The sequence below is a fragment of the Euphorbia lathyris genome, chromosome 3, assembly GCF_963576675.1.
Source record: "Euphorbia lathyris chromosome 3, ddEupLath1.1, whole genome shotgun sequence".
NCBI classification, from domain to species: domain Eukaryota; kingdom Viridiplantae; phylum Streptophyta; class Magnoliopsida; order Malpighiales; family Euphorbiaceae; genus Euphorbia; species Euphorbia lathyris.
The window spans coordinates 93,521,596-93,593,684 of record NC_088912.1 but is presented as its reverse complement, the minus strand read 5'-3'; the positions used below and the strand labels follow the sequence as shown (position 1 = coordinate 93,593,684).

General features: G+C 34.7%; 4 protein-coding genes across 6 annotated transcripts; 3 read left to right on the top strand and 1 right to left on the bottom strand.

Moving 5' to 3' along the window:
- Positions 1 to 29,436: 29,436 nt before the first annotated feature.
- LOC136224555 (uncharacterized) lies at positions 29,437 to 33,505 on the top strand. 2 transcript variants are annotated; one of them, XM_066012915.1, is made up of 7 exons: positions 29,437 to 29,569; positions 29,844 to 30,052; positions 30,879 to 30,954; positions 31,051 to 31,082; positions 32,341 to 32,582; positions 32,936 to 33,172; positions 33,261 to 33,505. In XM_066012915.1, the coding sequence occupies exons 3-7, from the start codon at positions 30,902 to 30,904 to the stop codon at positions 33,267 to 33,269; spliced, it is 573 nt and encodes a 190-aa protein (XP_065868987.1). In that variant the 5' UTR covers positions 29,437 to 29,569; positions 29,844 to 30,052; positions 30,879 to 30,901; the 3' UTR covers positions 33,270 to 33,505. The 2 variants fall into 2 exon arrangements, with proteins under 2 accessions (XP_065868987.1, XP_065868986.1); XM_066012914.1 differs by lacking the exon at positions 29,437 to 29,569 and having other exon boundaries at positions 29,626 to 30,052.
- Positions 33,506 to 36,685: 3,180 nt separating this feature from the next.
- LOC136223740 (uncharacterized) lies at positions 36,686 to 39,759 on the top strand. Its single transcript, XM_066011891.1, has 5 exons — positions 36,686 to 36,957; positions 37,391 to 38,858; positions 38,960 to 39,164; positions 39,242 to 39,411; positions 39,497 to 39,759. The coding sequence occupies exons 2-5, from the start codon at positions 37,406 to 37,408 to the stop codon at positions 39,589 to 39,591; spliced, it is 1,923 nt and encodes a 640-aa protein (XP_065867963.1). The 5' UTR covers positions 36,686 to 36,957; positions 37,391 to 37,405; the 3' UTR covers positions 39,592 to 39,759.
- Positions 39,760 to 40,161: 402 nt separating this feature from the next.
- On the bottom strand, positions 40,162 to 50,214 carry LOC136223393 (THO complex subunit 1). The gene is made up of 21 exons (XM_066011351.1): positions 50,032 to 50,214; positions 49,739 to 49,822; positions 49,187 to 49,261; positions 48,563 to 48,656; positions 47,499 to 47,644; positions 47,317 to 47,388; positions 46,674 to 46,746; positions 46,512 to 46,577; positions 46,364 to 46,410; positions 45,449 to 45,520; positions 45,248 to 45,373; positions 45,095 to 45,160; positions 44,953 to 44,994; positions 44,153 to 44,269; positions 43,989 to 44,071; positions 43,435 to 43,501; positions 42,869 to 42,940; positions 42,688 to 42,738; positions 41,468 to 41,527; positions 41,232 to 41,381; positions 40,162 to 40,556 (listed from the first exon to the last, which is right to left on the bottom strand). Exons 1-21 carry the CDS (start codon positions 50,032 to 50,034, stop codon positions 40,293 to 40,295), a joined length of 1,830 nt encoding a protein of 609 aa, XP_065867423.1. The 5' UTR covers positions 50,035 to 50,214; the 3' UTR covers positions 40,162 to 40,292.
- A 10,940-nt stretch (positions 50,215 to 61,154) lies between these two features.
- Positions 61,155 to 67,981, top strand: LOC136223389 (cytochrome P450 72A397-like). Of its 2 annotated transcripts, XM_066011346.1 has the most exons (8): positions 61,155 to 61,514; positions 61,870 to 62,069; positions 63,881 to 64,519; positions 65,623 to 65,770; positions 66,317 to 66,493; positions 66,915 to 67,075; positions 67,475 to 67,583; positions 67,657 to 67,981. In XM_066011346.1, the coding sequence occupies exons 1-7, from the start codon at positions 61,229 to 61,231 to the stop codon at positions 67,550 to 67,552; spliced, it is 1,689 nt and encodes a 562-aa protein (XP_065867418.1). In that variant the 5' UTR covers positions 61,155 to 61,228; the 3' UTR covers positions 67,553 to 67,583; positions 67,657 to 67,981. The 2 variants fall into 2 exon arrangements, with proteins under 2 accessions (XP_065867418.1, XP_065867417.1); XM_066011345.1 differs by having other exon boundaries at positions 67,475 to 67,981.
- The last annotated feature ends 4,108 nt before the right edge of the window (positions 67,982 to 72,089 follow it).

The following is a 72,089-nucleotide window of genomic DNA, read 5'->3' as shown; positions in this document are numbered from 1 at the left end:
AATCTTTATACACATTATTGCTATATGGATGATCAATATGAGCTGCCTAGAGAAGAAATTTCAAGCACGTTTTCCCCATATTGGGAGAATGGTTATATGTGTCATCAAGATTCTCAAACCTTATCACCAAATTTTGAGCATGAGGAGGATCCACAATGGAATGAAATAATCGAAATTGTTGAGCAGATAAATAATAAATTCTCTTCATTGGAGACTTTTACCAAAAATATCGATGCTTCTCAGAGAAATATAATGAAAACTTTAGAAGGTATGATTGCAATTACGTCAACTGATGAACCATATTCAGATTTTTCCAGTGAAGCATACAACTTGATTGAACCTCAACATGAAGAAGTCCTTGAGGGATTTTCGGAAAGATGTCTGGTGATAAGCTGTGAAGATAAATCAATAGGAGAAAAAGAGCTGGAAATTTCAAATCAAGTGGAAAGTTCCATCACCCGAATAGATGAGATCACCACACCTGAACTTGTGGTGCAGAAATCATCTAGTTGGTGACCTTGTAGCAGTTGGTGACCTTGTAGCAGTTGGTGACCTTGTACCAGTAAAGCAAAACAAGTTGGGTTGAACTGTTTAATTAAATCCTTCACATGGATCTGGGTAGCCTTGCTTGCCGCTCCTCTAACATTCCATACAAACATATCCATCAATGAGAGGACAACAAACACATGCCCATCCAACTAAACCAGATATTTATTAGGGACTCCTAAGAGCCTAGTCGAGGTACCTGCAGACCCCCTTTTCTCCATGAACCCAAAAGAATTTTGGTTATTCTTATGACTTCCTTTGAGTTTCTTCATACTCATCTTATTGACCCCCATGGCTTTCCCATTTCTAGCCTCAATACAGACTTTAGAAGAACTAGCCTCTTTATTTATCTCAGAAACTTGAGGAGCTTTAATCTGGAAACAATCCCGGGAGATTTCTTTGGGCTCAAACAGAGGGTTAACTGCCTCCACATTATTTCCTCCAGGATCTATAGGTTTTAAGTCTGGCATACTCAACTCAACTAGATCATTAGAAGGATCGGGGTTTTGATCTTCCTCAACGGGAAGAACCCCAAACCTAGATCCAGAACATAACTCCAAAGGGCCGCCGGAATCAGCACAATCCTTTGACCCAGATATCTCTTTCCTCCCCACATCATTTCGGAGCAGGATTGGATCTTTATTAAAGTCAGGAGGAGGATTGTGGCCGACAGGAGCGCGCATCCTTTGTCTCCCTGAACGTTTAGCTACCATCCAAAGGCCGAAGTTCCTCACCTCCCATTGGATATCCTCTTCCCTAGCCTTAGCAGGCTCAACTACCTTCTCGGAAGCCTTCTTCTTTTTAGTGCATCCCTCATAAGTATGACCAAACATTCCATATTCATAACAGATATTGTGGATCCCTTCATACTCAATAAAGTAAATTGTATGTTGAACACAAAATTTAGAAAAAAGGGCTTTTGCTAGGTCAATATCGATACAAACTCTAGCAAATTTGCCTCTTTTAGCACCAATAGTGGTTTTATCCACATGGCGGACTTTTCCCACAATCCCAACAATTTTCTTTAAAAATATTTCATTATAGTACTCAATCGGGAGACCTGGGAATCTTACCCAAGTCAAAATCTTGTTCACCGAGCAATCCCTTGGATTAAAGTTAGGGAACCAAGGTCTTATTGCAAGAACATGATTAGAGATGATGTAGGGGCCCCCATTAATGACCGCTTTATAATCTTCAGCCTGTGTGAACTTGATCACATAATAGTCATTCTCCAAGTCAGTGATGGTGATTTTCCCTTTCTTAGCCCACTGAGCACGTATTCTCTGGGCAAAATAACTAAATCCAATTCTTTTCCCTAAGATTGTCACTATTAAGGACAGTTTCCATTTAGAACGAAGGGACCGTTTGTCAGATGAGGACAAACGAATCACAGGACACAAAGGATCGTCTTGTTCCTCATCCTCCATATCTAAATCAGACAAAATTCCGTCCAAATCATCATCCTCCAACCCTCCATTCAGGGATGTATCCTCCTCCACCACACCCATGACTGTGTCTTTCCAAGACATTTTCAAATTACCCGGTAATACACCCCTTGCGCCACATCAACCATATCTCCCCTACCCCCTATCTTGGATACAACCTGGGCATCCAAAGGGGAGTTAATTGCCGCCGCAAGGACCCCCCATGGAAGCCAACTGGTCATTACCAAACATTTTACCATGCTGGCCGGACAATCCGACGCCATCCCCTACACCGGATCCGCCAGATCCACCAGAACTGCCGCTCAAAAACGCGGCAGATTCGTCCCTACGCAGACTAACCCGACCTGCTGCCTTGCCCTTTCTTTCTCCCATCCGATCCGGCCTATCCGGCTCCTCCACCCGTAGATCGTCGTCGGATCCAGACATCTCGCTCATCTTCTCCTCCAAGGCGCCGCGTGCCTCTGTACTTGGTTTACAGATCGACAACGGCAACGACCCAGCCGACGCACCGCGCGCCTCGCCTTCCGCAAGGCCAGATCGCACCGCTGCCGCCCACCCTGGACCTCCGCCCGACCGTGCGCATTCCCTCAGGTCACCGTCCCGCCTCCGCTCGTCTCCCTCCTTGTCTCTTGCTTTCATCGCTTGCGCTCTCTAGGGTTCTCTGGCCAATGTTTGCTGCCTTATTATTATTATTATTGTTAGGATATATCAATAATTTCTACAATATTATTAAATGCAAATTTAAATCTTATCATAAATTCTTATATATTGAACTTCTTATCCATTAAAAAATGAATGGTGACTCAAAATTCTTATAATTTACAATTTTTTATCCATTAAAATAATGAATGATGATTGAAGTCTTATTCAACATTTATGGTTGATTAATTAAGTATATATAGACATTCATATTTTACAATTATTTAATATATTAAAAGTTTAAACTTGTAATGAAAAAAAAAAAAAAATACTTAATTGAAAAAAAAAAACCTAAAAGATCTGTTAGCTTTTTTTTATAGAGTATAATATATACGTGGCCTATAATTTTTTTAAGGAAAAGTATAAAAATAAACCTTATAGTTACATCTAATTTCGATCGGCACTTTTATGGTTTAAAAATTTACAAAATGATACATTGAGGTTCATTCCGTTAGCAAACACATATCAAATTGACTAACAGTGTTAAAAGTCAAAGGAAAAAGATTTAATTTGGTCCTTATATTTTTTTATTTTAATAAATTAATATCCATTATTATCTAATTATCATAAACAAATTCCAAAATAAAAAATAACAATCAATTATACCATTTTCTCCATCTTTTTAATCTCTTATTTTTTTTTCTTCTTTCTCTTTTCTCTTTTCTCTTTTAATTTTTTTCTCTCTAAAATCAAATGAAAATCGCCTTGGTTTGAATAAAAATGCTATAAGAGAAGCTAGTTCTAGCCCAAGTATCGTAAGATAGGATTCACCCGCATCAACCTCTTTTTACTTTTAGATTGGAAGTTGCTTTGAGTTTTTGTGGCTCAATTAGGGATGGCAACGGGTAGGGTACTTGCGGGTAATGTCAATCTCAAATCCTTATCCTTTTATTTTTTAATTACCCGTACCCGTCCCATTACCCTAACGGGTATACTTTTTGCATCCCATACCCTTCCCATTTAATTCACGGGTACCCGCGAGTACCCTTACCTGTTAAGAATCAATAAATAAAACAAAAATACTAAAAATTAACAAAGTATAAATTTAATAAGTCATCTATTTAAAAATTGAACAAGTTGAACCTTAATTAATAAGAATAAAGTAGCTTAGTGGTATCACTAAATAGTTGAAAAACAAGAGGTTAATGGCTCAAATGTAACGTCTTACATTAAAAAAAATATTTATTAATATATAAAAAAGTTATGACGGGTAATAGGTACCGGGTACCCTAGGGGTATTCCCATACCAGTCCCATTACCCTAACTGGTAATGTTTTTAATCCTGTACTCGTCCCATACCCTTTTATACAGGGTACGGGTAGTCCCATTAAGGTCGGATAGTGCCGGGTACCCGCAGGTACAATACCCGTTGCCATCCCTAGACTCAATAACTACTCTTTCCAATTTCTGTGAATATTTATTCTCCCATAACAGAATGTTTTTCTCAAATCAAACAAAAAAGGGAGGAAAAGGAGAGCTTGAAGCAGAATAATAACACAACTTTTGCCTGAATGCCCATGATATGATATGATCATGGAAGTCCAACATCGTTTATGAAGCAAAAATGAAGCCTGGGCAATCCAGGCAGAATCCCATTTGCAGCGGACCATTCCGCTTTTCATCTCCATCCATCCACTCCTCCGCGGCCACTAGAAACGAGCGTCAAGTCGGGAATGTTGAGAATTAATTCAAATCTGATTAAATATTTTTATCAGATGACTTAGTCTCTTAACAACTTTATTTGTTTGAATATCTGTTCCTTGATTTTCTGAATTGTTGTTCCTCAAATATCTCTCCATTAGTTGAGAGTTTTTAGCATTTTAGTTTTATTATGTAAGCCTATTTATAGGCACTTCTTTTCCTTTGATAATTAAGCAATAAAGGCACAAAGTATGTTCCAAGTTCTTGCATTTCTTCTTGCAATTCCTAACAAAAGTGGTATCAGAGCTTCGTTCAGTTGCAACTGGACGTGCTTATGGCAAACAACAATACCCTAAATATTTATCAACCAACAATTCCTGTTTTCAAAGGAGATTGCTATGAATTCTGGAGCATCAAGATGAAAACCTTGTTAAGATCTCAAGACTTGTGGGATTTAGTGGAAAATGGGTGTCTTGATGAAGAAGATGAGACAAAGTTAAAGGAAAACAAGAAGAAGGATGCTAAAGCCCTGTTCTTTATTCAGCAGGCTGTTCATGATTCAATCTTCACTAAAATTTCAGCAGCAAATACTGCCAAAGAAGCTTGGACAACCTTGCAGACAGCCTTCCAAGGCTCCTTGAAGGTAATCACGGTAAAACTCCAATCCTTTCGTCGTGATTTTGAAACCTTACAAATGAAGAATGGAGAATCAGTAGAGGACTACCTTACAAGGGTAGATGCTATTGTCAATCAAATGAGATTCTATGGAGAGGAAATTAAAGATCAAATTATTGTTGCAAAGGTTTTGAGGAGCCTGAATTCAAAATTCGATCATATAGTGGCAGCACGAGAGGAGTCTAAAGACTTGGCAACTTACACATTTGATGAACTAATGGGATCTCTACAATCCCATGAGGTGAGACTGAAGAAATATGAACCAAATGAAGAAAAGGCCTTTCATGTGAAAGGGGAGATGTCCATCAGAGGACGTGGAAGAGGTGGCCGAGGCAGAGGATGTGAAAACAACAAAAGCAATATCTAATGTTATTATTGAAACAATATCGGCATGTTCAAGCTGAATGTTGGAAAAGAGATCGAGAAAGGCATACAAGTTATGTTGTTCAAGAAGAGCAGGAAGAAGAAGAGAAGGAGGAGGCCAAGTTGTTCATGGCCTATCATGATGATACAAAGATCATGAGTGATATTTGGTGCCTTGATAGTGGGTGTTCCAATCACATGACTAACGAAAAGTCTTTATTCAAGGAGTTTGATGATTCCTACAAGTTGAAGGTGAGAATTGGTGATAATAAGCAGATGCAAGTTGAAGGAAAAGGAATTGTGGCAATAAACAATGGGCATGGTAATGTCAAGTTTCTATATGATGTTTATTTCATTCCTTCTTTGTCACATAATTTGTTGAGTGTTGGCAGCTAATGGGGAGCGGTTTTTCTCTTTTGTTTGATGATAATTCATGTGTAATTAAAGAGAAAAAATCTGGTCATGTTATAGCTAATGTTTCTATGATTAGAAACAAATTATTTCCTCTTGCTATTTCTAGTGTAGAGTGTCATGCTCTTGTTGTCAAAGAAAACAATGAATCAACACTTTGGCACTTGAGGTATGGGCATTTAAATGTCAATGGACTGAAATTGTTGAGAGAAAAATAAATGGTGAATGGGTTGCCTCAAATTGCTTCACTTGAGTTATGTGAGGGTTGTGTCTATAGAAAGCAAAGCAAACATCCTTTTCCTGTAGACAAGTCTTGGAGGGCGTCTAAAACTCTTGATTAGTGCATGCAGACTTATGTGGTCCGATGAAAACTGCATCATTTAGTGGGAGTCAATATTTTTTGCTTTTTACTGATGATTACAGCCGCATGAGTTGGGTGTACTTTCAAGAACTCAAGTCAGAAACATTCTCCAATTTCAAGAAGTTTAAGGCCTATGTCGAGAAGCTAAGTGGCACACTCATTAAGGCGCTTCAGACTGATAGAGGTGGTGAGTTTTTATCTAAAGAATTCTCTGCATTTTGTGAAGGAAATGGCATTCACAAGGAATTGACAGCACCTTATACACCACAACAAAGCGGTGTGGCCGAACGCAAGAACCTCACAACGGTAGAGATGGCAAGAAGCATGTTGACAGCAAAAAATCTTCCGAATGTTTTTTGGGCAGAAGCAGTAGCCACAACAATCTATCTTCTAAATTTATCTCCAACAAAAGTTGTCCTAAATCAGATCCCATATCAAGCTTGGAGAGGAAGAAGGCCTTCGGTAAGCCACTTACTCATAATCATAGTAAACTTGATGATAAATCAGCAAAATGCATTTTTGTTGGTTATTGTGATCAATCTAAAGCATATAGGCTATATAACCCGATTAGTGGCAAAGTGATTATTAGCAGGAATGTTATTTTTGATGAAGATGAAAGATGGGTATGGAATGAAGAATCAAATGGTGTTAAGGCTGTTGTGATTGAAAATGAAGCTCCACAAAACACATCTGGACTTGTTAATTCAACTTCAACAACCTCCATATCCTCTAACAACAGCAACTCATCAAGTAATTCCATCAATTCAGCCTCAACAAGCTCCACTCATTCAGCCTCAACAAATTCCACATCCTCCCAATCAAGCAGAAATAACTCATCAGATGAAGAAACTCCACTAAGAAAATTCAGATCATTGAAAGATATTTATGAGGCTCCACAAGCCTTATCGGTAGTTGATTCGACAAACTTTGGAGAAGCTATAGATAAAGAAGAATGGTGTAAAGCAATGAAGGAATAATTGGAGGCAATTAAGAAAAATGCAAGCTGGGAATTGGTGAAGCTGCCGGAAGGGAAAAAGGCCATTGGAGTCAAGTGGGTGTTCAGAACTAAGTACAACTCTGATGGAGAAATTCAAAAACATAAGGCGAGACTCGTAGTCAAGGGATACTCACATCAGCAAGGTATCAACTATGAAGACACTTTTTCTCCCGTAGCATGCTTTGAAACGGTAAGAACTCTTCTAGCCTTGGCTGCTCAACTCAGGTTAACTGTTTATCAGTTTGATGTTAAGTCTGCCTTTTTAAATGGTGAGTTGGAAGAAGAAGTTTATGTAACCCAACTAGAAGGCTTTGTTGTTCAAGGGGAAGAAGAAAAGGTGTATAGGCTGAAAAAGGCTCTTTATGGCTTAAAGCAAGCCCCACGTGCATGGTACATCAAGATTGATTCTTATTTCCAAGAGAATGGGTTTGAAAGAAGCAAGAATGAGCCAACACTTTATTTGAAGAAAGCGGGCAAAAACTTTCTCATTGTTTGTCTTTATGTAGATGATATTATCTATATGGGTTCCTCTTCCTTAATTGAAGAATTTAAAGTTTGCATGAAGAACAAATTTGAGATGTCAGATTTGGGTGAATTACATTATTTTCTTAGTTTGGAAGTGATACAAGCTGCTGATGGGATTTTTGTTCATCAAAAGAAATATGCTACTGATATTCTTAATAGATTTAACATGCTTAGTTGTAAAGTTGCTGCTACACCAATGAATTTGAATGAGAAATTGCATCTTGAAGATGGGACTGAACCAGCTGATGCAAGATATTTCAAAAGCTTGGTAGGAGGTTTTATATATCTAACTCACACTCGACCAGATATTGCTTATTCGGTGGGGGTAATTTCCAGGTTCATGCATTCTCCATCAAAACATCATCTTGGAGCAGTGAAAAGAGTCATGCGCTATATTGCTGGATCTCTTGATTTTGGCTTATGGTACAGTCATGTTGTTAATTTTAAATTGATTGGCTTTACTGACAGCGATTGGGTCAGGTGTTTGGATGATCGAAAGAGTACAACTGGCTATACATTCAGTCTTGGTTCAGGTGCCATCTCTTGGAGCTCAAAAAAACAACCAACAGTAGCTTTGTCATCTTCAGAAAATGAATATGTAGCTGCAACTTCAGCAGCATGTCAAGTTGTATGGATGAGAAGAATTCTTGAAGAACTTAATCATGAGCAAAGAGAAGCAACTCATATTTTTTGTGACAATAAATTAACAATTTTCATGACTAAAAATCCAGCTTTCCACAGTAGAACCAAGCATATAAGCATTCATGTTCACTTCATCAGAGACCTTGTAGCTGAAGGGAAAATTGGTTTATTTTACTGCAACACAGAGCAGTAAGTTGCAGACATCCTCACCAAGTCTCTTCCTCGTGACAAGCATGTTTATTTTAGGTCTCGACTTGGAGTTTGTAAGTTTGAATTAAGGGAAGGTGTTGAGAATTAATTCAAATCTGATTAAATATTTTCATCAGATGACTTAGTCTCTTAACAACTTTATTTGTTTGAATATCTGTTCCTTGATTTTCTGAACTCTTGTTCCTCAAATATCTCTCCATTAGTTGAGAGTTTTTAGCATTTTAGTTTTACTCTGTAAGCCTATTTATAGGCACTTCTTTTCCTTTGATAATTACGCAATAAAGGCACAAAGCTTCATAATATATTCCAAGTTCCTGCATTTCTTCTTGCAATTCCTAACAGGGAAGGGAGGCAGAGCCGCAACGATAATATGCGGTCCTCTTCTTTTTCCCGTGGGCACGGTGCTTCTTGAAATGCTGAGGCGAGTCTACATCCGAGTTATCGTCTCTTTCTCTCTCTACCGTCTTGGCAAACTCCAACAACTAAGTTAGGGTTTTTCGGTGCATATAATACGCCGATACTGCTACCAAGGAAGCTCCGACCAGCGCCGCCATGGCTAGATGCAACGTGTAAGCATCCATAGGTCTCTTACTCTGCAATAATATCCATATATAGGATACAGTAACCTTGTTAGAGAGCAGAAGCTTGTTTGTTTTATACAGGTGAAGTGAGTTAACTGAGAAGTCAAAACAATGGAGCTAATGAGGGAAAACTCCAGTCGCTAGCCTAAACACACAAGAGGACATATTGGTTTTCTCTCTCTTGTTTCTCTCATTAGCTTTTCTATAATATAATTGATTTTACAGAGAGAAAAATTAAGAGAGAATGGAGAAAGAAAAAAAAAATAAGAAATTAAAGAGATGGAGAAAATGATATAATTGATTGTTATTTTTTATTTTGGGGTTTTTTATGATAATTAGATAATAAGGGGTGTTAATTTATAAAATAAAAAAAATATAAGGACCAAATTAACTTTTTTCCCTTTGACTTTTAACACCGTTAGTCAATCTGGTATGTGTTTGGTAACAGAACGAACTTCAAGGTACCATTTTGTAAACTTTTAAACCATAAGGGTGCCTGATAGGGGCGTTTCGTCCCTATCTTTTAGCGTGGTTTATGGCTTAATTTAGGACTAAATAAATAAGTTTAATTACAAAAATAAGGAGTTTTTAATAAAATAACGAAATAAAAATAAAATCCGTACTTTTGGTTAATTGTCTTTATTTTTTAGTAAATTTAGAAAATAAAACGTCAAGCTAACTCGGCTCTCAAGAATTGTATTTCAGGTACGAGAAAGGAGCAAAATCCCACCGACATACGTGGGGCGTATCAACCTCCACGCGGGGCGTATATCAGTCTATGCGGGGCGTGTTTGAGACAACAAAATCTGAATTTGGCCCACATGCAAGAAATTATTGACGAAATGGGTCAATACGCAGGGCGTCCTCTACCCTACGCGTGGCGTATCATGGTGCAACTACAGAAATAATGTATCTCCATGCTTGTATCTTGTAGATTTACAATTCTATCCCTAGCTTGATGTGTATAAATAAGAGTGATTAGCACGCATTTAGATATTCAGATTTTACATAGCAAAACTCTATCACCTTGAGAGCTTGTTCGTGTATTCCGTCACTACGTAAAGGTTCCGTTCCATCCTCGTTCACCAAGCTCGAGAGTTCCACCTCCAAGTCCTAAGAGACGGCCTTGAGTCCGGTTAGCTAGTTCCGAGGGCTGATTCTTCCCTTTTCACTTGCTAATTAGCTTGTACTCTTCCTATGTACTAGGCTTGGTTGTATTCCGTATTTACGCTTTTCATATTTATAATATATGGTTTACAATTTCTGTTTCTCTATACATGTTGATGTTTGCTACTTGTTTTGATATTTGTAATTGATTATTGTGTAGGGGAGCTTGATTTCCGACGCCATTTAGGCTATCTTTAGGGATTCACATAGGTGTTGCCTTACCGGAAGTGACGCACCGGAAACCGTAGGAATTGACAAGCCACAGAACTTACGGGCCCTAGTTTCTGATCCCCAGCATTAGACACGCCTTGACTAGGAACCACGTAGTCTAAGCACTTCACGGGTCGGTCGAACTACACGTAGTCGTCATTGCAAGAGTAAACCATCAACCGTATATATTCGGAGTCATTTTTTATCATACTTATAACTTATCGCCATCCATATCACTTCATAGAGTTTTCGTTATATAAATCTGTCTCACCCGTAGTTAGGAGTAGCTTGTAGTTGTTTTCCAAATCAACCCAAAGTATTTACCGCTTAGATAACGTATAAAACCGAGTCGTCTAATACTTGTAGTTATAAATCCCGTGGATTCGATACCCGGTCTTAACCGGATTATTACTTGATACGACGGGGTACACTTGCCCCTAAGTAGTAGCGTCTAGTAGAGATAGAGCATTTAGGAAGATCATATCCATAGTCATAACGTCCTTATCATAACATATATTTACAGCTCTACTCGGCGGCTCATCAAGTTTTTGGCGCCGTTGCCGGGGATTTATAATTTCTTGCAATATTAGATAAAAACGTTTTATTGTTAGTTTAAGCATTCTTTTGTATAAATTGTTTATATATACCTTTACTAACAAATATTCTTTCTTGTTCATATTTTCTTTATTTACTTATTGAGTTTATGCACACCCGATCTCGGAGTGATACTCTCGTTCCTATTGATCTTGAAATTGAACGTACTCTTTGTAGGATTCGGAGAGAGAAAATGGCCAACACCAACAATGAAACCAACCCACCGGTAAACAACGTCCCGAATGGAGGAGGAAACGACACCCGGACAATGATGGAGATCCTAGCTCCGCATCGACCATAAAATCGCAACGGAATCGTTGCCCCCGCCATTCCGGCCAACACATATGAGATAAAGACTAGCATGATCCAATTGATCCAACAACTCGGTCAATTCGGAGGAGAACTTCATGAGAACCCTAACAAACACCTTGATAAATTTCTTATGTGTGCCGATACATCTCGGTAAAATGGTGTCCCGGTTGAGGCCGTACGTCTAAAACTTTTTCCTTTCTCTTTAACAGGCCAAGCGTTGGAATGGTTGCACTCTTTGGAAGCCGGAACTATCACGTCATGGGTCGAGCTCGAAAAGGAGTTCCTCTCCTATTACTTTCCACCTTCCAAGACGGTGAAGTTGCACAATGATATCACTTCCTTTCGGCAACTCAAATACGAAGCCCTTCATGCAGCTTGGGCGAGGTTCCGAAAACTGCTTCGAAGTTGCCCACACCACGACATCCCCAAGCACGATTTGGTAAGTACTTTTTTATCACGGTTTAACGCCTACTAATCGTGCCACTGTGGATTCCGCAGCAGGTGGGGACCTGTTCAGGAAGTCAGCAAGCGAAGCATACGAGCTCATCCACGAGCTCGCGAGAAAAAGTGTTCAGTGGCAAGAAGATCGGCTTGCCGGACCTCCGAGACATCAAACGTTCGCCGTGGAAAAAGAGGCTCCAAAGGGTTCCATGGTTGAGATGAATAAGAAACTGGACGCTCTAATAGCACAATTGAGCCTTAACAAAGATGCACAGGTCCTGATGTGCAAGTATTGTGGTGGTGATCACGACGGAAGAAATTGCAGCATCGGCACCCCTCTTGTCGGTGATACCGAAAATGTAAGTTACGTAGGAGGTCACCAAAGGTACAACTCTAACTCAAACTCCTACCCTAACCACCACAATAATAATGATAGCGGGTGGAGACCTCGATACCAACACCCTAACTTATCGTACGGCAATAACAATAATGTATTGAGGCCCCCACCCGACTTTCATCAAGAATATAGGGAAAATGGGCTAGGGCAATCACAAACCATGACCGGAGGTCGAAACACCCAACCTCCCAACAACGTGCATGGCCAATCGGTAACTTCCTTGTTAAAGGACATCCTAACCCGTCTTGCCGATAGTGAGGTGTTTTGCAGGGACCTAAGCCACCAGGTAGCCCATTTGAATCGTCAGCAATAGGAAAGGCAGTTAGGAACTCTCCCGACAAACACCGAGCAAAACCCGCGGGCCAAAAATAGAGAGTCCGGCCAATCAATAACTCTCCTTAACAGTAGAAGTTCAGACCCATCGAGTTCTAACTCGGACAACCTGCAATAAGCCGCTGCAAGAGAAAGTCGAGCTACTCCGACTCTAAATGTAGCATCAGTTTGCATTTCTCAAACCCTTTGTTTATATGTATCATATCCGTTTTTCATCATATTTTTATTTTCTCTCGTTTTCTTCATATGCATTGTCTTTTTCTTTCCATTTCTATTTTCATTTGTCTTCCCTTCCATCTCGTTTCGTTTCTTTTAAATAAAAATCCACGGAAAAACAAATCCCATTAATATCCAAAGTCTTACGCGGAGCGTGCGCACCAGTGCGCCCCGCGTAGCCAAGTTTTTTATCCTATATTTTGTACTCAAATGCACGGCTACGCGGGGCGCCGTACCATTCACGACCTGCGTCCTTAGTTCAGCCAATTCGCAGCCAAAAATAAAGGCCACGTGGGGCGTGCCCCCTTCTACGCCCCTCGTGCCATCGGGGAGTTGCGAATTGTAACTCCCCATAACAGCTTTCTCTCTTCCCCAAACATTTTTTCCCACTTCCACACTCCACCTCCTCTCACATCCAATCACCCCTATTCTTTTCAAATTCAAACTTCTTTAACTTCCCTCTTCATTACTTTTTAACCACCCTCTTAATTACCCCTTAAAACCATAAAAACATTTAACACCAATTAAAATCCATAAAAATTCAAAATATCCTTGAAAACACCAAAAATGTTTCCACTTCCATTTTCCACGCGGGGCGTACCCCCATGTACGCCCCGTGCCCTCGCAATTTTACCACTCATTTTGGCCAGGAGGCGCGACACGCGAGGCGTGCTCCCAGGCACGCCCCGCGTGCCGCGGTATTTTTTCCACTGAATAAACTCAGGAGGTGGGATACGCGTGGCGTGGCCCCTTCATGCCCCGCGTACCCCCCTGGGAATCCGAGAATCCTTTGGATTTCCTCCTTCCCCCTATATATACTCCTCCCTTTTCCTAACTCCCTCCCTTACACTCACTCCAACTCCCCATACTCCTCCTATAATCTTCCTAAATCCTCCCAAATCATGACTCGAAGCAAGCGTGCAGTCGATATCCACCCCCGTGGTCCACTCGTGCCCGCTCCTCTCATTCCCAACAACACCAATCACCGTCACCACCCGAACGAGAGGGAACACCACCACTCACCCGCCAATACCGTGCCCCCTTTCACATTCTTACGGAGGCGGAGGCAGTCACCTACCATACCATCTCCACCGCTACCGTCATGGTCCTTCCTTACATCAATCTGAGTGCGCTTGATCACTACAATGTGGGTCAGGCATTCGAGTAAAACTCTGCGCCCTTGGTTGGCACAATCACTTTCGTTCCCATCATCACGTGTACCCGACATTGGTGCACGAATTTTACACCTCCCTAGCCTCGAACAATGTTCCCGGTGCTGCCCTCTTCACCTTCCGCCTGCACAACCACCCCCACTCCATTGGCACGGCCTGGATCCGCACGCATTTCACTAAGCAAACGGAACCCAGCATCGCCCATTGGCCCTCAGATGATGCGGCTCGTGAATTTTGGGCCTCCATCACCAGGACCGACACCTACGACGTCTCCAGCCTCCATCCGGGTAGCATCTGTGACCCTGTCCTTTACCTCCTCCACCGCTTCATCAGCTTTTACTTCTCAGGGAAGGCCGAGGCCAACAAGGTAAATAAGCTCGAGCTTCTCGCCCTCTATTGTTGCGAGAACGGCCTCACTTTTGATCTCTCCTACCTTGTTGCCTCTATGCTCCATCAAATGCCGACGCGGAAGCGTGCCAAGCTTGGGCTCGGCCATTTGGTCACCATTTATTGCCACCTCCGCTCTCGGCTACGCCACTCTCGATCGGCTTCCCCATTACGAAGCCCGCCCCTTGGACAAGAACGCCTTTCAAACCCTCAAACGCCGTCCCTCCGGCCCGGGTGAGACTTCTGGGGCAGGCGAGCAACAAGCGGAGGATGAGTGGGACTCCGACCACGGACTCAACTTTAGCCCACCCCCAACCATGACTTCAACTCCATCTATGCCCGGTTGGATATTATGGAGGGTAACCAACGACGCGATCGGGCCCATTTTGATTCCCGCTTCGACGCCCTCGACGCTCGCTTCGACGCCCTCACCAACGCTTTCTCCACCCACTTCAACATTCACGGCAATCCTCCTCCACCTCCACCCTAGTTTTTCTTTTATTTTCTTATCTTTATGCTTTTATCATTTCATGTTTTTATGTTTTTATCATTCCGTGTTTTTCCATTTCCGTTTTTCTTTTTGTTGTGTTTTGTGTTTTTATTGTACTTTCTTTTATCTTAATATATATTTCCCTTTCTTATGCTCTCTCTTTGTTTTGTTTCGTTTATTTTCCATTCTCATGTTCGTTCTTTCTGTTTTTACATGAGTTAATAATGTTCACGTGGGGTGTGCCCATTCTATGCCCCGCGTGCCCCACCTTCTCCTTTATAAACTGGCCCAGAGCTCGGAACACGCGGAGCGCCCCTCTAAGTGCGCCCTGCGTATCTGAGTCTCTGGCCACAATATACTTCAAATGCATCTCTTACGCGGGCGTACCTCTGGGTACGCCACGCGTAGGACCTGACCTCCAGGGTCCTTTTTCACTTTAAATTCTATCTTTCTTTTTGTTTTTGTTTTCCTTTCTTTTGTGACGTCCTTGGAATAGACGTCATTTTAATAACACGGAGGGCCGTGCAACCCCGCACTTTCTGTTTGTTTTGCACTAACAAAAACAAAAATAAAAATCAAATAACCAACAAAATAATTAAACTAGTTTATTGATTCTTAAAATTTTTCCGACACACCACCTCCCTCGGACATCAATTAAAAGTTCCGTTATTTGTCGTTAAAAGTAAAAACCTCGAAACATAAAGGATCGGTTTAATTGAGAAATTTTAGTCTTGGTTTTGAAGTTAGGGAATTTATGCAAGCCTAGGTCCGTACTAAACAAAAGCATTGAGTCCTAACCCGCAGTTCACCTCTATAATAAAACTTAAAAAGGCAATAAAAATGGGATGATTGAAAGTTTGGCGAAGACTCGATAGTACACATTTTAACCCGAAATTTTTGTGAGGTATCTTTGAGCCTAAAAGAGTTCGTACGAGAACTCTATTTATTTCACAATTTTTCGAGAGCTTTGACTTCACTCGACTCATAGAATTTGCATCTAATACCGGGTTAAGTATACTTATTTTGGTAAAAAGGGCAATAGATGATAAAACAAACCCACTTAGGCTAATTCTTTTCTTAAATTATTTTCGTCTTCATTAAACTTTAGGAAACCCCCTCGAGCCTATTAACCGACTTCTTTGCTAATACCCTTTTAACATTTGACCCTTTTTCCTCTTGTTCAAACACCCACAAAATCAAATTGCACCAGAATTACCTAAAACAAGCCAAGGCCTTGACAAGTAAGCACCATAAGCTTTCGAAATCGTTTTTGTGCCGCTCTCAAAACAAAAAGAAAAAGAAAAACATAATAAAGAGCAAAAAGGCATTCCCAAGCTCCACCCGAGCAATTTCGAGTTATATTTTACGAACTCGCTAAGGCCAAAATAAAAACACGGTGCGATCATCAAAATGGTGTTTGAACTCGAGTTTCTAAAAAATTAACCACTAAAAAGCCACCCACATTACAACCCCCCTCCAGGTTCATTTTTAATATTGCCTAAACCATAACATAGGAGGAAAAACCCGGATGAAAATGCAAACTCAAAGTGACCTCGAGTAAGTGCAAAGAAGAGCGCAAAAACACCAACCCACAAAAATTTGAGCGTAAGAGTGAAATCCCTTGGCGAGGTATAATCGGGTTCTCAAAAGACAATCGACCCCCGTTGATATTGCCTATTAAGTTTGATCATGGAGGTTTCAAACAAGTTTTGGTTACTCATTTGTTTGCGTAGGTACTTGCCGAAAACTTTGCATAAAACTTTAGCTTTGGAATCACGCACTTGGTAAAACCAACCGAATGTTTGTTTCTTAATCATCTCAATCCCTTGTCTTTCGATTTCTTTTACTTGAGGACAAGTAAAACTTTAAAGTCTGAGGAGGTTTGATAGGGGCGTTTCATCCCTATCTTTTAGCGTGGTTTACAGCTTAATTTAGGACTAGATAAATAAGTTTAATTACAAAAATAAGGAGTTCTTAATAAAATAACGAAATAAAAATAAAATCCGTACTTTCGGTTAATTGTCTTTATTTTTTAGTAAATTTAGGAAATAAAACGTCAAGCTAACTCGGCTCTCAAGAATTGTATTTCAGGTACGAGAAAGGAGCAAAATCCCACCGACATACGCGGGGCGTATCAACCTCCACGCGGGGCGTGTGACATCTAGTCAGAATGATTACTCAGTCCACAGGCACCACGTGGGACTTACCCACTGATACGCGGGGCGTATGAACCACCACGCGGGGGCGTAGAAGTAATAATGATCTCAATCATGAAGGTCAGACTGCATGGTCTTCCAAGTCAACTGCTCCTACGCGGGGCGTCCCACCTTACACGCGAAGCGTATTTGGGAATTCTTCAATCCAAAGAACCAGGAACTCGAATACGCGAGGCGTCCTCTAGGCTACGCGTGGCGTAAAAGGCACGATTCAAGCTATTAAATCTCAGAAGCTCAAATACGCGGAGCGTATATCAGTCTACGTGGGGCGTGTTTGAGACAACAAAATCTGAATTTGGCCCACATGCAAGAAATTATTGACGAAATGGGTTAATACGCAGGGCGTCCTGTCACGTCCGTGTCTAAATTTCTAAAATTTGTATTTTGATATTAGTATATATTATAATTATTGGGTGTGTGAAGTTAATTTGGTGTTATAGGAAAAATTTGGGGTTAATTTGATAATTTTATGTGTAAATTAAAAGTTTAGAATGATGTCGATTGAGGTCGTCTAGGGTCGGGTGTGACACGTCCTCTACCCTACGCGTGGCGTATCATGGTGCAACTGCAGAAATAATGTATCTCCATGCTTGTATCTTGTAGATTTACAATTCTATCCCTAGCTTGATGTGTATAAATAAGAGTGATTAGCACTCATTTAGATATTCAGATTTTACATAGCAAAACTCTATCACCTTGAGAGCTTGTTCGTGTATTCCGTCACTACGTAAAGGTTCCGTTCCATCCTCGTTCACCAAGCTCGAGAGTTCCACCTCCAAGTCTTAAAAGACGGCCTTGAGTCCGGTTAGCTAGTTCCAAGGGCTGATTCTTCCCTTTTCACTTGCTAATTAGCTTGTACTCTTCCTATGTACTAGGCTTGGTTGTATTCTGTATTTACGCTTTTCATATTTATAATATATGGTTTACAATTTCTGTTTCTCTATACATGTTGATGTTTGCTACTTGTTTTGATATTTGTAATTGATTATTATGTAGGGGAGCTCGATTTCCGACGCCATTCGGGCTATCTTTAGGGATTCACATAGGTGTTGCCTTACTGGAAGTGACGCACCGGAAACCGTAGGAATTGACAAGCCACAGAACTTACGGGCCCTAGTTTCTGATCCCCAGCATTAGACACGCCTTGACTAGGAACCACGTAGTCTAAGCACTTCACGGGTCGGTCGAACTACACGTAGTCGTCATTGCAAGAGTAAACCATCAACCGTATATATTCGGAGTCATTGTTTATCATACTTATAACTTATCGCCATCCATATCACTTCATAGAGTTTTCGTTATATAAATCTGTCTCACCCGTAGTTAGGAGTAGCTTGTAGTTGTTTTCCAAATCAACCCAAAGTATTTACCGCTTAGATAACGTATAAAACCGAGTCGTCTAATAGTTGTAGTTATAAATCCCGTGGATTCGATACCCGGTCTTAACCGGATTATTACTTGATACGACGGGGTACACTTGCCCCTAAGTAGTAGCGTCTAGTAGAGATAGAGCATTTAGGAAGATCACATCCATAGTCATAACGTCCTTATCATAACATATATTTACAGCTCTACTCGGTGGCTCATCAGTGCCGATCGAAAACATGTGTAATCACAAGGTTTATTTTTGTATTTTTTCCTAATTTTTTTATCCTGTTTCAAATGTAGAACTTTCAATTTTGCATATAAAATTGTTGAATGTGTGCATCAGTAAATGCAAAATTACTGATGTGCTTCAATATTGTTTAAATGTTTGTTTTTACTGCAACTGATTCTAGTGCAGATTTTCAGGGAATATTCTTTACCAAGTTTTTAGGAGATTTGATTTATCCTTTCTGTTACAATCTAGCTGTTAAAGTTAGTAGCTAAAACTTAGGAAGTTGTTAGCCTTTATTTCAGATATTTCAGTTGTAAATTTAAGTATTTAAGCAGTGGTTAATTCAATAAAATAAACTACCTTCTGTTATCTTTTTCTTCTCTGAAACTTCCCTCCTTTATTTATTAAAGATTACTTTGGTAAAATTCCAACAAATTGGTATCAGAACTTTCTTCTTAAAGGGACTTGTGAGTAATTGATTCCCTACAAAATCCAAGATCTTTCAACTTTTTTTACTAAATGGAGTCTAAAACACCATTCACAACAACATCACCATCTGTGTTTAATGGCAAAAATTACCAAGTCTGGGCAATTCGAATGGAGGCATACCTAGAGGCAAATGATCTTTGGGAAGCTGTTGAAGAAGACTATGAAGTTCTTCCATTACTAGCTAATCCTACAATGGCCAAGATAAAAAATCATAAGGAAAGAAAAACAAGGAAGTCGAAGGCTAAAGCTTCTTTGTTTGCTGCAGTCTCACCAACTATATTCACCAAAATTATGACCATGAAATCAGCCTTTCAAATCTGGAATTTTCTCAAGAAAGAATATGAAGGAGATGAGAGAATCAAAGGAATGCAGGTTCTGCATTTGGTGAGAGAATACGAGATGCAGAAAATGAAAGAATCAGAGACAGTCAATGAGTACGTGGAAAAGCTTCTTAGCATTGTTAACAAGGTGAGATTACTTGGTTCTGACTTTCCTGATCCAAGAATTGTTCAAAAAATTCTTGTTACTATTCCTGAAAGATTTGAAGCTACCATATCTTCTTTGGAGAATTCTAAAGATATGCCTAGAATTAGCTTGGTAGAACTTTTAAATACCTTGCAGGCCCAAGAACAAAGGAGGATTATGAGAGCTGATGGTTCTGTGGAGGGAGCATTACAGGCTATTTTACAAATTAACCAATGAGAGAAAATAAGAAAAAGAAATTCAGAAGGATGAATTACAGCACACCAAAAGCTTCTCCTAACTCTAGCAATAGTAATGGAGGACACAACAAAGATTTTCCTCCTTGCCGACACTGTGGCAAAAAGGGGCATCCACCGTTTAAGTGCTAGAGAAGACCTGATGTCAAGTGTGATAAGTACAACAAGTTGGGGCATCATGAAAAAATTTGCAGAAATAATTTTCAGCAGAGGAATGACGCTCAAGTTGCAAACCAGGAGGAGAAGGATGATCAACTATTTGTAGCAACATGTTTCGCAAATAGTAGTTCAAGTGAATGCTGGCTAGTTGATAGTGGTTGCACCAACCACATGACCTATAATCAAAAACTTTTCAAAGAGCTAGACAAATATGAAGTATCAAAAGTCAAAATCGGCAATGGTGAGCACATTTCAGTAAAAGGAAAAGGAACTGTTGCTATTGAAAGTTGCTCAGGTACAAAACTTATCTCTGATGTTTTATTTGTACCTGAAATTGACCAAAATTAATTGAGTGTGGGATAGCTACTCGAGAAAGGATTCAAAGTCATATTTGAAGATAACAAATGTCTCATTAAAGACGTAGACAACATAGAAGTATTCAGAATCAAAATGAGAGGCAAAAGCTTCTCTCTTGATCCAATGAAAGTGGAGCAAGGTGCTTATCCTATTGCTGTAAATAACACAATTACTTGGCATAAAAGGCTAGGTCATTTTCATCATACAGCAGTCTTATTTATGAAAAGGAATCAGATGGTTCAAGGTTTGCCTCACTTGGAAACTGATGCAGCAAATTGCAAATCTTGTCAATTAAGCAAGCAAGCAAAATTATCATTTTCTCAATCAACATGAAGAGCAACTAAGAAGCTACAACTCATTCACACTGATGTGGCTGGACCTCAGAGAGCTCTTTCACTCAATGGAAGTAAATACTACATTATTTTCATTGATGACTTCACCCGAATGTGCTGGATTTATTTTCTCAAGTTTAAATCAGAAGTTGCATGAGATTTTTTCCAAATTCAAGCAATGGATTGAGAATCAAAGTGGATGTAAAATTTAGACTTTGAGATCAGACAATGGCACTGAATACACTTCAGAAAAATTTAACTTGTTCTGTGATGAAGCAGGCATTGAGCATCAAGTTACAGCTCCATACACTCCACAACAAAATGGAGTGAGTGAAAGGAAGAACAGAACAATTGTAGAAATGGTTCGGTGCCTACTCTATGAAAAAGAATTGCCTAAGGAGTATTGGGCTGAGGCTGCAAGCACATCAGTGTTCCTACTAAATCGACTTCCTATAAAAGCAGTAAATGGGAAGACTCCTTTTGAGGCATGGTACGGTTACAAGCCTTCTTTGCAAAATTTTAAAGTTTTTGGATGTTTGTGCTTTACTTACACCCCACAGGTCAAAAGAGACAAGTTAGACAAGAAAGCAGAACCTGGAATATTTGTGGGATATAGCACAAAATCTAAAGCTTATAGAATTTTCCAACCTCACATGAGGAAAATTGTGATAAGCAAAGATGTGTACTTCATGGAAAATGAGCAATGGAGTTGGTATATTGCGAAAAAGAAGATGATTGTTGACCCTTCACAAAACCAAGAAGAATTGATTGATGATCCTCCAGTCAGAGGCAATAGATTACTTTCTGATATTTATCAAAGATGCAATATTGCAGTTCATGAACCTGTAGGATATTTGGAAGCTGAAAAGGATCCAAAATGGAGGGCTGCAATGCAGGAGGAGCTCTCTTTGATTAAAAAAATCAAACTTGGGAACTTGTTGAAAGGTATATCAATAGAAAGGTGATTGGAGTTAAATGGGTGTTTAGAATAAAGCTAAATGCAGATGGTTCAATCAACAAACACAAAGCAAGGTTAGTTATGAAACGGTATGCTCAAATTTTTGGTGTAGACTTTTTTAACGCATTTGCTCCGGTTGCAAGGCTAGATACAATCAGACTGCTATTAGCATTTGCAACACAAAAACGATGGAAAGTTTATCAACTTGATTTTAAATCTGCATTTTTAAATGGTTTTTTGAAAGAAGAGATATTTGTTGAACAACCTGAAGGATTTGCAGTGAAAGGACATGAAGACAAGGTTTATCTATTGAAGAAGGCTTTGTATGGCTTAAAACAGGCCCCAAGGGCTTGGTACAGCAGGATTGATGAGCATTTATTGAACCTAGGCTTTGTTAAAAGTCTTAGTGAATCAACCTTGTATGTTAAAGGGGATCAAACTAACTTTGTTGTGATCTCCTTATATGTTGATGATCTTTTAGTTACATGTAACAATGTTGCACTTATCCAACAATTTAAAGAAGACATGATGCAAGCTTTTGAGATGACTCATCTTGGAGAAATGTCTTACTTCCTTGGAATGGAGATTAAGCAAGGGAAAAATGAAATTTTCATATGTCGAAAGAAGTATGCAAAGGATATCTTAAAGAAATTCAACATGGAAGATTGTAAAAGCATGAGTACACCAATGTGCAAAAAGGAGAAGTTATGCACTGATGATGGAACTGATCAAATAGATGAATCTCTCTATAGAAGCTTAGTTGGCTGCTTAATGTATCTCACAGCAACAAGACCAGACATTTTGCATGTTGTAAATCTTCTTTCAAGATTTATGAATTGTGCAAGCGAAAATCATTATAGAGTAGCAAAAAGAGTGCTCAGATATATTAAGGGGACTTTGAATTATGGTGTTAAATATAATGCATCTCAAAATTTCATGTTATATGGTTATTCTGACAGTGATTTGGCAGGGTCTTTAGATGACATGAAAAACACTTCAGGATATTGTTTAACTTTTGAATCAGAGGTGTTCTCTTGGTGTTCAAATAAGCAAGGAACTGTTGCACAATCAACAGCTGAAGCTGAATTCATTGCAACTACTGCAGCAGTAAATCAAGCTTTGTGGCTAAGAAAAATTCTACTTGATTTGCACTTCAAGCAAAAGATGCGTACAGAGATAATGGTAGACAACCAAGTAGCCATAGCTATCTCCAAAAATCCAGTTTTTCATGGACAAACAAAACATTTTTGTATAAAGATGTTCTTTGTTAGAGATGTACAAGAAAACGGGGATGTATGTTTGAAGTATTGCAAGACTAAAAATCAGCTTGCTGATATTTTCACTAAAGCACTCGCTAAAAGCAATTTTGAAACTCTAAGAGATAAGCTTGGAGTCTGCACCCACTGATGCAAGGAGGAGTGTTGAATGTGTGCATCAGTAAATGCAAAATTACTGATGTGTTTCAATATTTTTTAAATGTTTGTTTTTACTGCAACTGATTCCAGTGCAGATTTTTAGGGAATAATTTTTGACCAAGTTTTTAGGAGATTTGATTTATCCTTTCTGTTACAATCTAGCTGTTAAAGTTTGATAACATCTGCCATGAAATATGAAGGACTAAGCTGGACATATTCCCTAGCGAAAAGGGCTTAAAGGGAGAAAAGACCCACCTCCAAGATATATGGCGAACAGATAAGGATACGGTGTCGTCTTGAGCATTCCTTCTTGTGATCCGCCACCTAGCACATAACAGGAATACGATGTCGTCTCATAGAGCTCCACTTACGATCCGCCTTAGTTGAAAATACGTGTCGTGCCAGGGCTACTTACAAGGATCCGCCCAAGGGGGGGCCAAAGGGGATTCGCCTCATATGGCAATACCCTTCTAGAAGAAGCAAATGATTATACGGCGTAACCCATTATCATTTAACTAGCATTAATGATGGCTGAGAACCTGCCAAAGCTTGGAGGTTAGAAGATGGAGTTAAACCACATTGAAAGAGCATTACTCTTCATTAAAAGAGAAGGTTATTACAGTTATCACTCAAACTTGTATAAATACCCTTGTAGCATGACAGTAAAGGTACACTTACACACTCTTCTTATCCTTGCTTTGTCATTACAGTTTATTCTCTTCAGAAGTTTACTGACTTAGACATCGGAGTGCCCCTGGCCGATCCCAACGGCGCCTCACAGGGACGCTCTACGGTGTTGCTAAATCTCAACAATATCAAAGTTAGTAGCTAAAACTTAGGAAGTTGTTAGCTTTTATTTCAGATATTTCAGTTGTAAATTTAAGTATTTAAGCAGTGGTTAATTCAATAAAATAAACTACCTTCTGTCATCTTTTTCTTCTATGAAACTTCTCTCCTTTATTTGATCCATTTCTCTTTTTCATAGATACAATAATTAGTTTCGGGTTATGGGGTTTCACAATTTGATGGGTTTCAATCTACCTACTCAAATAAGGTTTAAGAAAATGGGTGGACCTTTTTTTTTGTTTTTGTTTTTTTTTTATTTTTAAAATAGGTGGGCCTCATGTTTTTATTAAAGGTTAAGTTAAAAATAGGTGATGTGGTAGGTTGACTTGTATTGATCTATGAATCGCAATAGGTACTATATCCGCGGGTACTCGATACTATTCGATCTTAATGAGATTACATGTTCTTTGTATAAAAGGATATGTGACGAGTATGGGATCAAAACCATTACCCATTAAGGTAATGGGACGGATATGAAAATATCCCTAGAGTACTCGGTACCCGTTACTTGTCATAATTTTTTCATATATCAATAAATATCATTGTTTTTTAGATGTAAGACGTGAGATTTGAACTCCAACCTTTTGTTTTTCAACCACTGAGTGATACCACTAAGTTATTTTATTCTTATTAATTAAGGTTCAATTTTATTCAGTTTTTAGATAGCTGATTTATTAAATTTATACTTTGTTAAATTTATAATATTTTTTGTTTTATTTATTGATTCTTAATGGGTAAGGGTACCCGCGAATTAAATGGGACGGATATGGGATGCAAAAAATATATCTATTAGGGTAATGAGACGAGTACGAGTAATTAAAAAATAAAAGGGTAAGTATTTGAGATTGACATTACCCACAGGTACTCCACCCATTGTCATCCCTACGTTGACTGATCGTAATGATCTGTTTGGAAAGTCACCACAAGGTTGTAAAGTTTTGTGAGTAAAATTAAAGATTGTAAATCAATGTGTGAAACATAATAACAATTGTACATGAAACATAATAAAAATTGTACACCTCGTATGTAATTTTTCGACTTTTTTTTATGAGAAAATTACATGTAGACTTCAATTTGATAATGAAAGTGTAGGAATGACGAATCTTGATTTGTTAATAAGGATTGTTGTATGGAATCCAATATTTTTCCAGTTCCATCCTTGGTCCTTTATACCAATCTGGGTATCTCATAAGCGTGAAACAAGAAGATCTTATGTGATCTCCATTATTGCCGTAGTCACAAAACTGCTTTACCTTTATCTTCAACATCTTTATAATTGTCATATCTCATTGATGTTTAATCATCATAAGATTTCTTCTATGTTTTAATAAAACTAGCTATCTCAACTGCTTGATAAATTGAAATTTCTTGTTGCTTTTTCACTTTCAAATCCACTTTCAAAGGATCCATAAGCAACAAATGATATTTGGTGTGTGGTCATATTACTCATTTAACCTAAATAAAACTGCATTAATCTTTCTAGAGAATTTGGCATACCTCGGAAAGCAGTGCGCAAACATTCTCTTGAAACTCCACAATGACGTTGTGGCAATGGACTTAAAAAATTCAATTCCTCCCACAATTTCTTTAATTTGTTGAAATATTGTAAAATTGAAAGGTTACCTTATAAAGATTCAGCGATATCCCTGCGAATCTTGTAAATAAGTGGCCCATTTGTTACATCAGTATATTTTGTTTCATATCTTTCCACAATTCTCTTGAATTAAAAACATATTGAAAACCATCTACTATGTTTATGTGCATAGAATTCAATAGCCATGAAGTAACCAAACTATCCGATTTACTCAATCTTTGATATGCAGTTGATCCGTCAACTGGAACTTCCTAATCCGTCGGAATAAAGTCACTCTTTTCGTTCACTTTTAAGGCTCGAATTATTTCATGACTCCATGGAAGATAGTTTTTGTGAGTTAATTGTACATTAACTATTAAAACTCCAAGACTGTCATAATTATGATTATGTTGTTGTTCATTCTCTCTTTCTTCTCCATAAGATTCTTCCGGAAATAGAAGGTTGACTCAAGCTTTTGAATGAATAATGAAAAAAAAAACTCAATGAATACAAAGAAATAGAAGGTTGTATTATACAGTTAAAGGAAAATCAATACTACGTTATGAAAGAGAGTACAATGCAATTTTATATTCTAGAAAGAGTAAGTATTAGCGTCACTCGGAACGTATAACATGTCCATCAACAATTACCAAGATGTAGGAATCCAGTGTGGTAGTATGTATCATAATCTTGATATAACTTGGAAAGCGATCCTTAAGTGAGATGAGTATTTTTCACAACTTTTTTCGGTTTGTTGGTAGATCTTATTACAAGTTCTCCTTGACCGTGATTTATAGGAATCAAGTTATGGCTGCTTTCAACCCAATTTGCATAGGCTCAACATGTTGTCCCACATATTCAATAAGTATAACTTTTAGGTATAATAATTTTTAACACAATAATACGATTTAGAGATATAATATAAGAGACAAGACCAATAAGGGTTTGTTCTATATTTAGAAGTGGGTACGTATACCCTTACCTAAACTTTTGTTTTAAAAAAAAATACAAGAGACATGAACCATTTAATACAAATTGTTTTTATATAGCTTGTCCGATTTCTCGATATCTAAAATATATAAATAACACAATTTTCTCCTAATTATAACCCTAATAATAAAAATAGGAGTGACAATTTCTAACATGAAAACACGATACGGTTGACATGAAAATCATTTTTTTAACATTATGACATATAAAACTATATAGAACACATATATATATATATATATATAGAGGAGGGCTCTTGTGAGAACCCTTTCTTAGATGAGAACCACTAAAACTACGTAGTTTTGAGTCTAAAAATAACAAAAAAAAAACACTGCTACCAAGAGGGTTCGAAGTTGAGACCCTTAGTTTACACTCCATGCTACTTACCACTAAACTAATTATTTTGCTTGTGTAATGTATGCCGCGCGGATTAATATACCACACTGTAGCTTTCATTGTTTAATATTTTACACATACACTTATTAATATTGATTAAATATGCATAATAATGAATTATTAATAGAAAAAAAATATGCATTATAATGAATTATTAATAGAAAAAAAAGAAACGTGCATAATAATTAATTATTAATAGAAAAAAAATCCAAGAACATGCTCTAATTTCTTATTTATTTAATTCCTCCATATTTTTGTAATTTATGTTTTAAAATGTTAAGGACGATGTTCTAAATATTGTTTAATATTTGACGCATACACTTATTAATATCGATTAAATATGCATAATAATGAATTATTAATAGAAAAAAAAGAAATATGCATAATAATGAATTATTAATAGAAAAAAATACAAGAACATGCTCTAATTTTTTATTTAATTTCTCTATATTTTGTAATTTATGTTATATAAGAAAATATACGTTATGTTTTTTCGAACATGAGTTATAAATTATATTATAGAACAAACACGAACTATAAAGTTTAGAACGTACGATATATTTTTTAAAACATACGTCATGCTTTTTTAGAACATGTGTTATGTTTTTTCGAACATGAGTTATAAATTATATTATAGAACAAATGAAAAAACGATCCAGATATCTACTGATTTTTTTAAAACATTATACTGAATTTTTAGAACATAAACTATAAACTTTAGAACATGTGTTATGTTTTTTAGAACATGCGTTACGTTTTTTCGAACATGAGTTATAAATTATATTATAGAACAAATGCAAAAATGATCGAGATATTTACTGATTTTTTTAAACATTATACTTAATTTGGAGAACATAAATTATAAAGTTTAGAATTATGTAACATTATTTAGAACATCGTCCTTAACATTTAAAAACATAAATTACAAAAAATATAGAGGAATTAAATAAATAAATAATTGGAGCATGTTTTTGGATTTTTTTGTTCTATTAATAATTCGTTATTATGCACATTTCTTTTTTTTTCTATTAATAATTTATTATTATGCACATTTAATCGATATTTAATAAGTGCATATGTCTAATATTAAACAATAGAAGCTACATGGATAATGGTATATTAATCAGCGCGCTCCATAATGGATAAGGAAAACAATTGTTGTTTAAAAAAACAGTAAATATATGGACCATTTTTGCATTTGTTCTATAATATAATTTATAACTCATATTCTAAATAACATAACGTATGTTCTAAAGTTTATAGTTTGTGCTCCAAAAATTAAGTATAATGTTCTAAAAAAATTAGTAGATATCTGGATTGTTTTTTCATTTGTTCCAAAAATATAATTTATAACTCATGTTCGAAAAAACATAACACATGTTATAAAAAACATAACGTATGTTCTAAAGTTTGTAATTTGTGTTCCAAAAATTAAGTATAATGTTCTAAAAAAATCAGTAGATATTTGGATCGTTTTTTCATTTTTTCCAAAAATATAATTTATAACTCATGTTCGAAAAAACATAACACATGTTCTAAAAAACATAACGTATGTTCTAAAAAATATGTCGTACGTTCTAAACTTCATAGTTCGCGTTTTAAAAGTTAAATTATATGTTATAACGTATGTTTAAAAAAATATATTTTCTTATATAACATAAATTACAAAATATAAAGGAATTAAATAAATAAGAAATTGGAGCATGTTCTTGAATTTTTTCTATTGATAATTCATTATTATGCACATTTTTTTTCTATTAATAATTCATTATTATGCACATTTCTTTTTTTTCTATTAATAATTCATTATTATGCATATTTAATCAATATTAATAAGTGCATGTGTCAAATATTAAACAATGAAAGCTACAGTGCGATGGTATATTAATCAGGGCGACACATATTACATAAGGAAAGGAATTAAATAAATAAGAAATTGGAGCATGTTTTTGAATTTTTTTTTAATAATTCATTATTATGCACATTTTTTTTTCTATTAATAATTCATTATTATGCATATTTAATCAATATTAATAAGTGCATGCGTCAAATATTAACAATGAAAGCTATAGTGCGATAGTATATTAATCAGCGCGGCACATATTAGACAAGAAAAGTAGTTAGCTCAGTGGTAAGTAAGATGGAGTGTAAATTAAGGGTCCAAGGTATTTTTCTATTAGTAATTCATTATTATATGCATTTTTTTTCTATTAATAATTCATATTATGCAAATTTATTTTTTTCCTATTAATAATTCATTATTTTGCATATTTAATCGATATTAATAAGTGCATGCATCAAATATTAAACAATAGAAGCTAAAAGGTATTAGTATATTAAACAGCGCGTGACAATATATATAAGGAAGGCAAATGGCTTAGTGGTAAGCCATGTGAAGTGTAGTTGAAGGATGCCAGGTTCGAATCCCTTAGGTAACAGCATTTTTTTAAAATTTCTCCACTCAAAACTACGTAGTTTTGAGTGGTTCTCACCAAGGGGAGGGTTCTCACTTGATCCCTCCCCTATATATATCACCATTTTAACATGAAACACAAAATTTCCACCTTAAATAAATAAAAAGGGTCCTGATTTTTAGATAAACTAGTAGAGCCACCTGGAAAACTTCTTTATTATCATGCAGCTACAATTGGAATTTGACAAAACGACGGGAAAAGAGAGAGCTTCAATTTCGAATCACCGGTCAGAGGTAAAAGTTCTGCACACAAGTAAGACCTATTTCACGAGATCCAGAGTATCAATACTGTGTTGCCTTTCTAGGGTTTTGATTCGCCATGAAACAATTTCACCTTCTCCCAGGGGCGGAACCAGGGGGGTTGAGTGGGGCTCTAGCCCCGGCAACCGGCCGGGGGGAAAAAAAAATTTTTTATATCAAAACGACGTGGTTTTGATTTTAATAAAAATAAATCAGAACTAAAAGGCACAGCACAACAGCTAAATTAATACCTAAATCCCTAATTCAGAAGAGGAGAGCAACGAACGTAGACGATATCGCACACCGCCGGCTCAACTCAAGGGAATCGCACAAGACAAGAGGAGAGGAGCAGCCAGTCTCCACCGCCGGCCACCAGTCAGTCAGTCGCTGCTTGCTTGCTGGTCTCCACCGCCGGCCACCGTTCAGTTCAGTCGCTGCACTGCACAAAACACAAAACGCAGAGGGAAAAAAACGCAGGTGATTTTTTGTTTATCTTTTTTGTGCCTTTGTTGAGATGCCTATATTTGTTTGGTTTGAGATGCACCTATGAGTTTGTTCACTGTGTGTTGGCTTGATTTTTGGTTGTAATTATTGGATGGCTTTGCTGCGTTTTTGGTTTTACTGCGTTTTTGGTTGATTTATATGATGAAATGAGATTAAAAAAAAAGGAAGAGTAGTGATAGAATAATGATATGCATGTATGTATGAATGGATTAGAAATATATTAACCTTGCTCTTTGATTGATTGAATGCTTGCTTATTACAATTTTGTAAGGACTCCTTCACTCCTTACAGTGAAGCTTTTCAGTGATGGAGTTTTTTTACCAAATTCCTATTGAAATTGGGATTGAATTGATTCGGATTGAATTGGGATTGAAATTTCTATTGAAATTTCTATTAGTTGAAATTACTCTCATTTGAATTGCCGTTAGTTTAATTACTGTTTGTATTTAGTTGAATTGGGATTGAAATTGCTGTTATTTGAATTACTGTTTGTATTTAGTTGAATTGGGATTGAAATTGCTGTTAGTTGAATTGCTATCACTTGCATATTGGTCTTTTCAGAATAGACAAATTCATAACTAAAAGACGTTTCGAATTTTTTTTTGACGTTTTGAATTTTTTTTGCTGATATATTTTAGCCCCGGGTCATCCGGGGTCCTGGTTCCGCCACTGCCTTCTCCTTATATTCAAAGTCAAGTTCTATCGAGTAATTAGCTGGGTAGGGTCGCCTTGATTTTCGATTGTTCCATATGAGTTTGTCGTATTTTGACTTGTTTTTGGTTCTGATTTTGTACTGCAGCTTGCTGTTCTTAATCACAGAAGATGTTCAAGAACACATTTCAGTCTGGGTTTCTATCGATCTTATACAGCCTGGGGTATGTTTTTTATTTTTGAGTTTTATATGTGTAATCAGTTGTTTGGTTTTGAAGTTAAGATATTAATGTTGTTTATGAATCTGTAACTTGATGTAGGAGCAAGCCTTTGCAGATATGGGATAAAGAAGGTTAGTAAGAGCAGCTTTGCTTTTTGTTCTTTGAGTTACTATGATGCAATTCTTTGTTTGCTTGGGAATTTTGTTATGATTTGAGTAGAAAAAGTTGTCATGTATACTTTTTCTTAAATAGAAATTTCATCCGTGGGTTCAAAGAGGTGTTTCTAGCTCTGATTCATGAAAACTAAGTTATGTTCTGTATTAGTGACAAACTGGAAAAACATATCAATTTGGGTTCAAATGCACTGATGGTCACTGAAGTTTAGGGTTCACAAAAGTCATCAATCTTCAGTTTTTTTCAATAAAATCACTGAATTTCATATTCGATTTTTAATAAAGTCATTCTGGCTTATTGTGTACAAAAACTCACTGGAATATTGGCGTGACATATAAGAGAGCTGATTATATTCTAACTAAGCGTCACTTTGGACATATCTGGCTTTTACTACTGGCATAGTACACAAGTGGCACATCCTAAGTCAAAAAAAAAAATTAAAAATTGCATCCTTTTCCGGTGGCGCATAGTTGCCATATATATAGTCATCTATCTTCTCTTCTAAGTCAATATTCCATTGAGTTTTTGTACACAAATTGGTTGGAATGGCACTATTGAAATCAGATGTGAAGTTTAGTGATTTTATTGAAAGAAAATGAAATTCAAAGACTTTTGTGAAACATATCCCAAACTTGTGCAATTTATCCTATCATTGTGTTGAGGTTTTCTTGTTTAACTACAGTTTTTTCATTATCTAGTATTGGAGCAACGTACAGTATTAACAAAGATTAAGGTTCTCAAATCTCAAATTTAGTTTCAATTTTAAATGAAGAAATAGAAGCGTATGAGAAGTATGTAGTGACTAATTTGTGGGGTGGACTTTGGACATCTCATACTTTATGGGTATGAAGCATTTGAGCTTTTAAGCTACTGAAATTACTTTACAATTTTTCTTTGGGAATTTCAATTCTAATTATATTTCTTTTTTAGCTCAAACCGGGGAGCTCTGATGCTAAGGATGTCAAAATGAGTTGTCTTGTTATAATCGTGTTATGTAATCTATATATTCCACATTATTATATAATACGAATATAACAAAAATATTAGGCTTGTCGAATGTGTTTTGTCAAACGGGTTATTTATGTAAATCGTACAACCTTAACTGATGCTATTTTTCTAATGATTATGCTATAGTCCTACTTGACATGAAAACTAGATTGCAATATAGTCTTATGATTGATTGTTGGATGCTATAATCTGACTTGTCTTTTGCAGTGTCCAACGGTCATGTAAAACGGCCTCATGATGAAGACATACAATCAAACGTACTTGAAATTGTTGGTTCAAATATTCAGTCGACATATATAACATGCCCAGCAGACCCTGCTTTAACTCTTGGCATTAAACTCCCATTTCTGGTCATAATTGTGAAGAATTTGAAAAAGTACTTCACATTTGAGATTCAAGTGCTGGATGATAAGAATGTCAGGCGGCGTTTCCGTGCTTCTAACTTTCAAGTGTGTAAGTTTGCTTATGGTATTTGATGTGTGGTTCTTTTTACTATTGTTGATTTCTTTCCTTTTTGGTGTACCCAGAAATGTGTAGTGAGGTATTGCAACTCCTTTTCATGTAGTCATCTAAATTTTTTCAATCTAGAATGCCATGTTTGTAAAACTAAAAACATTAGACTGCCAGAGCACGTGATTAGAAGTCAGGCAAAATGTGAGCAAGATTGCCTGCTCGAGACATCGAGTATAGTGTGGCCGTGTGGGCAATTGTTGTTGTTCATTTATCTTTATAACGACAGATGCACCAATATGATACACATTAGGATCGATATTTAATTATATCTGCTATTCAAATTCTATAGGCTGTGACTCGAGTGAAGCCGTACATCTGCACCATGCCACTGAAGATGGATGAGGGCTGGAATCAAATCCAGCTGAATTTGGCTGATTTTACTCGAAGGGCATACGGAACAAATTATGTTGAGACTTTACGAGTTCAGGTTCATGCTAACTGCCGCCTGAGGAGGATATATTTTTCGGACCGCCTATACTCGGAAGAGGAACTGCCTCCAGAATTCAAACTCTACCTTCCAATGCAGGTTAAGATTGCCAACCAATAAATTAGATGTGAACAATATTTTCATGGTGATTGCTTCTCATTCTCTTTTCTAATGGTTTTGATTGCAGAAATCATGAGTTCCAAGCTTAGTAATCGTCCCCGCCACTTGATAACGAGCAGGAACGAGTTTTCCCGCCTATCATTATCTACTGTTTATATCCTTATTTAGTATGGAGTTGTGTAATGTTAGAAAATCTACCGATATCTGGTACTGTTTTGCTTGGCAGTTACCATAGAGCCGCTCGTATCGACACTTGATTAGAAGTTTCATTTTATACGGTACCATTATATCTTGTGTTGATTTGTTGGATTTTGAACTATTCTTAGATTAAAATTGTTTAATCCAAAGTCGTGATTAAACACGGTTGAACAAAATGGATACTTTCACACGATTTCACATATTTTCATATGATCCTATCTATCATCCTTGTTTTGGTGAAACTGACTGCTTTTGTAAAAAGTTAGTTTTCTAAACATTTAAAATTTACATTTTTAATATGAAGTAAAAATAAACATCCTCTATGTTTTACTAAGGGTCTGTTTGTTTTATCTACTGTTTATTGTTGTTGTTTGCTGTTGGAAAAAACTGGGAGGTCACGAATCAAACACTTAAAACTCTCATTTTTTAAATGAAAAGCAGGAGTTTTTAAATAAAAAGGCAAATGGGAGCTGAAAATGAGCTACAAGCACTCCCTAAATTTGGTTTCCTACAAAAAAAATAAAAATAAAAATAACTAAATGTTAATAAGGGTGAAATGATTATTTGATCATATTTCTTTTGATATGAATAAAAAAAAAATGATAATGTACATAAGAGTGAAATGGCTATTTGATTTTTATGTTATCTAAAATTTTAACATTTGCTCATTAATCTCTAACCCATTCTAAAGAAACAGTAAAAGTTAGGAATAAAGTGCAAAAATACTTCTAACGTTTACATATAAGAGTAATTTCATCCCTAACATTTAAAATGGTGTAATTTTACTTTTAACGTTGACAGTTAAGGGCAATTTTATTCAATATGAATCTTGTCATCTACACTTCGCATGTGTCATTTTATCACTCATTAGTAAACAGATCACAAACATATGATTAAATGTGAAAAAAATTAAAAAATATATTGTATTTTGTACGAGTTGGATAAAAAAAATTCAAATATTTTGTCGAATTTAAAAATATTAATCCCCAATTCTATAATTAAATCACAAAAAATATGAAAGCTTTTTTTTAGAATCAACTTACGTACAATTGGTGCAGTATAAGGAAAAAAAATATTTGTATTTTATAATAATGTCTCAATTGATCTAACTTTTCAACATTAGGGGTAAAATTGATATTGGCTGCCAACGTTAAGGGGTAAAATTACACCATTGTAGATGTTAGAGTAAAATTGCTTTCATGCGTAAATGTTAGGGGTGTTTTTGCACTTTATCTCTAAAAGTTAAAGATAAGTTCACATTTACTCTTTGAGAAAGTGCACATTTACTTTTAACATATAAAATTTTACAATTTCGTTCTTAACATTTCTAAACAAGATTAATTGCACATATACGTAATAAAAGAATTAAACAAACTGGTTTACTTTTATTTGACTATTTATTTAACTGTCACGTCGAATCTTTCAAACATTAGTCAATAATTAAATAAGCTAAATACAAGTTAATCACAAAAAAAAAAAACGGTTTAAAATGTTATTATGTTATTATACAGTTATAAACAATAGGGTAAATAATTTATTAGTCCCTAATTTTTACCTAACACACTGTTTAGTCCCCCTATTTTGAAAAACATATTTAAGATCCTTATCTTTTGCCAATATTAACATTGTGGTCCTTTTATCTATTTTTTTAGATTTCCAACCGAACATATCTTAACTTTTAGGACAACCACAATACAATACAAGTTGACCATGTTACTCTGTATTTTATATATATCTGTGTATGCTAAAATATAACGATTATAAGTCTAAAAAAACTAGACAAAAGGACCAAAGGGTTAATATTGGCAAAAGTTATGGATCTTATAATGTGTTTTTCAAAATAAAGAGACTAAACAATATGTTAGATAAAAACTAGAGGACTAATAAATTATTTACCCTAAACAATATAACAAAATGCACGAACATGTTTCGTTTATAAATAAATTTGTTGGAAAGATACAATAGAATAATTGTCAAATGAGTTCAAATGTTCTATCAGGTGTAAGTTAAATTTGATATTGTTTAGCAACGTTAAGGGATAAGGTGCAAAATACTCCTAAAATTTACAGTAAGGCAATCTTACTCCTAATCTTTAAAATGGTGCAATTTTATCTCTAACATTGGTAGTAAGAACAATTTTACCCTTATCAAATTTGAAAAATAATTAGTCAAGCTATCTTCTTGGTCATGAATTTTGACATCTATACTTCATATATGCGTCATTTTATCACTAATTAGAAACAAATTATGAACATATGATTAGATATGAAAAATAATATAAAATATATACTATATTTTGTACAAGTTAGATAAAAAAAATCAAATATTTCGTCGAATGTTAAAATATTAATATCAAATTCTATTATTAAATTATAAAAAAAATATGAAATCCTGATATGTAATTGGTGTAGAATAAAAAAAATAAAATATCTGTATTTTATAATAATGTTTTAAATTGACTAAATTAATAAAGTTAGAAATAAAATTACTCTTGAGCAAAAATGGATCGAAGACGAAGTATTACAACGTAAAGCAGTGGACTTTCTGGCGGCTTGGCAACAACACTCAACTAGTTCAGACCCTTGGCCGCACCGTCCAACCGATCTAGATTCTTACAAGATCTGGTATCCACCCCCACGAGGTGTCACGAAAATCAACTGTGACGCCTCATTTGGGGAAAATGGCCTAATCGCGAGGATCAGATTGATTGCTCGGGACGACAAGGGGATGATTCTTGCATCTGCCGGAATACCAATTGATCCGTGCAACTCAATGGAAGAAGCGGAATTACAGGATATTATGGAGGGATTAAAGCTTGCGAACAACTGCTTTTTTCACACACATCTGCATTGAGTCGGACGCAAAAATTGTGGTGGATTCAATCAAGAGACTCCGTGCACCGCCAATCTCTCTAGACCACTTATACGAGGACGTCCAATTATTTAGTTTGGGATTTGCTTCAGTCTCTTTTAGTTTTACCCGTAGAGAGGGCAATATGCCCGCTCACCAACTGGCGGTATAGGCTAGAGGGGTGGCTATCGCGATGATTTCTATGGAGGATTGTCCGAATGTTATTTGGGACTCGGTCTGTAATGATGCCGCAAGGCTTTAATTAATGATATTTACCATTTCAAAAAAAACTAAAAATAAAAAAATAAAATTACTCTTGACTGTGAATATTAGTGATTAAATTGCACTATTTTAGATTTTAAGATAAAATTGCTATGCCCTGTAAATGCTAAGGTTATTTTACACCTTATCCCAATCTACATTTTTTTACAAAGACAAATGGGGGAAATTTGGACAAAAGCCCTAAAATTTATCATTGAATTGAAAATGAATCCCTCCTAAATTATCCCTAACTGAATGAACAAAAAAAAACCCTAACCTTCGTATCTCGCAGAGTCGCACTCGCAGTCTCCAACTTGTCCGTTCGCCGTTCGCCGCCGCAATCGAAGTTTTCTGCTTGGTTTCCTTTTGTTCCACAATCCTCAGTCTCTGTTTCATCTCCGTCCATCTTTTTCACTGCTGCTTCTGTTCTGTCCTCTCGATTCCAAAGGAAAAAGGTAAGCTACTGATCTGTTCTATTCTGTCCTTAATTATCACTGTTTGATTTACATGATTTTTGTGGTTGATCTGAGAATATGGCGTAAACCTGGGGTTTTTGTTTATTTTTATACCAACGATGCTTTCTTTACCGAAAAAGTATGTTCAAATGCTTGACATTTTGTAGTTTGGGTGCAAATTTTTATTTTTCCCTTTATGTGATTTATTTGGTACTTTGCATATGAACAATATCTTTTGTCTTGGATTCTTTGTAGATGACCGAATGATTTCTCAACTTCCTTTAAGCATTTAAATTTAACTGATATATTTATGCTTGTTTTTACAATGTTCTGTAGTGCTTCTGCAGTTACATCTTTTGTATCTCTCTTATTTTTACAAGGTCTTGTACAAGTATATATTAATCATCTAAAACTTTTCTTATGGTTTTTACAGGTCTTTTTGTTGAGAATGCCACAGAAGAGGACCTCCCGATGGATAGATGATGATAATGATTCCTCCCGAGATGATAGTGATTCCTCCCAATGGATAGATGGTGATTATGATCCGATTGGAGATATTTCATCACGTCCATCTGCATCCTCCAAAGGTAAAGGGAAAGCCGTTAAAACTGACATTCAAGGTCCTAAACAACTTACTATTAAAGAAAAATGGCATGACACGGATATGGCAATTGCTATGTGGTTCTATGATGCTGGCATTCCATTCAGTGCTGTGAATTCTCCATATTTTCAAGCTGCAGTAGACAAAATAGTAAGTATGGGTCATGGATATAAAGCCCCTCCTTATCATGCATTGCGTGTTAACTTGTTGAGGGATGCAAAAACGCAAGTTACATTACTTGTTGATTCTCTTCGACAACATTGGACAGAGTGTGGATGCACTATTATGGTTGATGGATGGATTGACAGTAGCCAAAGACAACTTATTAATTTCTTAGTATACTGTTCAAGGGGATTGTCATTTATCAAGTCAGTTGATGCTTCAAATATATTAACAGATGCTGAAAATTTATGCAATCTATTTGGAGAAATCGTTGAGATTGTTGGTCCAAACAATGTGGTACATGTGGTTACAGATAATGGGGCCAATTACAAAGCTGCTGGAAAGAAACTTTCAGAGAAATATCCTACCATTCAATGGTCTCCATGTGTTGTTCAGTGTATTAACTTGATAATCAAAGATATTGCGGAGATGCCAAAAGTAAGAGATATTGCCTTTTTAGCTTCAAGGATTACTCTTTTTGTTTATAATCACAAATCTGTATTAAATTGGTTGAGAAAACGATCCGGTTGGAGAGAGATAGTTCGGCCTGGAGCTACTCGTTTTGCCACCACTTTTATTGCATTGAAGAGTCTACATGATCAGAAGCATGATTTGCAAGCTTTGGTGGTAAGTGACGAGTTCAAAAAATATATGAGGATGCCCAGAGGTGCAGCCGTCAGACAAATTGTTTTAGATGAGTTGTTTTGGAGCCGTAGCTTGATATTTGTTAAAATAGTGACACCTATGTTGCGTTTGTTGCGAATTTGTGGTTCTGGTGAAAAACCAACAATAGGCTATGTTTATGAAGGAATGTATAGGGCTCGTAATGACATAAAAGAGTTGTTTAAAAGTAAGAAGTCTTTGTATAAGCCTTATACATCTATTATCAAGAAACGGTGGGATAGAATGTTGCGCCAAAATCTTCATGCTGCTGCATATTGGTTGAATCCTGTTTTTCAATATGATAAAACTAATTTGTGCCAAAAACCAGAAGTTATGAAAGCAGTTATGAATATTATTGATAATCAAAAACTTTACAGCAAGCAAAAACTGGTTAAGGAGACTCAGAAATTTCAACAAAGATTGGGAGGTTTTTCTCGAGATTTGGCTATTGATAATTGCAAATCTTTGAGACCTGGTAAACTAATTTAAATAGTTAGTTTTGTAGCAAATTTATTTAATCTTGTGGTTATGTTTGTATTGATTGTTGTATTGATTATTTAATCTTACTTGTTATAGATCAATGGTGGAGTTTGTTCGGCTATGAAGTGCAGAACTTACAAAAGTTGGCGGTAAGAATTCTTAGTCAGACTGCTTCTTCTTCTGGATGTGAGCGTAATTGGGGTGTATTTGAGCGTCTACATACTAAGAAGAGAAATAAATTGGAGCATCAAAGACTTAATGATCTTGTCTATATTCATTATAATTTGGGTTTGCAAAATAGGTATGAGATTATCTTGTTCACTAACTTAATTTATTTTGTTTAATAAATTGAGTTAATTTCATTGTTACGTTTTATAGGTCTACAATTGAAAAGAAAACATTAGATCCTATTGATTATGAATCAATCGATAAAACTGAGTTTTGGATATGTGAAGATGAACATGAAAAAGAACTAGACATGGATGAACTAGAAAATATGCTTGAAGAACATCCAAGACTTGATGATTCATCTACTAGCGTTTCAAAAGGTTTGTTTTTAAATATACATATTTTTACTTAAACATATTTTGAGTTATATCTCTAATGAATTATTTTTTAAAATTTGTTGAATAGTGAATGAAGATGATGACGATGATGGCTACGGAAATGATGATGATGATGATGATAATGAAGATGACTATGGAAATGAGAATGATGAGGATTATTAGTTGAATTGTAGGAGAAATTACTGTTGTTTTTTTAAGTACAATTTGGACTATGTTTGAGATTTTAATTTAATGCATTATTTATGTTAGAACTATATTTTATTGTATTAAAATGTTGTCTTTAACATTAGATTTTTTGTTTCGTATAATTTAATGGTTCTATATATTTTATTTGGTGGTAATATTTTTTTTATATTTAAATATTAGCGAAAAGTGAAAAAAATAATCCGTGTTTTGACCAATTTGTAAAAATAGTTCCCGAATTTTGAAAGTTCGCAAACGATGGTACTTTGTGATTTTTGCAGTGAGTCAATTTTTTGGTTAAACAACACATGTTTAGTTTATTTTTAAAGTCAAGAAATACTAAGTTTGTAAACCACAAAAAGTATAGATACATGTTTGTAAATGACAAGAATTGCTTTTGCAAATCGACTAAACCATAAAATATATTTTTGTACTTTTTTCATATATTAAATCAATCAGGCAGACCAATCAGAGTCATTTGGCATCAAGTGATTCGGTTTTATATCTGGTCCGGTTTGAACAATATTGGAAAAAGAATATAGTCAGCTATTAGAATAAAATAAAAAAGTTGATCGTATTTCAATTCTCAATTTCTCAGATACGTTAGATTATTTTTGTCGATGCAAGTAATGAAATAAATACTACATTGTGCAACAGAATTTCAAAATATGGCATATTTTTCAAGCAACTGTTTCTAAATCTACTTCTGCATCTGTCTCTCCATCTACCACCCCTGCTTCCGCCTCTGCTTCACCGTCCGCCTCTAACTGCCCGGCCTCTTGACCAATATCTGTATCAGGACTTTGCTTTTGTTCATCTGGAGTTGTAGTCTCTCCTTCCGGATTACTAACTGTCCGAGCCATTGCATCAGTATCCATTGGAGCGGCCATGGTTTCATCACTTCTTCCTCCTTCACCATCATTCTCACTTGCTGGTGTTGTAAACTACACAAATCATATATATAGAAATAATCATAAGAGTCTTGCTGTATCAAGATTAATCACACTCCCAGATCGGTAATAGACTCGTATTCTTTAGTCGTCAAACGTCAAGTTAAAGATCATTTGCATCCAAAAGTTGTTAAGAATGACTCAAAATTCTAATTAAATTAAGTGTTTGAAGCCGTTTCGGGTCAAACCATTATGTTAAAAACGCAAAAGAAAAATTGGGTATTAAAAGTCGACAGAGGTATGGAAACATACAAGGATAAATTTCAGACACTCGGAAGTCAATGAGCGTCGATTAGAGAATCGTGGCAATTAGAAAGCAGAAAGAACTCGGCTTGTTCTTGTTTTGGCTCGAGTTTTCTTTTAGTGACGGAATTTCTGTCTTCGTATGTCATGATTCCGTTTCAAGAATAAGAAATTGATTCTTGTTTTGTCTAGACTTTCTAATTACGATCTGATTGGGTCTTTTAAGAACATGAAGTCTTCAAGGAGGCCTATATGAAGGCATCAAAAGAGTGTTTTACGTGATAAGATAAACCCAGTTCGATCTACTTCCTAATAGAAGTAGATTTCATAAAATGATTCAAACCACATATTTTCAGATAAATTTCTGTACTGCCCTTGCTAAAACCAAATATTCATTCTTATCCAACGCGGAGGTAATGAAAATACCTGATTCTCTTCTGCTTGATTAGACGCACCCTTCGCCTCCTCCTTTTTAGCACGTTTAGATCTCTCACTAGGTTTAGCTTGGTATTTGGACCGAACATCTGGTGGCAGAAGTTCTAGAGGAACAACTCCTTCAATACCATGGTCAGTAAACTGCAAGGCAATGTCAGAATACTATTACAAGCAAGGAAATTTAACTACAACCATAAGTTGTATGAACATCTTGGTGAGGCTCATACCTTAGAAAACCCATCCAAATCCTGCCTAGCTGAAAAACGAAGACCTTTCCAGCAATATACCTGCAGTAGAAACGAATTGAAGAGAGGGGAAAAAATGAGACGAACAAATAATTATCGGCAACCAAACTACATCAAAAACCTGAGATACGCCTCTGTTTTATATAATCGGCAACCAAACTACATCAAAAACCTGAGATACGCCTCTGTTTTATATAATCGGCAACCAAACTACATCAAAAACCTGAGATATGCCTCTGTTTTATATACATGTAAAATAGGAAATAGAACACATTGCTTAGCCAAGTTATTGTCTTGACATGAGCAGTTTGATACACAAACAGACACAAAGATGTAAAAAAAAAATTACGGCCCCTAAACTTCATTTTTAACATAAAAATCCTTGAACTTTACATTCTTAAAGACCAAATCAACAAAACTCAGTTAAAAAACTAACGAAATGATGAGGGTAAATTAAGTAATTGACCATAATTTTTTGTGAGATGGATAAAAAGAGTCAATGATGTAGTCAAACTTGTTCAGGTCATCATTTCGTAATACGGATTTTTGTTGATTTGGACTTTAATGTTCTACAATGTAAAGTTCAAGGATTTTTATGTAAAGAAACGAAGTTTAGGGGCCGCAATGTTAGTAGCTATAGTTTAAGGGACATAGATATATTTTACCCTAAATATGTGGTTACTGTATTTCATATTTTAAAACTACAGTCTAAAGCAGTAGATTTGCAGCTTTCCATACAACAGTCATGCCCAAGTATTTTTTTCTCAAACTCAAACTTTAACTATTCATTGTTATTACCCTATACATTAAGAGGTATAAAATAGCAATAAAGGGCGGCCCGGTTCACTATGCGTCCCCGCTAAGCGAGGGTTCGGGGAGGGGTCCCACCTCAAACTTTAACTATTCATTGTTATTACCCTATACATTAAGAGGTATAAAATAGCAATAACGGGCCGCCCGGTGCACTAAGCGTCCCCGCGGGTCCGGGGAGGGGTCCCACCACAAGGGTGTATTGGGGGCAAGCCTTCCCCTGCCAATTTTGTTTTGGCAAGAGGCCACTCCTAAGACTCGAACCCGTGACCCCTCGGTCACACGACAACAACGTTTACCGTTGCGCCAAGGCTCGCCCTCATTAAAAGGTATAAAATAGCAATGAACAATAAAATTGGCATATGAAGTTAAATGAAACTATCAAAACTTACCCGGTTATTTTTATGATGATATTCAGCTTCTATGCCAGCTGCTGGGTCCATCTGCAATTTCAACAAAGAATTTAACATATTCTTTTAGTCCATCTCATAATAAGTGAAATGACAAAAGCAACATACAAAAGCCAAATACAAACACAATAATTCAACTTCAAATAATCCCAAAGGTTCTTACATCTTCTGCCAAGGGTTTCCAATAGTCCGCGATGGTAGGTGTTCGGACACGTTGAGGATCAGTAAGAGCATTCTGGACACGAAAAGAGATTTTTATACTCAAATCAGAAACCATATTTGTCACACTAATATGACAATTCAATACTTTCACTAAAAATGATGAAAAGGCGGAAGAATACATCGCATACTTAAGTAAATACCATATGAGGGCATTTTTCATGCAACTGGAATCTATTCTCAGAAAGGAGAGAGGAAACAAGATGTGAATTTATGTCATTAAATCTCCTTGTTCACAAAACACCTGAAGAAAATAATTTCTATATTCCCTTTCATTTCCTACCGTTTTTCTCATTTTTGCTTTATATTATCTCCGAAACTAAAGCCAAATCAGTCAAATATATGCTTGAAAGAGTTAGAATGATTCACAACATTACTGTACAGTATCCAACATCTAGATTATGCAATCAAATGATACTTTTGATGCCGAAGTATGACATAACGATAAGTGTAAGAAAAGAAATAAAATTCATACATTAATGCTACAATCCCATTTATAATAATACACACCGGATTTTGATCAGACCACTTCCATAAATGAGAGAGTTCTTTATTCCCTAGCCTCCATCTTGGCTTGCTGAAATATTTAAAGAAGCTTATGTTTCAGATGAATGGATGTAAACTATAAATCTCATCTAACAGAAATTCTCAGGTAAAATCAATATCATTAGTGCTAGAAAAAAGAGAACCCAAAAAGACCAATACAAAATTTCGTTACTTAAATAATGCTAAAACATACAGACAGAAAGTAATGAAGATGATACTTTCTTTACAAAGAAGGATCAACCTTCATCATATCGTGCATTAATGCTGTAAAGAAGAAAATAATGAGCCGAATTAATGATAGGGATGCAACTTCAAGCCCAACTCATCCCATGTCCAAATGGCCGAATTTTTTTTGAAGTCAATTCAACCCAAGTAATGAGATGAAAATTCATGTTCTCTCCCATGTTAAGCATACTTCTCAATATCTTATAAGATAAACTGTCATAAATTTGAAAATTAAAGAAAAACAATGGTGTGCTCTTCAATAGAAAATGATAGGTAGCCCCTGAACAGCATACCGTTTCTTAGTCCCATCTTGGATGGTTTTATTCTCAATTGGCTGCTTTTCAAATGGTTGACAACCATCACGTTTCCACCATACCTAAGAGCATGAACATTGACAGCCAACGAAATTAATATGAGAATAATCAAAATTGTAAGGAGAATAAAACGGTATACATACCCAGTTCTTTTCACGTTCTAGTATATGCTCAATCTTACAAAGAAAATTCTTTCCTTTAGGCGGAGTCATTTCAAGCAGTTTCTTTACACGCTCCTCGCAAGTTTTTATTTCTTCTTTCTGAACAAGAGAAAGGACAACAAAATTTATTTTAATTATGCAGTTAAGTAATGAAAAGAACAAACTCTGAAGCCCAAAGTAACTTCCTACAGCATTACATAATGCATATGCAGAAATATGCGCATTTGGCACTGAAGCCTGGACCAAAAAATGCAAAATACTGGAAACAGATAAAAGCAGCAAATTGGGCAACATGTGACCATAGCAGAGACAAGTCTTCCAGGTTCTGCATTTTCTTTTTTACCTCTTCTTCCTTTCCTTTTTAAATTAATTTCAAGCCATTTCAGTGTTGAAGCCCATTCTTCTGACAGAAAGTTTTAGAATAAGCAGTTAAATTAACTCGGAACTACTGCTTGACCTCCGTCCAAGATGAGGCATTTCCAAACTAGACAAACCAAAAGTTGAGAAATAGAGATGCTAAATGAAACTAATACATCCAGCTCAAACTTAACAATTACAGGATTTGAAAAGAAAAGACCACATGGATGAAGTTTGAATAACTATCTCCTATATCCCATTCAAAAAAAAAAAAAAAAGAAATAGCAGCAACTGATTTAGAGATATTTGCACATTCAAAACTTCACAACTTCAACAAGCACTATTTTTGTGAAAGTCCATGGCACGAGACCAATTTAAATGGCTAATTGTACAACTTAAAAAATCAATAATGGAACAGCACTAACCATGCTTTCAGATGGTGAGTCTTTGTCATTCTTTCCTGGAGCCTGCAGAAAAATTAGCACTGCTTCATTGATCAGCGATATAGATTGAAACATATTCCAGATGCAACATCAGACTTCAATTTAAACCTCTAGCAATCACTACCTTGAGATAGTCAAACAATATAAGGCACTGCACAAGAATATGGCGCCGAAAACTTGGATCTTTTAACTGGAAAAATAACAGATAAATAGTTACAATAAGAACTAAATTAAGGTGTTTGCTACCAACTCTTTAATGTCTTTTTACACTACTTACCTCTAAACCCATTAGTTTACTGCTCGTGAGATATTTTATGTTAAAATTTGCTGCCTCTTCCTCCAAGTTGTTAGCGTCTCCTACTTCTTCACTCAAAGGTTGAGCTTCAAAAGTGCTTAGGACAACCTATATGTCTCGAAATTTGAGAAGAAAGAAAATTTAAGAAAACAGAAACAATTCCTGGCAAGAGAAGAAGCTTACCATCAAGCTGGATGTAAATTTCTGCCACTTAGTCAATGCAGGAGTGAGAGAAGCAGGGTTGCAAAAGTGTTCCTGGAAAAAAAAAACACAGTATGGCCAGAAATTTTTAGATTAGATGCTAAAGAATTTCAACAATATCTTCTAATTTAAGCTAACAGGAATACATTGGATGATTATGTTTTTAATAGCTAAACCACATTCTTGTCAGTGTCACCATCAATAATCCTTAACATAAATCAACTCTACTCCATAATTATTTAAGACCAACTACATCAATCCATTTTCTTACATTTTGACACATCTAAACTGCATCACGTATCAACGATCCATCAAATGTAAACATTATTTCAACATTTTTACTATATGTGCATGTGTAACTGCTATACGACTGCCATAATTATTTGCTGGCAAGTACATCGTCCATTTATTTCATGTTAATTGAAGAATCGTTTTCTTAACAACTACCTTATTCTGTCATACATGAAGTAGCACCTAGTTCTGAACAAAAAGAGAAGAAAGCAAGCAACGGAACAAGGCTTATTTTCCAATTCAATATGCAAGAATGAACAAGACCCCAAAAGCGCAAATGAAAATATCGATAGTTTATGCCCATAAAATTAATGGTAGTAACATTTGAGTGTAAAAAGTAGCAGACAACTCAGACAAGATTAAATACTCAATCACATTCTTTTCCTAACTGAGACCAAGCTAACCAAAATGTAAAGCATAAATTAATAACTCCAGCATGTAGCTAGGGATTTAAATGACAGAAGCAAATCTAGACGACAACACCAAGAATGGAGTGGCTTAAATAAGAAAACTCATATCTTGAACTGTGACAATGATGTGCTTGTGTTAAAAAAAAAAAAAATAGTTCCTTTGTCCACGCAAAATGATTGTAAGCAGCATATTTACCTGTAAACTCCACAATGTTTTATAAAAGTTGAAGTCAACTGAAATACCTGGAATGAATTGCATAGTTTAGTATGCAGGATCATAAAGCAGAGGACAAACTATAAATGCAGATACAAAGTTTACGAGGATGATTGCAGTCAGGTTGTACCAGCAGGTGGATCTTTCTCATATTTAGTGTCATTTGATGTGTTAAAAACTCCTTTTATGTTCACAGCTGCAAAAATTAAGGCAGAGGGAAAAAATCAGATAATGACCCCATAAATAAAAACTTCCATCAGAGTGAAGATGAGTGCTGGACGTAAATATATACCTGAACGTTCAGACAGTGGAAAAAAATGTGCCAAAAACATGAGAATTCGTCCACAGAAAACAACATCATTTGCCTGTAAAATCATATTTAAGCATAACATTTAGCATATAAAGCCAGCAAACCAAGATGTTAAAAATACCTTTTGATCAGATTCTCTATATCCCCTTCATGGAATTTATAAGTAAATAGAAAAGAGAAAAGCAAAACAACAGATCTATCTCCAACAATATAACAAATTGTAAATCTAACTCTTTTCCTTATAATGGCAGTATCTCAACATCTCCTGCATGTTTTTCATGGCATGATTTGCAACCTAACATAATTACCAGAAGAAATGGAATAGACCACAAAATACATATGCAGCTCAACTAACATTAAAAAATACTGGTAAAACATGGCACACATATCCTCCCAAAAGAAGAAAGAAAACTAAAAATAAAATTCAGAGTAAAAAAGTTCACAAAGAACTCTCCCAGATACAACACCTATATCAAAGAACTCCGCATCACATTCCATGTCCACAGTCAAAACGAGACCTTATTAATATAACTCACAAACGGCTCGTGATATTGACAACAATCAAGATACAAGAAATTTCATGCATATTCATTTGTTTATTATATAGATCGCTTAACCAAAATACCTTTGAAAGACGACGGAGAAGTTGGTTGCAGGTTCTCAGCATCACAAGTTTCCCACGTGCAAAAAGTTCTTGCTGCACGAAATGAAACCATCAAAGATAAGTACAAGTTGTGGCAGAACATGGATAATAAGAGTGAACAGTTTTTGTTTGAAGGCAGTAAAATAGGAAGAGAAAAGACATACCTTCCCAAGTATATCTTGTTTACTCTCAATATAACCAAAAATATCTTTGCAATTTCTCATTGTTGACATTTCTGTCAAATCTTCCAACAACTGAAATATCATACCACCCTCAACATGTTCTCGCTCACAAAGATACAACACAACATCTACCAAAAAAAAAAGACATGAAAACTGAAACCCACAAAACAGCCAGCATATAAAAGAGAAATAGACACAAAAATAAGAGGCACATAATTGAGCATTAATGGTTCATACAAACTAACTAGTTTTTGGCCCGTGCGATGCACGGATTCATCTTAATATATAAATATTAATAAAAATACAATCTACTAATTACAATTAATGACATAAATCTGTTATATAAATTAAATATTATTATTTGATTTTCACATTTACTTTAAATAATCTTTTTATAGATAAATATAATAATAGAATTAAAACTAATATATTATATATTATATTATATTTTTTATCAGTAAAAAAGGAGGAAGTGACACCTCAGTTCCATCGTTACTGTTTTATATTATATATAGATTTGCATTTAGAAAAAGCATGTGCAGGAGAGTACAGGAAGACTCTACATCTAAACATGTTGGAACAAGTTCAATATAATTTAGCTAGAGGATTCTAAACACATTCTAAACGTTGTTGTCGTGTGACCAAGAGGTCACGGGTTCGAGTCTTAGGAGCGGCCTCTTGCCAAATAAATTGGCAGGGGAAGGCTTGCCCCCAGTACACCCTTGTGGTGGGACCCCTCCCCGGACCCTCGCTCAGCGGGGACGCGTAGTGTGACCGGGCTGCCCTTTATTCTAAACACATTTAAATGGCTACTATGTCAGACCTTTCACAATGCCAGTAGCTGTATATATATGGTACAAAAGCTAATGAGCAGGATCTAATCATGCATTTCAAAAACTCGAGAACGTCATTTAAATTTTCATCTAAGATGCAACCTAATCAACAATTATCTTTAAACACAGATTGATTCAGAGTTATCATTTCTACCAGTCCCATATTAAAGGGTACTACCATATGATAAAAGAAGTACTACACCACATACAAACCTAAGAGACGAGGAATTTGACCCTGAGAGTTCTCCCCATCGTCAATTGATTGCCCATACTGCATTATTTGCTCCCCTGACTGTGCTGCAGAAGACTGTTCCATAATAAAACCAAATTCTCAACTAGATGTATGTATTTTGAAGGGAAAAAAGGAAAATACATATGATCTAGCAAAAGACACGTACGTGTAATTTGAAATGTAAGAGACAAGATAAAAAGGACTCTTTACTTCAATCAAATGCACATTTCTCTGCAACCAGCAGACCATTTATACTATAATGATGTTCAAGACAGATACATGCACACGATAAAGAGGAGAAAATATATCCAGTTTATCATAGAGAAAGCAAGCTATGAGGAATAGCAACAATTAAAGGGGAATGTTAATAGATATAAAAGATTTGAAAAGGGGGAAAAAGTGTGGTGCAGTCCATCAATAAAAGATCAGCAACTAATCTCATCAATTCAACAACCAAAGATGAATAAAATGAACAGTCAAAGTAGATTTCCAAAAGGACCACTCCAATAATTCCTTGATGAAAAGTCGTTTAATTTGGTTACAGTAATATCTACAGCAATGACAAAAACAAGAAGCTCCTTGAAATACTGAAAATTGATACATACCACAAGCTCCTGAAGCAAAGTCCGAAGCATATTTTCCAACAATTGGTTCTCATCCTGTGCTAATTTTGTTTGCCTCTGTAAATTAAACAATCAAATTAACTGAACATTAATTGACTAAACAATGAAGAGGAAAAATAAATAAGGGAACAAATAATATAATAATAAAACGCCACTGGCTACTATCATAAAGGCATTATAAATCAGAAATGAAGAAGAATACTATCAGACAGGTTAAGAAATTGCCTCCATTGGATCAAGGACTTGAGAGTACCAGAAATATAAGTGAAATTCTAAATTCTTGACATTTTGCTTTGGCAATTGCATATATAATATCTGAAAGGTTGTAATAATATCCCAATGCAAAACCCCCATGCTTTTTTTCGCAAAGGATGTTACTCAATATATATACCACACTGAGACTCTTAACACTTCAGCTCAATCCCAGAAACAACTAAAATGGTACTGAATTACAAGATAACAATACACACCTTTTAACCCAGCCATTTCATAGGTAAGAAAAAGATACAGTGACCAACCAACAAGATAAGTTACCTGAGGTTTAATGAATTCTTGAACAGTCTTTAGAGCGAAATTTTCAGGTGGCCCAGACTGCAGTATGGCCGTCCTGAATTCTTCCTGAAACCAATAAATAACAGAAATTGCTCGTAGGGGAAATAGAAAATACATTGGAGACGAACTTATACCACAAACTTCACTCCAAAAAGAAGCATTATAGAAAATGACCTAGTCTACACCTCGAAACTTTCTCCCAACCAGTAATTAAATTTGTGCAAATAGCACTGAAATGGAAGAAGATAGAAAATGAAAGTTGAGAGAAAATTTACCATCGTTACAGACAACAGCTCGGCCTGGTGGGAAGAGGAAGATGAATAAGAGGAGTAGCCTGAAAGTTTGCAGCAGTAGAGGTGGAGGATGAATCGATTGCAGTAATTAAATTATGCAGGTGGTGGGAAAATATGCAGAATTCTAGGTTAGATTTCAGAAGGAAGAAGTCGAGAAAGAATGGCCTCAACAGTAGCAATTAATTATGAATTATAAATGCTTAAGTTAAAAATTAATTATTGTTACGGCTAGACCCGGCAAAGCGACACACGACCCGATGACACGACACGAACTCGACATGCTTTTTTAGTGTTAGTGTTTAGGGCTTTATGACACGACACGAAAGTTGACACGACACGAAATGACATGTTAATTTTCGTGTCAACCCGAAAACACTAAACTGACACAAAATTTAATTAAAAATATTTAAAAAAAATTAAAAACAAAAATAAACTAGGTTAAAAATAGACATGACTTTGATGGATTTGAAACATATTTCATATTGTTTGTAATAATTATCTTAACTTATTAGGTTTTAATTTTCAAATTATGAATTTGAAGTAAAGTTCAAAATATTTGGAATGACAGGTCGGGTCGTGTTGAGCAGGTCAGGTCGTGTTAGCAGGTCAGGTCGTGTCAATTTAATTGGTTGTGTAAAAAATTCGGGTCGTGTCGTGTTTACCGTGTCAAGAGCAGGTCGTGTTCGTGTTCTGATTTTGTGACACGAAAAGTTTTCGTGTCGTGTTCGTGTTACAAGTTTTGACACGAACCCAAAACCTGACACGACACGAACACGGAAATTGCCAGGTCTAGTTACGGCTAGTGGCCGAGTTGATTTTTTTGAAAGAATAAATGGAATTTATATTAAATCATCAAAAAGAATATTTGTAAGAAAAGGTGGAGGATATGCCCACTCACCTTGATCAGACTTAGAACTAACCGCTTTTGCTAAGCAATGAGCCGCTAGATTCGCTGATCGACTAATATATGAGATTGACACTAAATCTAAATCTCTCAACAAAACACAATACTCTTGAACAACATCAGATAAATATCTAAGTTAAATCATATTATATAAATTAAGGTTTACTTTGTTAATATAGGAATTTATTTATAAAACTTAGATTCTGTTTGTTTGGGGAAATATTATGTTCTCAAAAAAAATTATGCAGGTAAAATGTTATGCAGGAAAATAAAATATTTTACTGTGTTTGGTAATAACACTAGAAAATATTTTCCGATGTTTAACTAGAACACTGGAAAATATTTTTCAACTACTAAATATAGATTTTTTATATTTTTATATTTTCAATTGTATATATAAAACACAAAAAAAAAATATTCACATGTATTAAGCACAAATTAAGCACCAAAAACACGCAAACTGTAAAGTGTCGTTTGTTTCGCGGAATGAAATGGAAAAGAATATAATAGAATTGTTATTTCAAAGGAATAGAATAGTAAAGAATCGAATAGAAATTTCTTTCCTGTGTTTGGTTGTGGAATAAGATAGAATAGATAATTTTTCATTCAAAAGACAACATTTTTACATTTTCGGTATTTTCGACATTTTTTGTATGTTTTCCCGTGTTATTAACGTTATTGTGTTTTTTTTTGCATTTTTTTGCATTTTCATGTTCGGTTTTTCGGTTTTTTCCTTTTTCACGTTTTTTTTCGCGTTTTTATTTTTCGCATTTTGTTACTTTTTCGTGTTATTCACGTTTTTTCATGTTTTTCGTATTTTTCACGTTTTCGTGTTTTGTTTGCATTTCTCGTCTTTTCATGTTTATCGCGTTTTTCACGTATTATCACGTTTTTGTGTTTTAACATTTTTCGTGTTTTCCGTATTTTTTCACGTTTTCGTATTTTTTGTATTTTTCACGTTTTGTATATTTCGTGTTTTGTCACTTTTTCGCGTTGTTCATGTTCTGTGCTTTTTCAAGTGTTTGCTTTTTTTGCGTTTCTGTGATTTTCGAATTTGTTCAATTTTCATGTTTTTTGCGGGTTTTTTTTTCATATTCTCATGTTTTGTAATGTTTTCACGTTATTCATGTTTTTCGTGTTTCATATTTTTCGTATTTTTACTTTTTTTAACGTTTTCCCCATTTTTTCTCTGAACGTGTATGTTTTGGGGAAAATGTTTTACCCTTTTAAAACATTTTCCCTTATTTTTTCATTCATTTTCCATTGATTTGCTACTTATTTTCCTTTGACTTATTTTCCTGCTCCAACAAACACTGGAAAATTAAAAAAATATTTTCCTGCAGAATATTCCCCCCAAACAAACAAGGCCTTAATTCCATATATTATAAATAAAATATAATTTTATATTCTAATTTATAAATTTTAGAACTCAATTCATAAATTTTAAACTCTAAAAAATATATTTTAGACCTCTAATTCATAAAATATAGTTCTTAAAATGTATGAAAAACAATGATTTTTTAGTTTCATATTGTTTAAATTAGTACTTGATATAATTGTAAATAATTTTTCAAATCTAAATTTTTGTGTAAATTTCCCTTATATCTAATACGAACTTCAAACTGAAAATTAAATACGGAAAAAATAAATATTAAATTTTAAGTATTACTATATTATAAGCGTTGAAAATATTAAATATTGTAACTGCTTAATGAATATAAAAAATAAATATTAAATTTAAATATATTAGTTGATAATGTTTTCGCTTATTAAAACAAGTGATTGTTGCTTAAAAAAAGTGATTGTTTAACTTACCTGAAATTTTTAAACAATATTATCATACAAACTAAAAATGATTAAGTATTTAATGTATTAATTTTAAATGTTAAAACTAATTATCAAACAAGCCCGATACAAAACTCTTATCCAAAGTCTAATTAATATTTTTTTTAGGAGAAAATGATATATTAAGTATAAGGCTGGACATATAAAATCTGGTAGTCTATCCGACCATTCCATAAGTCATGACATAGAATATAGGCAACTCTTCCTAGTTTGTGTGCCTCACTATTTGTAGAACGACTAACAACTTGACATTAACATCATGAAAAGAAGAAAGTAAAGAATTACGGTTCTCTAAAAATAAGGTAATATATTGACCGAAAATGAGTTTGTCTAAGATGCTCAAGCACTACTATAGCATCAACCTCAACTAAACAATTATCGAAACCATAATTTTTGAGCCAACTAAGAGCTTATAGTCTCTCCAACTTTAGTCAAATAATTATCCATACAACACCATGGTTGAATCGAATAAGATGAAAGATGACGAAGGAGATGTCATGGCTCCCGCCTTTTCGATCTATCTGGTTTTTCATAAAAACTCGTAAACCATTGTGGTTTATCGAGACATAAATGAATTGTTACAACTATAAAGTTTTTATTCGATTCCCTAATTTGAACTATACCATCCTCTTTTCAAATAAATTCGAAACTGTCACTCCCACCAAAACATTTAACAATAACAAATCATGCATAACTCATTCCTCGTTTGAAAACATCCAGCCTCCCTTACCTAATACATGTTTCACATAGAAAAATTAGACTAGGCTTATAGCATATATCTCACGACAGTTCCACCCAATAAAATTCATGATGATGGACCGATCTGGCTTACAACACTCGCCTGAATCCCGTTTTTTGGACACAAATCAATAATGTTTTCAAAACTTACTCCCTCCTCCCCAAACCTATCATTCCCTCTACGTTTGAAATTCATAATTATCATCCCTTATCTTAATCTATAACGGTAGCTTTCCCGTTAATAACATGTGACCTACCAAGACCATTAATTACCATATTAATTTTCGCACTAATATTACTAGCTTCATTAATAATTTTTATAACTGAATTAAACTTTTGATTAGAGGTGTTCAAACTTGGGTTGAGTGGGTTATAGTATAATTTTAACCCAACCCATGTAAGAAATTATTTTTTTAAGATGGGTTGGGTTATAGTGGGTTATGATGGGTTGTATGAATTTTTTAAGTGGGTTAGATGGGTTGGGTTATAGTGGGTTGGATGAATTATTGTATATTTATCATGAATTGTACATAACAATTCAACTCCATGTTTTTTATTGAGCTGATTTATTTTTATTTTTTTTACAAGCTGCTGAGTTATTTTTTTTAAAGCTGCTGATTTATTTATAATAATAATAATAATAATAAGTAAACCTCAAAATCATAGTTAAAGGATAATAAATCAGTATATGAATATTAAAATACAAACCGATGAAAAATATAAAAAAAAATTAAAAGCCAAATCTGTCACGTCCGTGCCTTGATAGTAATATATATTATAATTATTAGGTGTGTGATTTTTATTTGATGCTATAGAAAAAGTTTGGAGTTAATTTGATGGTGTTATGTATAAATTAAAAATTTAGGATAATTTTAAAAAAATTATATAAAGATGGAGGATCAAACTGGATTTTATCCAGATTTGGATATATATCTTTCCACAGAATTCGTTCACCTTTGGTTTCATTTTTCATTTTTCCTTTCTTTCTCTGCATCTTCATCTCATTCATCGTTTCTGAACCGTTTCTTCACTGTTTCTTTGATTTATGGAGATTCGATCGTCCGAATCACTCGAAATTGGAACCATAGCATCCTTATGCATAGATCTAAGTTCTAACCGAAGAGTTTTTGAGTTTCGACAATGTTTGGAGTGAAACGTCTAAGACAGGATTTAGAGGAGAATTGAACGGGTGTATTTTAGCCAAAGTAAGTAACTATCAACTATATTTTGAGTTTTATGTATATCGATATATATATAATCAAAGAATTTTCAGAAATTGATATTTCAGGGTTTATATGGGTATTTTGTAAAATTGGGATTTTACACGATTTTGCTTTTTATTGTGAAATTATGGTTCAAATGAAGCTATTGACCATGCTTCTATGTGAATTTCATATTTTACTTGATTATGTTGATTTAAGGCTTAATTTGGTTGATTTACATATATACATATATGTTTTTGGTTTCAATATATATCTATATTGAACAAAATGAATTTGATGATTTCTTACGAATTGTTTTTGGATTGAGAAATCTGTTGCAGTTATTGTTGTTATTATTCTGGGTTGAAGTCCAAATATGATTTTTATGATACAAAAGGGCTAATTGAAGCCAAATGATTTTTGGTTATGAAATAGTTTGGAATTTGATTGTGAAAGGATATTTGAGCACGTTATGATTTTATGATTTTATATCCATCGAGAGTTATCCGGATCGGTGATTTTATATTTGAAGACCATGTTCAGTGAGGGATATGGTCTGTGTACACAGTGTGAAGACCTATTGGGTATGGCAGCGAAGTGTTGGGTAAGACCATATGGGATAGGCAATGTTAAGAGACGTCTCGACTATATATGTGGTTATGGATTGATACTTAAGGGGAGAAACTCGAGGATGGATACAACGTTTTTGGATTATGTTTCGGTTATGATTGATTTTGATATAAGGTTTTACGTTTGATTGAATACGATTTGGTTTGATAAAAGATTTATTTGATTATGAAATGGTTTGATAAAACGTTAAGTTTTGAGTATATTTGAGAAAGTTTTGATTAAATCCCTTTATAAATGTATATATGTAGCTACATTAAGTAAAATTGGTTTTTATAGCTGATAGTTTCTTACTGAGATTTTTGTCTCACGTTTTTAAATGTTTTAATGTTTTTAGGTGATAAAGTACATGATATAGAGGAGGTCACCGATCGATTAGGTGAGGTTGGAGACTCCTAAGTATTGATTATGATATTTGGAGACTATTAAGTGTTGATTGTGATCTTTCTATTTCACGCCCAATGCCAATTGAGGTCATTTAGGGTCGGGTGTGAGAAAATCAATTAACCATTGACGAATCTTGTTCCACGACCACAGGTGATCTTGCCTTTTCGAACTTTTTTTTAATTTGGCCAACATTGTTTTTTTATCCATTTAAAATTTTAAACATATTTTTTTTTGTGGAGTACATGAATCGCCAGAATCGGTGTACTCGCTCGATTCACCACCGATTTGGTAGGGGTGTTCAACGGTCGGTTCGGTCTGAAAACCGAAAACCGAATAGTCAATAAAATAGAAATCGAATCTAACCGAATAATAATAGCAAACCGAACCGATCGAATAATTCGGTTCGGTTCGGCTTATCGGTTCACTGTATTTTTCACTAAATTGAAATAAACTATAGATAAAAAAGTAATTAATTTAATTTCAATAAAAAGCCTAATTTTTTTTAATATAAATCATGTTATATGATTATGTTGATTTCAGAATTTATGTTAGATTTAAATTGAATATTGAAAATATGAATTAATATGGGCTATTGTTTTAAAGCTAATAAATTTTATACTTTTAATTTATAAATACAAATTTATATTTTTGAGAATTATGGTTTAGAAATTAATAATAGAGTTATAAATACAAGAATGATAGGTTATAAATTAGGTTGTTTCTATTTATATGAAAACATAGAATTTAATTCATGAAAAAAACATACAACTGGAAAGTTTTTTATTTTAATCACATTCAAATGGACTAATTGAAAATTAAGAACTCAGAAAACTCTTTAAAAAAAACTTAGAAAACTATTAATCATCTGGTTATAATTCTCAATCTATTTAGAGTTTATTTTAGTCGGTTCGGTTATTTCGGTAATTTTGTCACAAAAAGCGAACCGATTGAAATTACCGAAATATTATATATATTAGAACCAAAACCGAATCAAATAGACCGAAAAACTGAATTTCATCGGTTCGGTCGGTTATTTCGGTCCGGTTCGGTTTTTGAACACCCCTACGATTTGGGCGTCATGTCCGATTCAAGTACGCATTTTTTTCCTTTTTAGATTTTTTTTTATTTTCTCAATTGTTCGGTTTTACAATTTTCATTTTTTTAATTTAAAAAATATCATATTATTAATAACCACATTTTTTTAAAAATTTAAATGAGACAAATAAAAGACAAAGTAAGAATATATAGAATTATATGGGTTGAGTGGGTTAGACGGGTTGTTAGATGGGTTATGATAAACCATCAAAAATAAGATTTATAACCCATTCAACCCTTCTAACCCATTATAACCCACTTAATTCTACCTTTCATGGGTTAGATGGGTTGAAATTTAGTGGGTTATAATAACCCAACCAATTTTGAATACCCCTACTTTTGATCATAATAATAATTGGCCCCATTAATAATTTGTGTAACTGAATTAAACTTTTAACTATAATTAAATATGATCAGTTATATTAAAAAAACCAATTTATAAATTAATATGATCGGTTATATTTACGCTTCATGATGCCAAAAAAGATGAAAATCAGAAACTTGTATTACAAAGCAAACCAAACAAAATCGTTCTAAATACAAGTTGAAACACACAAAAGAAAATCTTCAATAAGAACTTCCATATGAGAGAGAGTCTACCTAAGCGGCTAAATTATGCGTTTGTCCTCTCTCATGTACAAATTCAATTGACAAACAGGCTTGTGTCACCTCAAAGATATCACCAATAATTGCACCTAGTGAATTTGCCAAAACTTGATCATCTCTTAGCAATTGGATTGCAGAAACTAAGTCAGATGCCACTAAGATCGCTTGAAATCCACAATCACATACAACCGATAATGAAAATAGAATCGTTAACAACTCAGCATGTAAGGCCGACATTGTTGTTCCAATAGACCCACCACATGTCAAGTTATCCAGGTCATTGCAATCTTTAACGACCATATCAAACGAGCTAGTAAAAGCTTGCTAAGCTATTATGGGTATATGTGGTTTATTATTGAGCTTGACTCGAGATTTGTGCTTTCTTTTATGACTAGGATTGTTGCCCCCATTCACCCCTTCTTGTGGTGGATCTCTCAATGTCAAGAGTTGCAGTATAAACATTGGGAGACACAATTTGTTCATTCCTATCGGAAAAGGAACCGTGGAGCAGATTAGTTGGTAAAATTCACAAGGTGGCTCTCTCTAGGACACCATGAGATTGATGTGTCCCCGGTAAGCATTCTAGATACCATGTCTGAAAATCGACATGGAGTGAGCCTTGATCGATGGATTCGTATTTAGTTTTAGTCTTTTGCTTTCTCTTTTTTGTTTGTTCTTCTCGAGCTGTTTCTTAAGCCTTTTTACCTTATAAAAAAAAACAATAATTGATTTATTAATTTTTATATAACTATAAAGATTGAACTTATATGTGTACATTTTTTTTTTGTTAAGAAATGAATAAAAAATATTTTAAGAAGTACAAAATATAAATAAAGTTATATAAAATTTAAATATAAACTTTTCATTCCTAATAAATTTTGTAGTTTAAAATAAAAAAATGATTTCATTTTTAAGATTTATAATAACATTTAATATTAATTTCAAAATATTATATAAAGAAAATAATACATAATTATTATGAAAATGTTAATTAAATTTCAAATTTGAAAAATAAGTTTTTTTTATATAGTTTGTTCGATTTCTTGGTTCGCCAAACATCCTTTAAGTGGTCCTCTCTGAATTAAAGAATGTCTTGCTTTTGACGAATTAGTATTTAAAACTAAATAAGAATGTCTCATTTTTTGAGGAGTTGGTAGTCGTCAGAATTAATGAATACTATAAGTTGGAACTACCGAGGAATGAATAAATTCCTTTCGAGAGCTGAGTTACGTTATGTAGTCGTCAGAATTAATAAAGTTTCCCTTTTCGTACAATTCTTGTGGTTTAAAAGTTTGCAAACACGTAAATGTGCTTTAATAACAGCAAACAGATGAACCAAACAGTCCTAAGACTCGAATTTGAGATCTAGATTAAACAACTTGAGGTTCTTAACTACTCAAGCCAACCTTAATTGGTAAAAAATATTCCTAGAGCAAAGTATAAAAAATGTTTATGGTTTGCATAATTTGCAAACACACTCATGTAATTTAAAAGTTTGCAAATATATGTATGTAATATATAGTTTTTATAAAATAAAGTATTTTAAATTATAAAACTAAGTTCTGATGACAGTTATGGACATTTTTAACTTTGGAAAAGAAAATTATATTTACATATTGACAAACTACAAGCTTCCAAATCGAGTTGGAACCGTGTAAAATGAACTTAAGCATCAATTTAGTTCATGAATTGTCAAATTAATAAAAAAAAACATAAAACGTTTATCATATGATCTATGGTTTCGATTTAGGGGTTGTAGGGATTGTATTTTGTCGTTATGTAAATATAATTTTTTTAATATAAAAATAACTTCGTGGAAAGCTCAAAATGATTTTGTGTGGTATGGTGTTCGCAGTAATGTGTAGGTTCTCCTTCGGGTAGCTTGCTTCATACTGAAAAAATGGCAAGATTCTCGGGTTGGAGTCGAGTCTGGTGTTGTTTATCCTAGTTCGGTGTCTAGGGTTGCTTGTTGGTCCAAACCGTTGGGCTTGTTTCCGAAGATTAACGTCGATGTCTCTATTGCTCCGGGTTCAGGTTTGATGGGTATAGATGTTGTCATGCGTAACAACAGTGGATCCATTTCTACTGCGCATTTCCCAAGCTAGTTAAAGGGATTTTTCAAATTCGGGACGCGATAGGGATCAAGGAAATTCTGGGTTTGTTAAAGTCTTCCGAGTGGGATTTATATGTTATAGAGTATGATGTTGCTACTATTGGTCGTGTTGCGAATACGATTGCTCACCTTCTGGCTAGAGCTGCATATTTCGTTGTGACGACCGATAGAGTGGTCTTTGAGGCCTCAAATTTTATTCTTCATGCTCTTCCGATTCTGTTTAATGACAATACATGGTTGGGTTAAAAAAAGACTTAATACATCAAAAGCTTCTTGAACTTGTTCAAAAAGTTTGATTGATCCTCTGAAGTTATATGATGTCTCATTAATTTCCTAAACTTGCTTAAAGTGTCATGATTAAGTCTCTAAAACCATAAAAACGTCATATTAATGTACAAAACAAAAAGTTAATTTGTTTTAAAGACTTAAAATCATGAATTAGGTCTTTATTTTTCAAGTTTTGAATTTTTTCACGTATTTAGATCAATTGTAATGTATATACTTTAAACAAATTCAGGAGACAAATGGATCATTGTAAATAAGTTCATAAAACTAATATGTCATTTTAAACAAATTCAGATGGCTAATATGTTATTTTAAAACAAAGGGGAAATTACACAGAAAAGCCTTTATAAAAAGTAATTTACAGTTATAGCAAATCATATTTTGCATTTTGTCAATTAGGAAGTTATCAATAAATGATTGGTTAGCAATGGTTAGAGAATGTTAAAAGATGATAGAAATTCAAAAATATTTAACAGTTTTAAAATAAAAAATGATATATCTGATATAATACTAATAAAATTATTAATTTGATTAAATTATAAATATTTTTATCATTTCTGATCTTTATGTAAAAGACCCTAAAACAAATTGATAGGATTAACGAAAATCAAGCTTTTTGAATAAGTTAAATGGTTTTAACGTATTAAGTCTTAAAAAAACAACTACAAGCCTTTATTTATAAATTGAGAAAACCATAAATTAATAGGAATAACTTTTTTTATATATAATTAAGAATGTTTACTTTGTTTAATAATAAGATAAATAATACATCATTTGCACCCTGAATTTATTCAAAACAGTTGATTGTATCTCTGAATTTTCAAAGTGTCTCGATAGTCCCTGAACTTATATAAAATATTCAGTTAACTCCCCGAACTTATATAAAATATAATCAATTAATAATTCGGTTGTAAAAAAGCAAGTCAAATGCGGAAGATATGTTACACGTGCCTTAGAATGTTATTACATACTTCACAAAATAGATTAAAACATGTTTAAAAAGAATTTCTTACTTATTCAACTATAAAACATTTTCTTCTCTAATATTATAATCGCATATTCCGATTTTGGTCGTTTTACTTTTTTTTCCAGATGCGTGCAACACATTTTCCGCATTTAACTTACTTTTTTACAATCGAGTAATTAATTGATTATATTTTATGCAAGTTCAGGGAGCTATCGAGATACTTTAAAAGTTCAGGGGGCCGATCAATCATTTTGTATAAATTCAGGGGGCAAATGATGCATTAAGCCTAAGATAAAACTCAAGGAGGTTGTGAAAGGATATGCATTTGAAAGTCAAAGCCTCACGGAATCACCATTTTCATTCCCCCTACTCTCTCTATCTTCCTCTTACAGAAGAAGAAGAAGAAGAAGATGAGCTCTTCCTGTAAATTGCCGAGCCATCTCCATTCTTATCTTTTACCGCCAAAGTGTACTTATGGGATTTGCGAATCGCAGGGAAGTTCTACATTTCTGAAAGATTATGCGACTAGAGAATTCAATGCGTTGCTCTGGATTTCTCTTATTGCTGTTACTGGCCTTTTGCTTGAGAAGCTTTTCAAGCTTTTCAGATTGTCTTCTAAAGCTAGACGAATTGCTGGACCTCCTTGTAACTCTTTCTTTGGGCATACTAACTTTGGTTACCGCGAGAATTTCATCGGTGAGTCACTGGTTTGTTTTGATTCTTTTGTTTCGACATAAATGAGTATATTGATTTCTTTTAATAAATTGTTTGTTGATTTGAGAGTAAAAGGAAGTTTGGAAAGGGAAGTGAATCGAGTGAAGGGGAAAAAGGTGAAGGAAGTAGATTAGAGTTTCTGTCTTGCTATTGATACTGTTGAATTTGATTTCCTCTACAGTGTCATGGAAAATTTATGAATTTTTAGATCAATTATTGTAATTGTAGCTGGAAAATAGCTTGTTATTGTTTATTTGGTGAATGAAAACAAATACTGATTTAGTTTAGAGATGAGATATGTTAAAGAATGATATATACTCTTCTTCTTGGCTCTCAGACCTTCTGTCGGAGCTGCACAATGAATATGGATCAGTGTTTAAGTTGTGGATGGGACCTACTCAGCCTCTGGTATCTGTAAAAGATCCAGAGCTTGTCAAAGAGCTACTCTTAAAGGCTGAGGACAAATTGCCATTTATTGGGAAGGCTTTTCGGTTAGCCTTTGGAAGATCAAGCCTCTTTTTTTGCTCCTATGACCAGGTAGGGTGTTTCTTTCATGCCCTTTCCCACTGGTAGCATTGTGTTAATGTTGCCATTATACTATACAATACATGTTACAAGATGCCTTATTTTCAAGGAACATCTTTAATGTGTTCTTCTTTTCCCAATTTTTATTTTGGTAACCAGATTTATTTTAGGCTTAATACATTATTTGCTCCCTGAACTTGTCCAAAAAGCTTGATTGGCTCCCTGAACTTTCAAAGTGTTCCGATAGCCACCTCAACTTGCATAAAATGTTCAATTATTCTCCTGAACTTGCGTAAAACGTAATCAATTGATTACTCGGTTGCATAAAGTGTTGCACGCCTCTTAAAAAAAAGTAAAACGACCAAGATCAGCTATGCGGTTCTAATATTAGAGAAGACAAGTTTTATAGTTGAGCAAATAATAACTTTCTTTTTAATCTATTTTTGAATTATGTAATAATATTCTAAGATGCGTGGAATACATATTTATCGTTTAACTTACTTTTTTTTTTTTTGTAACCGAGTGATCAATTGATTACATTTTGTGCAAGTTCAGGGGGCTAACTGAACATTTTAGGTAAGTTGAGGGGGTTATCATGACACTTTGAAAGTTCAAGGGGCCAATCAAGCTTTTTGGACAAGTTCAGGGAGCAAATGATGTATTAAGCCTTTATTTTAATTGGTTAATATGTCACGGAGTATGTATGAAATTAGTGGAGAGGTCTGTCTATATTGATAAGCTGGGAGTATTTTTTACTATGAAAGACACTTGACTGAGAATTAGAGTTTCTCTTGTGGTTAGATCTTGACCTGAGGTTTTAATTGTTACATTACAAAATTTCTTTGCCAATAAACGAGATATGTGTGAAACATAAAATTGGGCTAGTTTTCATTTTGCAATGGTGTGCAATTGCACCACTACAATGCATGTCCTAGTGCTCGTTTGAAGCCGTGTTACTAGTTAGAAATTTCTATAGATTGCAAGGTACTCCCTCCATTCCTTTTTATAAGTCATTCTAGCAATTGAATTTTTTTTCCAAAATATAAGTCTTTCTAGTTGAGGGCGAGCCTTGGCGCAACGGTAAACGTTGTTGTCGTGTGACCAAGAGGTCACGGGTTCGAGTCTTAGGAGCGGCCTCTTGCCAAATAAATTGGCAGGGGAAGGCTTGCCCCCAGTACACCCTTGTGGTGGGACCCCTCCCCGGACCCTCGCTCAGCGGGGACGCGTAGTGCGACCGGGCCGCCTTTTTTTTTTTAATAAGTCTTTCTAGTTTTCCAAGAACTTTTAGTATAGTTTTACTGTCCAAGCATTAAATATTTTATCTTGATCCATGTGTTTTTCAAAATTACAAGACTTATTCACCAACCATTACATGAGAGAGAAATTTTTTTTAGTTAATCAATGTAAATTCATTAATTTCACTCCACATTATTTACATTTCTTAATCTGTGTGAAACAACGTAGAATGACTTATAATTTGGAATGGAGGGAGTATAAAAATTAAAAGCAAAACTAGGACTTTAGTCTTTATGAAGGAGAAAAGGTTGAGATGGACCCTTAATTGAGATAGTTGTTATTGATTTTGATTGGGAGTCTATGTTACAGTTAAAAAGTGAGAATTTTTACTGCCATGGCAAAGGAGGGGTCTTCTTCAATTATATTTTGTCTTCATCATTGCATTTTGTTTTAATGCCTTAGGTTCAGGTGATTTTATCATCATCAACTTGGCCTATATAGGGATGGTTTCAATGAATGTTTGAAAATTTGAAGCAATCAGCTTGTGTGTTCCTGTGATATTTCCCTTATGAATTTCATGTACACAGGCACAAAAGAGAAGAGACTCATTGGCATTCCAATTAAATAAAAAGTTGCTTGGGAAAGCAGGTGTAATTCCTAAGTGCGTTGTAGATCATATCATGGAAAGAATAGATAACAATATGGGCAAGGGAAGTGTTGATTGTAAATTGATTTCTCAACATATGGCTTTTACTGTTTTGGGTAGCACACTTTTTGGAGATGCATTCTTGGCATGGTCTAAGGCAAATTTATATGAAGAGCTTCTGATGAGTATTGCTAAAGATGCATCTTTTTGGGCTTCATATAGAGTTGCACCCTTCTGGAAACAGGGATTTTGGAGATACCAGTCTTTATGCACGAAATTGAAAATTTTAACTCAAGATATTGTACAACAATGCGGAAAAAGTTGCAGATTATTTCACTATTTGGATCAAAACCCTAATGATGAAATGCTGAGATGTGGAATGAAAGCTGCATGTGGTATTTCTCCTGACGTTATGATGCAGGATAAAATTTTCTCAAGGGAGCTTGGTGGCCATGTTAATCCAATTGAAGAGCCATGTGGTAATATTATGGGCATGATGTTTCATGGATCCATAGCTACAGCTGGTTTGATGGGTAATATTTTGGACAGGCTTGCTACAAATTTGGAGTTACAGGATAAGGTACCCATTATCAGTGAGCATTCATGTATCTATGTCTGTGCATAATGTTCTTTCTATACTTTATAGCGAGGCTGGTAAAACTCCTATTTGAGATAATTTTTCTCTTACCATCAGTTTCTTTAGACATTGAATAGTCCTGCTTATGTATTTTGGCATCTTAGACACATTTTGTTGGTCAGTCATTATCTTTGATGCCTGCAAAATACACCTCTGTTGCATGTTGTCTTCTTTATGTTCCATGTGAATCATAGTTGTTAAAGGCGCGCCTCACTCAAGGCTCAAGGTAGTGAGCCTTGATTGCAGAAAGCGAGGCCCTGTTTAAAAGGCTCTCGCCTTGTGCGCCTCACCTGGGCCTGGAGCTTGAATCAAGGCGCGTCTCTGTGTTTTTTTCACTAAGGTGTTTCTTTTTTTTACTGTTTTGTGTAAAACAAATGTTTGACTAATCTCAACCACTAATCTATTTTAAATAAGATTAATCTTAACCCTTGATCTAAATATCAATACATAACTAAATATAGAAAGACTAGAGAGGGATTAAGAGCAGTCACGTAAAGAAGAGTCTCCTCCACTCCATTCAAACAGAAACTGCAACAGACACACAGAAGAATATAAAGTGACAATGATTATTAGTTTCGTAGCATTATTTAGGTACTTAGATTAAGACGTTAAGTAAAAGTATGAACTTGGTGTTTTTGACATTTTAGTATTATGTTCTTATGTGGTTTTATTTTATTCGTGTGGTCATAAATGTGTTTTTTTGGTTTATGGTTTAACTAGTAAAAGAGTATATTTTATTTTTATTTTCTGAGCAGCGTGTTCCTCAGGGTGCGCACCTTGCATTGCACCTTAAGCCTAGGCTCCAGGACCCCTTAGCACCTTAGTGCGCCTTGCGCCTTTAACAACTATGATGTGAATGTATAATTGGTCTGATGTAAACTGTAATGGATATTATTTTAGAGACGTAATTGGATTTCTCTTTGTATTTTCCCCCTTTTCTTGTTGAGATGAAGGTACCACGATTAACCATTTTGGTTGCCTTTCTTGGCACTGGAGGTTTATGTTCAAATTTAATTGTAAAAAGTTTTGTTTTTGAATATTTACAGATATACTCAGAGGTCATTATGGTTAGACAAGGATCGGCAGAAGATTACCATAATGTTGATAAGATGATCTTGTTATTGGCAACAATATATGAATCAGCTCGCCTTTTGCCAGCAGGACCTTTGCTACAAAGATGCTCCTTAAGAGATGGTAAGGCACTGCCTACTTATTTGCGGTAGTACGCGATTTGTCTTTTTATCTAAATACTGGGACGTATAGAGGTGAAGTTAGATCTTTAGAGTGATTAGAGTTGTACAAATATCACATTTTCTTTCTACATCCTGAATTAGTAGTTTTGTTGCTATATAATGATGACCTGCTTCATTTTGATCAAATGGTATTCAGAAGGTTCACTGTTCAAGCCAATGTTCCTCATGAATTTGGAACCATCAGTTTTTTTCATGTTGTTGAATGTACACGGATCAGAATTGTCGTGGGAAGACCTTTATGCATCTAAATGTTGGTTTAACCCCTCCAACATAAGTTATTTATATGTCGACTGCCATTTACATGATTACATCAGATGAGGTTCAAATGGGGAAGTGATTAGTTTTTGATCCCATATCACCTAATTTATGCTATTTGAGTTTCCTTAAAAGACCAATATAACTGTGATCATGTAATCTTTTTTCTGACATAGCATATCTACTTCCTTTTTTGTTCTGAATCTTACTTGTTTCTCTGTTGTACTGCAAGATTTGAGACTGAAAAATGGTGTAACTATACCAGCGGGAGCAGTGTTGGTTGTACCTGTGCATCTGCTGCAGACGGACAAAAATAGTTGGGGCAGTGATGCTAACAAATTTAATCCTTATAGGTTCCTGTCTGAAGCTAGAAAGGCTTCTGATTCTGTGGAGGTTACATCATTTACAGGTGCGAATGCATTATTTTCTCCCCACTCTAATACAAGTTTTGCACAGCTCATATGTTTACTTTTGTTGCTGACGATATGTAATGTAATTAATCAAAAATACTTTATTTTCATTTGACGTTCTTTGCTGTTCATTTTATTTGCACCCTTGTGTTAGTACGTTGTCTAGTAACTAGGTGTGTCAAATGGGTTATCGTGTTATGTGATCTATGTATTCTACATATATGATATAAATAATACAAAATTGATAATCGTGTCAAATGGGTTGTCTCTTTAAAGGTGTTGTGACAGATATTGACAGCCCTATTGATAACGTTGTCAACTATGCTACCATTACATGGATTATCAAGTGAATAAATCATGTAAAATCGCCTCGTAACTAACCAATCATTGATAACAATCTTCTCTGAGGTTGCATTGCAGGAGATGCAGTTGATCCAATTCCAAGCTCTTTCATCTTGAAGCATCCAAATGATAATGCAGCATTCCTTCCTTTTGGTTCCGGAATACGTGCTTGTGTGGGGCAGAAGTTTGTAATCCAAGGAATTGCCACTTTATTTGCTTCATTGCTTGAACACTACAAGGTTTGTCCGTTATTCTGGCACCAGTATACATATTTGGTAAATAACTTGGTTTTTTACAATTGGCCTCAATCTACAACCATTCCCATAAGGATAGAAGTGTCAAAATAGGTTATCGTGTCATACTCTTGTTATGCAATCTATATATTCCACATGATATAAATGCAACAGAAATGACGATCGTGTCAAACTGGTCATCTCTATTAATCGTATTGCCGTGTCATAAATTGGTAGTCCTACATAAGGATGAGCAAGATATACAGGCACCACACATCACAACTAAGTAAAAGAACAGTTGTAAAGAGTTCCGGGGATTCTTTACATTAGTGTTTACTCGAATCACTAGTTATTTGTTTTGATTCCAAACTGTTCTGATTTTTGATCTTCGATTCAAAATCACAGGTAATGCTGAAACCCAGATCAGATAATGACCCACAATCAAAAAGTACAGATATAGTCTTTGTGAGGAGAAGCAGTTGACACTACAGAAAAGGAATGCAAAGATTACACAGTATGAACAAGCTTCTTCTCTGTTTATCATTTTTCTTTTTCTTTTTTTCGGGTTCATCTTTCCGTTTACACAGTTCAAAATCGACGGGAGAAGTCGGTTTCCGATTTTGCTCAGTAGCTGCTAAAGGGGAGAAAAATGTTGCATGAGTGTGTGTGTTTTGGGTCTCATGCTTTTGCACTTCCTGTTTTTAGGATAAGCCTAAAGTGCTGTCTGTATTAATGGTTCGGTTTTGAAGCTCTTGGCCTTATATTTTCTGCTGAGCACTTGGCCTTATGGTTTGCTTCTCCATCATTGTAATTTTTTTTTCTCCATGAGGGAGTTCTGTGTTGTATTTCTTACACTATAATGTGTAACAACTTTTTTCATGTTGCATCAAGGTATAAGTGTTGCATTTTCTATGTGCAAATGTGGGCTTAACACATAAACTCGTCAGGTTTTGACGTTTAACACTCTGAACTTATAGTTAAAAACTGCATCTGACTCCTTGAACTTCAAAACATTACAACTAATCCCTTCTATTTGCTTATTTGGAACCAATAACCCTTCAAATAGGTCAATATCTGTGATTTTGGGAGTTTTTTTTGCCCTTTTATTAATGTTTCAGCATATTAGTTAGATGTAGCTTCAGATATTTTGGAAATCTTTTATTTCTGCTGTAATGTTACTTTGAAATTTTTTTTTGGGTTTGAAGCTTAGTTGTTTCAAATAAACAACTTGAGAGGTTATTTGTTCCAAACAAGAAAATTAAGGGGTTATTTATTCCAAATAAGCAAGTTGAGAGGGTTAGTTATAACATTTTGAAGTTCAAGGGGTTGGTTGCAGTTTTTGAACAACTTGAAGGGACCGGAAATGCATTAAGCCTTGAATCTATCCTACACTTGAAGTTGTTAGTTTTGAACTGGACATTTTTATTTGGCAGATTTTAAATCAAAATCAGACTTTCATCTAAGAATGTCCCTTAGCATGTCAATAAATAACGGTGTTAGATGTCCAAACCGGATCCTCCAACTCAAATGGAGGACCTTCAACATAAAATTGACATGTGTTATACACATTATCAAATTTAAAAAATGTTTTATTTATTCATAATACATGTCAATTTTTGTATTAGAAAATTTTCCATTTAAGTTGGAAGCCGCTTGTGTCCCTATAAATTTCCTCAAAATTGACAAGTTTAGGGTGTCAAATGACAAAAAATGATAAATTTAAGCGTGTGATTATGTATTGAACTAATTATGAATTTATGTGTTTTAACTTCTACAACGTAAAATTATGAGGCTAATGAAACATTTTAAGTAAATATAAAGTGTTAAGAGCATTTTAAAGAGATTATTAGTCCACTCCTTAAAAATAATATAAACAATAAAATCTTAGCTATTTAAGAGCATTAAAATACATTTCTATTTCCAACAATAATCATACTCACTCTTTGTCTATTTTTTATCATTAAAATAATTATGTATTATCATATTTACCAATAATTAGAAGAAAAAGAATACTTAATAATTATTTATAAAAAGTACTGAACTCCACTTACCAACCACATGTTGCCACATCATATAAATACTTTCTCTTTCTCATAATGTAGCGTGAATGATTTGTTGCTTTTGAGAGTAAAACATTCTCGTGAGTAGGAGAGTATCCACATTTGGACAATGTCTAATCCAACCCTTTTAATGATTGGTGAGTGCTTTTTCTCAAAGGATAAAATTACAGAATGGTTCTTAAAATGAACCAATAATGATGCTCTGATGTTTTTGGGAAATGCAGATTTATCTTAACATATGAAATAACATAATTTTATCCATAAATTGCCAAACAAGTTCAATTTTACCCTACATAACAAAAAATTTGAACTTATTCAACAAATATTTGACTATCACATCAGATCTTTAAACAAGTTTGTCGATAAAATAAAGGCTTAATAGGTATCCAGCCCCCTAAACTTGTAACTTTTTTTCACCTGGCCCCCTCAACTTAGGGGACAACCTCTCAACCCCCTTAACTCTCCAAAAACATCATATACAACCCCTTAAACTTGCAACTTTTTTTCACCTGACCCCCTCAACTTAGGGGACAACCTCTCAACCCCTTCAACTCTCTAAAAACATCACATATAGCCCCTTAATGGAATAAGTTGGGATTGCACTCATTAGAAAGCGCATGAAGGTTGGATTTAGAAACTTAAACGGTAAAAAAATCCCCTTTCTTCTTAAATCCCTAACGTTCTTCTCCTCAGAAATCCTTCCTTCCTCTTTTCCGATTCCTTTGATTCACCTCTTTTCTGTCTCCGATCGGTCTCCGATTCAAGTTCAATAGTAAGTATCATCTCCTTCATCTCCTTTATTCCTCCTCTACCTTCTTCTTTTTATTCTTCTCCTTCTTCTTCTTCTTCTGGTTTGCCTCTTTCTTCTTCTGAGATAATTCTTTTTTTTTTGTCAATTAGGTTAGGGCTTGTGTTGTTCTTGAAACCGATTTCATGGTGGGTACTCATAAATCATGTTTTTGTGGTGAATATGTTGTACTTAAGGTTTCGTGGAAACCTGCAAATCAAGGAAGAAGACTCTACGGATGTCCAAATTATGGGGTAATTTACTGGATTTACATGGAAAAATTTAAGAAAAAAATGACATGTGGCATTGGTGTGGTCAACGTCAAGCACGTTTTCTACACGGGTCAATATTTTGACCGGATATAGGGGTGTAAGGGGCTGTATGTGATATTTTTGGAGAGTTAAGGGGGTTGAGAGGCTGTCTCCTAAGTTAAGGGGGCCAGGTGAAAAAACGTTACAAGTTTAAGGGGTTGTATGTGATGTTTTTGGAGAGTTAAGGGGGTTGAGAGGTTGTCCCCTAAGTTGAGGGGGCCAGGTGAAAAAATGTTACAAGTTTAAGGGGCTGGATGTCTATTAAGCCTAAAATAAAGCTCTTAGATGTATTTTTATTTTGACATGTTGTTTATACCTGTTTTAATAACATAATGAGCATTTTATGTGATTAACTTGTATCCGACCGATTTAAATATTATCATTTCGACAAGTTATTTGTAACTGTGTTAGTAACAGAAAAATAATTTAGACATAATTAATGTTTGAAAAATCTGATGTGATAATTAAATAACGAGTTAAATAATAGTATAACAGTCTGTTTAAATTTTCTGTTAGGTAGAGGTAAAATTGAGCTTGCTTGATAACGTTAGAGGTAAAATTTTACTATCTCATACGTTAAGGGTAAATTTGCACTTTTTAAAAAACGTTAGGGTCAAACTTGCACCTTATCCCAAAAATGAAATAAGAAAGGAACTGGGAGTGGAGAGAGGCTCTCAATATTAGAGACTCTAAGGTCCCGTTTGCTAAGATGTAATGACCTTCGTAATGGAATGACCATTACATTGAAGGCTCATTACCATGTTTGGTTGCATGTTGCAATTTCATTGTAATGGAATGAGAAAACCTTGAGTTAGATTTTGTTGAAGAAATTTTGTAATCCCCATTACATAGAAAAATGACTTGAATTCTCATTACATTGTCATCTAACCTCATTTCTCAAATCTCACATTTCAATCTTACCTCTCATTCTTGTCAAAAACGCAAAAAGTAGAAAAACATGAAAATTGAAAACGAGAAAAACGAAAAATCGAAAAAATGAAAAAAACGAAAAACCGGAAAAAAAGAGAAATAAGAAAAACTGTAAAAAATGTTGCAAAATGGAAATTAAAAAAACGGTGAAAAATGTTGAACATGGAAATTAAAAGAAAAGAGAAAAATGTAAAAAAATATATATATAAAAGCGAAAAACTATATACTAATTTATTGATTTCGGTTAATCTAATTTTGTATTTGATTTCGATTCGATTTTTCGTGCTTTTCACGTTTTTTACGTTTTTCATTGATTTTAATTATGTAAATAAAATTTTATAATTACATTTAATTAGGAAAATATAAGTATTGTAATGGTTATTACATTCCATCATAATTGTCAACCAAACATGGTAATAGAATCACTATTCCATTCCATTACATTACAACTTTAATTACATTACGATCTTGATTACATTACATTGCATTACGGCATACCAAACGGACCCTAAGTGATTTGAGAAATGACCAAGAGTCTATTGTAGTGTTCTAAAACTCGGCTCAGGCGGTATAAGTCGGTTTACCGATTTTTGACCGCCCATGCTATCCTAGGCGGCTCTCATGCGGATCCAGGCTACCCTAAATGATCCTTTTTAAAAAAATTGGCCATTTAATTTTATATCAAAATTTTCAATTAATTAGTAAATAATAAAAAAATAAAAAGAAAATACCTAAAACTATCTATTTTATCTTTATTTTAATTTGAGCCGATTTTATAATTAATTACTTAATCCAGTCTAAATTATGTAATTTGATGGGAGGGAGGGACAATTTTACCAAATATTCTGGTTTAAAGTTGTAATTATTTTATCAATTACACTTTTTGTAAAAAAGTATCCAAAAGTTTTTAAAAAATAAACGAAAACTAACAA

Bases quoted from the DNA above. Each gene is read 5' to 3' on its own strand.
- LOC136223389 (XM_066011346.1), top strand. From the start codon at position 61,229: ATGAGCTCTTCCTGTAAATTGCCGAGCCATCTCCATTCTTATCTTTTA. The intron at 65,771-66,316 runs GTAAGGCACTGC...TTGTACTGCAAG, and splicing joins AAGATGCTCCTTAAGAGATG to ATTTGAGACTGAAAAATGGT. The intron at 66,494-66,914 runs GTGCGAATGCAT...GTTGCATTGCAG, and splicing joins GGAGGTTACATCATTTACAG to GAGATGCAGTTGATCCAATT.
- LOC136223393 (XM_066011351.1), bottom strand. The intron at 45,521-46,363 runs GTAAATATGCTG...TTTTTTTTCCAG, and splicing joins AAACATTGTGGAGTTTACAG to GAACACTTTTGCAACCCTGC. The intron at 44,270-44,952 runs GTTAGTGCTGTT...TCTCTTGTTCAG, and splicing joins ACTCACCATCTGAAAGCATG to AAAGAAGAAATAAAAACTTG.
- LOC136224555 (XM_066012915.1), top strand. From the start codon at position 30,902: ATGTTCAAGAACACATTTCAGTCTGGGTTTCTATCGATCTTATACAGC. The intron at 30,955-31,050 runs GTATGTTTTTTA...AACTTGATGTAG, and splicing joins TCGATCTTATACAGCCTGGG to GAGCAAGCCTTTGCAGATAT. The intron at 31,083-32,340 runs GTTAGTAAGAGC...TGTCTTTTGCAG, and splicing joins GCAGATATGGGATAAAGAAG to TGTCCAACGGTCATGTAAAA.
- LOC136223740 (XM_066011891.1), top strand. From the start codon at position 37,406: ATGCCACAGAAGAGGACCTCCCGATGGATAGATGATGATAATGATTCC. The intron at 39,165-39,241 runs GTATGAGATTAT...TACGTTTTATAG, and splicing joins AATTTGGGTTTGCAAAATAG to GTCTACAATTGAAAAGAAAA. The intron at 39,412-39,496 runs GTTTGTTTTTAA...TTTGTTGAATAG, and splicing joins ATCTACTAGCGTTTCAAAAG to TGAATGAAGATGATGACGAT.